The 63,073-nt window shown below is 50.0% G+C and overlaps 1 protein-coding gene across 1 annotated transcript; it reads right to left on the reverse strand.

Annotated features, from left to right (window-relative positions):
• Positions 1–691: 691 nt before the first annotated feature.
• On the reverse strand, positions 692–9,463 carry GAL (galanin and GMAP prepropeptide). The gene is made up of 6 exons (XM_010598987.3): positions 9,288–9,463; positions 8,651–8,731; positions 7,754–7,808; positions 3,840–3,926; positions 3,412–3,489; positions 692–955 (listed from the first exon to the last, which is right to left on the reverse strand). The coding sequence occupies exons 2-6, from the start codon at positions 8,729–8,731 to the stop codon at positions 894–896; spliced, it is 363 nt and encodes a 120-aa protein (XP_010597289.1). The 5' UTR covers positions 9,288–9,463; the 3' UTR covers positions 692–893.
• Between the last annotated feature and the right edge of the window lie 53,610 nt (positions 9,464–63,073).

Consider the following 63,073-nt stretch of genomic DNA (forward strand, 5'->3'; position numbering starts at 1 on the left):
AAAGGCCTGGCAATCTGCTTCTGAAAAACCAGCTACTGAAGCCCGATGGAGCACAGTTTCACCCTGACACACGCGGGGTCTCCATGAGTCGGGGTGGGCTCCATGGCGGCTGCTGCTGGTGGAGGAGGATATACGGTCCCTTGCAGAATTTGCTTTGGTGAAAAACTACACAGCCCGCGTGTCACCACTGAATTTAGCAGAAAGGTGGCTTCGCAGTACCACCGTTTTCTTGTTGTGGGTATGCACGCGTGCCTCTTCTTCGTGATCTTTTTATTTCTCCTTTAAAGATCCCCCCTCCCCTGGCCCCGGCCCGTCATCTCTGCAGCTCTAGCTCCGCCTGCTGCCTCTCACACCAAGTGTCTCCTGACCCACAGAACGGCTGAAATGTTTATTCTGTTTACCTCTGTAGGTAAACATTGCCTCGAGTAATTAATCGTCTACATTAACAAATGAAAATAGCACAGAACTCAAATGAAACCACAGCCCAAAGAGCGCCCTAGTTCTGTCTGACCAGGCTTACTTACAAGGCAACTGTACGCTCCTGGGGCAGCAGCGACCAGGGGCCGTGTCTGAAACAATCTTGACGGCAGAACTTGGGTTTAACGGTCTGTCTCACACATCGGATTATAATCGAGCTTTATCTCTTCAAACACATTGGCAGTGGCCATCACAAGGCAGAAGTACAAGGGTGAAGAACCAGACCATTGCAAGCAGTTGCTGTTTTTTTATTTTGCCACTTAAACTAATTTTCAAAGAAAAAACCTGAAATTGTAACAACACAGTATAAAGCAGAGAGGGCAGGAGTGGCGTGCTCTGCGTAAATGGCCCGAGATAACACATCTCAAAGTCAGGCTTCCAGTCGTGGCAGCCACACGCCCAGGCCAAGCTGTGTCTCAGGTCTGCTCCGTGTCTTCCGATGAGAGGGCGGAGGGCAGGTCCTCGAGGGCCCCGGCCTCTGCAGAGGGAAAACCACACGACAGAGTTACCTGCCATCACACCCGTCACATATCACAGGGACACACGTCACGTGTGTGTGCCATCACCTCCATGAGAGATTCCTATGGGATGAAATCCAAATTTATGTACAAAACTCAGTATTTCTCCCCTCGTAATGATTTCACTTCCAACTGTCAGACTTTTACATTCATGCTTTAAAGAAGTAGAACTCCTGTTTTAGTGATAAAAATTGGTATCTCCCAACGAAGACATAAGGAGCCCTGATGGCCCAGTGGTTAAGAGCTCAGCTACTAACCAAGCGGTCGGCAGTTAGGATCCACCGGCCATTCCTTGGAAACCCAATGGGGCAGTTCCACTCTGTCCTGTAAGGTTGCTATGAGTCGGAATTGACTCAACTGCAAAGGGTTTGGTTTTAAGTTAATGAAGACATTTCCACGTTAACAAAATTAAAACCAAACCAACCGCTGTTGTTGTTGCTGTTGTTGTTAGGTGCTGTCGAGTCAATTCCTACTCATAGCGACCCTGTAGGACGGAGTAGAACTGCCCCATAGGGTAGGCTGCAGTCTTTACAGGAGCAGACCTTCAAGTCTTTCTCCTTTGGAGCCACTGGGTGGGCTCGAACCACCGACCTTTCATTTAGCAACTAACTACTTAACCATTTCACCAACAGCGTTCCTTAAACCCCCTAAAACCCATTGCCATCGGTTCAATTCCTACTCATAGAGACCCTATAGGACAGAGTAGAGCTGCCCCATAGGGTTTCCAAGGAGCAGCTGGTGGATTGACAGCTAAGCTCTTAACCACTGTGCCACCAGGGCTCCAATCACCCCCTACCCACCTGCCCCCCAAAAATAAAATAACCACCAGCAGAGTTGATCTGCCCCTTTCTGGAAAAGTCACTGTCAGCTTTTCTCTGGCAGGAATTTCTTCAAAAGCCCCACTGGGCTCAAGCAGAGAGGCTTGGCTCCTTCGTTTTGGTATTTCTAATGAACACCATTGTTTCCAGATCTGTCTCCCACAGTCTCCCTGCCTGGATGGCTCTAGGAATAAGGAACAGACCCTAAATCTCTCCCCCTACTTCTCTCCCAATCCTGACCCACCTCCTGAAGCCCTTGGAGCAGGGCAGTGGGGCAGAACCCTGCAAACACAAACACCCAGGTGACAAAGAACCCAGTACTGGCCTTGGATTTTTCAAACTCGATGGCAAAATCATGACATGCAAATTTTGACGACAAAATGTCTCCACTGGAGAAACAAAGCCACCCTCCCCCCGGCAGCCCCCAGCCGCCCCCTGTGGCTAACTCCCAGAGGGCCGTGTGCCGCCTCCCTGGCCCCTTCCTTCCACAGCTGCAACGTTGACTTGTGTGATTATTTGCCTAATGAGCGTCGCCCACGCCAGACTGGATTGTCCAAGTGACAAGCACCATGCCTGGAAGGGCCACCATAAAAACGGGCCCCAAGTGGGCTTCTCTTCTGCGGTCTCCACGAAAGGTCCTGCCGAGTCTTCCCTGCCCACCCAGCAGGAGGGACTGTATAGAGAAACACCCCAATCTGAAATAATGGCACCTATGAATTTATTGAGGAAACCCTGGTGGTGCAGGAGGTAAGGGCTCGGCTGCTAACCAAAAGGTCAGCTGTTTGAACCTACCCAGCAGCTCATCTGGAGAAAAGACCTAGCTATCGGCTTCCATAAAGATTACCCATCGTCACTGAGTTGATTCTGACTCATGGCAACCCTACAGGACAAAGTAGACCTGCCCTATAGGGTTTCCAAGGAGTGGCTGGTGGATTCAAACTGCCAACCTTTTGATTAGCAGCCCTAGCTCTTAACCACCGCACTCCCAGGGCTCCCCCATAAAGATTACAGCCTAGAAAACCATATGGGGCAGTTCTACTGTGTCACATGGGGTCGCTGTGAGTTGGAATTGAGTCAACGGCACCTAACAAAACCCAACAACAACACTGACCTAAAAAGGAGCCCTGGTGGTACAACGGTTAAGTGCTCAGCTGCCAACTGGGAAAGGTCAGTGGTTTGAACTCACCACTGGCTCCACGGGAGAAAAACGCGGCAGTCCGCTTCCATAAAGATTACAGCCTAGGAAACCCGTGGGGCAGTTCTATGCTGTCATGTAGGGTCACTATGAATCAGAGCTGACTGGGTGGCAACGGGTTAGAGTGAATTGTGGCTGACTGACTCATCTTCTCTCCCTGGTATGGTAGTCTGGCAGCCTTCACGTGGACCACGTCCCTGTCTGCAGAAATGCCAGCCCTCTGCAGCTAGTCCAGACTGCTGGTGCCTCTCCGTCCCAACCAGCAGCAGCTTGGGGCGTTAGGGGCTCAGGTGGATGATCCCGTGAGTTCCCAGCAGAATTCTATGGCATCCTTTCTCGATGGGAGTGTCCATGCCGAGTGCACCAAGCAATAGAACAGTAAAATTGGGAAGCTTTCATGTACCTTTGAGCTGCAAGTAAGTCAGAAACTCGATGATGGTGTGCACGACACTGCTCTCAGGCAGCAGCCTGTCGTAGCTTCCTGGAAAAGAGAAGAAGCCCACGTCTACAACTTCCTGTAATGGTGGACGCAAGGGGACTTTGGGGCTGGAAAGGAGGCTGTGACTCTCCCAGGGTCCCTGCTGGGTGCAGTGGCAGGAAGGTGGCACAGGCCCACCTCTTCTGGAGTCACCGCCTGCTGGGCTGGCCTACAGGCCTGGGTGGGACCCCTTGCTGTCTTTGTGGCCTGCTGGGCTAGGGCAGTGGGGGGAACTGCCACGTCTTGGTCACATGCACGTGGGGTCAGCTCAGGCTGGACCAGCATGCCCCCTGTGTGCACCAGGGGGTAATGGAAATAGGAGCCCCTGGAAGCCCCTGAGTGGATCCCCTCACCTGGCTTTGTCTCGTCGTCCGGCTGCAGCTCACGCTTGCCGGCCAGGCCATGCTTCTCATGGAACGACCTGTGGTTGTCGATGGCATCTGTTCACAAGTCAGAGAGGGACTCCTTACCTTCATGTTACATCGTTTATACCTTCTCACAGGGGTGGATACCCAAAAAGAGGTAAGCACAGGCTTACCTGTGCTTACTTACTAATCTGTAGTACACAATTTCGTCTGTTTTTCACCACCTGTGAAATTTCACGTTACAGATTAGTAAGTAAGCGCAGGTAAGCCTGTGCTTACCTTGCTTATTGGGTGATCTGCCCCGCCTCTCACTGCCAAAAAGGACATCTGGCTGTTTGCAAAGCAAACGCCCACGCCCCTGCAGAATGTCACAGAGACAGGAGGTGAGAGCAGGGCTGCCTGGGCCCAGGGAAACGGGACAGTTCTCACACAGGCGTGGATCTAGAAAGAAGTGCAACGCGCAGCCAGGAAGGGGAGACAGGGAAACACACAGCTCTGGGTCGGGCGGTGGGGGGGCGCTGGGAGCAAGTGCCTGGCTGGGAGGGGCTCGGGGCTGGGCACTTCGAGGGTGTCCGTGCTAGGGTTTGAAGAACGAGCGAGTCTCCCAGCAGACGACAGGGTGGGGTGTTTACGTGCCTGAAAACAAGGGCCCACTGACAAATCTGAAGCTCTGACCTCATCAGGTTTTTAACTTCCAAAGGCCACCCTGGCGGCTATGTAGGAGATGGGTTGGAACCAGGGAGAAGATGAGCGTGGATGTATGCGTGTGTGCACATGTATGCGCACCTGGCACATGTGTGTTGTTCCTGTGAGCATGCGTGTGCGTGTGCAAGTGTGCATTGGGTGGTATGGGAGGGGAACGGAGACTACGAGCAGGGAGTTCCCCTAAGAAATGATCACAGGGCCCAGGGCCCCGTAAGGGTGCTGAAGCCAGTGGCCTGGATCAGAGGAGGGGCAGACCCCAGGGTCTTCAGGAGCCAGAAGAGAAGAAGGGATGGGGCAAGGGAAAAATACAGCTCCACTGTTCTCGCTACTCAGGCTGGGTGGACTCGGTGTTATCTCCAAGGCTAGACAAAAGATAATTAATTCACCCTTCCTGAGGCAGAGTGCTCGGTCCTAAATCTGAAGAGGAATTACAAATAACCTGATCCTTCCAGACGAGACACCGAGTGTAATCACACACTGTCTTGAGAGCAGACATTGCCAGAACATTCTTTATGGCGCTGTTTCCTACACTGCCAATACGAGCCAAAGCCATAAGACGACGTTGTAAAGTCTTTGGACTAACAGCTAGTCTAGATGTACAGCTTCTGACAAGTCAACGGGACAGAGGCATAAACTTGATAGTGAGAAAGAGTTTGTTTCCTAAGTCAAGATATAAGAGCTTTTCCATAGACATATTTTCAGTACTCCGAAGTAGGATGGATGAACGTTTTTGTTGAACAGTTCCTCCTTTCTTTGGGGCCAGTAGCACCCCAAAACAGGGTGCTTTCTGAGCACCAGAACTTTTTACAGACTGTTGAGGAAGGCCCATGCCCTTTGCTCCAGGCTGCCTCTCAGGGCAGGCGAGGCCCCTCGGCTTAGGGTGAAAAGACCCCGAGGGAGACCTGCCTCTGCTGTTGACTTGAGACCAAAGGCCCCCAGTAGACGCGGCCTGTCCCTCCCGTCTGGCTTTGTCACTCTGTGTCTGTGTTTCTCAAAGCCCCACCCTCAAGGACCCTCCAAGGGATCTAGATAAACAAACATCTGCAGTCGGGTGAAGCTTGCATTTAACTTCTGCGATCACAAACGGAACTCGGTCCCCTGGTCTTTGAGAATGCTACTATTCTCCCCACTTATCTGCCGAGATGGGCGTAGGAGGAGCTGGGTCGGCCTCCTTCCTGGTGGCAGAGGCAGGAAATTGGGGCAATTTTTAAGGGTTGTTGGCTGTCCCAAAGCTGCAACTTTGAAAGCCCTGAAGGTAAGGACTAGAGGAGAAAGTGAATTAGAGGAGGGAGCTGAGGTCCCCCTGAATCCCTCTCCCCTAGACTTCAATTAAAATTGAAGGCAGCACTTCAGCAGACAGAGGACACACAGGAAGAGGGGGGGAGGGGGCAGCCACAGTGCCCCCAGGGCTGATGACACTTGAGGTTCAGGTGTCCCCACAGTCATGGCTGTCTCCGCACACCGTCTCCCATCTTTCTGTTGCCTCCTACGCCGACTCACGAATCAGGCAGCAGTGAGCTAACCCCCTCAGCCCCCTGGGACTCGGCCTGACGGCCCGTCAAAGCAGGAATGGAGCTGGGGGGTCGCTAATGTCCTCAGCAGCACTAGCATCGCCGGGCTCCCTGCAGCGTGAGTGAAATAATTCCTCACACTGCGCCCAAACAACATCAAGTACAAGGATGAGGTGCCCAGTTCTGGTCCACTTGCGGGGGTGTCGTTTCTGGGGGGCGTCTAGAAGTCGTGTCTGATAAGTCTACTGAGCCTCCTCCACAGCCTGTCCTGACAGGGAAAGTAGCAACTTTGCAGCCTCGAGCTGGGGCACAGGACGCCCTGAAACCTGGACAGACTGCTACAGCTTGGCAAAGGTGTCCTTGAACCTGACCTTTCAAAGCAGAGAAAGTACTAATGACGCGTGTTATTGTTATCAAAGTTGCAGATGGAGCCCCTGCTGGACCCGGCTGGACCTTCCTGAGGCTCCTATGGAAGGAAACATCAGGACGCAGACCAGCTGATCCACTTCTACACAAGGCCCATGGGCACCTCCAGCCTCTCCCCGGGGACCACGGGACCTGGAGGCAGCCACCTGCCCACAGCCCCTGCAGGAGCCTCAGTCACACCCAACAAGATGTCACATGTTTAGGTCACTGACCCACCAACCAAAGTCACTGACATAAACTAGTTAATTCTCCCTCTGTCTTTTCTTTTCCCCTCCCTTCCCCCCCTCAGGCATTTTAGTCATTCAATACTGTTTTAAATCTTGCTCTGTACCTGGCGGAGCCCTGGTGGTGCAGTGGTTAAGAGCTCAGCTGTTAAGAAAAAAGTCAGCAGTTGGAATCCACCAGCAGCTGCTTGGAAGCCCTATGAGGCAGTTCTACTCCGTCCTAATGGGTTCTATGAGTTGGAATCAACTTGATGGTAACAAATTTGGTTTGGGGTTTTGCTGTATCTATGGGAAAGCCATAAGGCCTCCTAAGACACAGATTCTGTCCTTAAAACCCCCTGGATCCTGGTGACAACAGGAGGGGATGCAGTTCAGAGAGCCTGCCCTCAAGGACACAGGGAAGCCTGGGCAAGGCCAGGTCGTAGGGGTCCCACAGAGGTGTGGGGCAGGAGAGCCAGGGAGGCAGAGGTTTCTGGAAGGAATGGGTGCCTGGGTCAAATGTGCAAGCAGTCAACACAAAGGTCATGGGTGACCCCAGAAGAGGCCTCAGTGGGGAGGGGTGGGGTGGAAGGAGTCCACATGTGCACTCTCAGAGGTTTGGCAGAGGAGACAGGGGAGGGTGCAAAGGCCGCTCAGGCCAAGGACAGGAGTCAAGGGCTCAAGAGAGAGGCAGGTTGGGGTAGACAGAGTCAGGAGCCCCTTCAGGAATAAGCCCACCTGCTGCACAGGACGGAGAAGGGCAGAAGAGGCAGAGGACTGAAGAGCACTGGGGCCTGGGCTGCCTTTCAGGGACCGGGAAAGAGCGCCCCCTAGGGACAGGCCGTTGCAGAAATCCGGACTCGTCTGGCCTCCAAGTCTCCTGGAAATGTGCCGCCCCAGCCCCACTTCCCTGTATCGAAGGTTGGACTGCTAAAGTATCAAAACGATGACTGCTGCACATATTTCATAAAAAGCCGGATTAGCAAAACCAGCTATAACCGATCAGCATTAGAAGTGCACGTCCCGGCTTGGGGGCCGAGCCCTGGGTGTCACTTACGTGGACCAAGAAGGTAGCCAGCGCTGTTCAGGGTCCAGCCTCTTTTCTCCTTTGCCTTAAATGGGAGAAAAGTAGGTCAGATGGCAAGGATCGTGTCTGGCATGTGTTGCAGTGACTCAAACAAGCCCCCCAGGCAGCTTCCGCGTCTATGAGCTACCGTGACACCCCTGTGAAGTTATCGTGGGTTCCAGCCATCACGCCAGCTTCCGACAGGAAACATCTAATAAACCAAGGGGTGCAAACTGCGGAGGCCAGGGTGAACGTTAGGTGAAGCTGAGCCAGGCTCTTCAAGCACATTATAGATGAGAATAATGCACGGCTTTTGGAAGCTGTAAGAAATTCCAGATTTACCCCAGATCAAGTATATTTGTCACGAAAATAGGACCACCTGCTTGACTAAATAGCCGTTTCAGAGCATCGGCCACAAACTCCACGGTGCGCCCGCTGGGCTTAGGTGATGTTAGCGCTGTCGCTAGCTCCGTTTCCCACAGGGTGGGACTGCTCCCCGAATGACTGGGAAGAAATACTTGATTTGCTTCTAGCTTATCTAAGGAGCTGACCCAAATCAGAGTGGTTTTTCGGAATTTACTGGTTTGTAGCAAGGAGCTGTTTATGCCCTAGGAGAAGCGAACGCCGAAGACTCCCCGAAGACTCCCGGGAGCCACGGGTGGAAAATCCTCGCCCTCCGCCTGCCCCTCGGCCCGCCCCGGCAGGGACACCCCCTGCAGCAGGGACACCCCCACCGCAAGCCTTTCCACACTCCACACCCCACCACCCACTGCGGGTGGACGGAACTAACGCTTTTCTCCTGTCTCCGAGTATAACTTCTGCCCTCCCTCCCTCCCTCCCAGTCTGGTTCTAACGCGGTTCCTCGCTTCGCGGGGAGGGGACACTTACCGGCGACCCGAGCCCCGGGGTGGCCGAGAGGGCCGCGGCCAGGAGGAGGGCGGCGAGCAGGAGGGCACTGCCTCGGGGCATCTGGAAGGGAAGGGCGCGTTGGGGAGGGCCTGGCCGGGGCTCAGGTTCCCCCGGGGCCGCAGGGCGAGGGGATCCGGCGGCGCGGGGCTGGGCCCGTCGGGACCAGGTGCTGGCCCCGGGCTGGGGTGAGGGGCCCAGGGCTTGGAGTGGGCGAGGGGCGAGAACGAAGCGGGTGCCCCCCGGCGGCTGGGCCCGGGCTGCGGGGTGGGGGGCAAGGTGGCAGGGTCCCCCCGGGAGAAAAGGCGGCGGCGCGGGGTCCCGGGAGCGCACCTGGGGAGGGCGGGGATCGGACAGGGGGCGAGGAAGAAGCCCGGCCTCTGCCCGCTCGGCCCGGCCTCCAGGGACTCGGGGTGGGGGAGGAGGCTCGGCCTGTGCCCGAATCTTGAGCGGCGGGATGGGGTGGCCGGGGTTAGGGTCCTGGCGGGGTACCCGGTCCGGGCGGGGGGTCGGATCGGGTGGTGGAGCCTGGGTCCGTGGGTCGGGCAAGGTTGTCAGGTCCGGGCCGGGCATAGGGTGCAGGCCGGCAGGTGGCGGGGAGCCTGGTGGGAGCCGGTACCTTGAGTGACCGCGGGTCCGAGCGGCGGGTCCGGGTGGGGGATCGGGTCCAATCACCGGGTCCGGACTGGCCGGAGGTCCGGGCGGGGTGGCAGGTCCGGGCGTCGGGTCGGGAGGGCGGCCTTGGCGAGCGCTCACCGCATGGCGCGGTCTCGGGGACGCCGGACGTGATGCGCGGTGGCCGGGCTCCCTCGACGGGTCTGCAGCTGGAGTCGCCGCCCCTATTTATGCCGCGCGTCCTGAGAGCCCGCGACCGCCGCGTCACCGAGCCCAGTCCCGCCCCCGCGTCCCCCGCGGAGCTCCGAGGAGGGCGGGAGTGGCCGCAACCCGGTGCCAGCGCCCGGCGGAGGGCCATGGGGGAGCCCTGCGTTACAGGAGGGTCAGGGCGGCGGAGAGACACCAGCCGGGGACAGCTCCCAAAATCCCGAGACGAAGAGCCACCCAACAGCCCGCAGCTGAGAGCCTCCCAAGCCCTGCGTAGGGGAAAGCCTCCCATCACCCCTCTCCGGGTCGTAGCCTTGGAGTTAAAGCTCCCCAGCACCCCGCGATTAGATCCTGCTCGCCGTGTTTCCTTCCCCGGGAAAGCGGCCAAGCAGGCGCTTGAGACCCGGGTACCGGAGGGGACTGGCGGGGAAGCCCGGCAGTCGGCGCCCCCCGGTCCCCGCTGCCCAGCCCGGCTGCGCCTCCAGCCAGAGTGCGGGGACAGGCTTTGGGAGTGGCTGTGCCACAGACTGAACCCTGCTGCCCCCAAGCCCTGTGCCCGGTGTTCTAAAAAAAAAAAAAACCCTGTTGCCTTTGAGTCAATTCCTGCTATGGGACAGAGTGAAACTTTCCCTATAGAGCTTCCAAGGAAGGCCTGGTGGATTCAAACTGCTGACCTTTTGATTAGCAGCTGTAGCACTGAACTGCTATGCCACCAGGGTTTCAAGGGGGTCAAATTAGCCCGGGGAGCTGAGTGTCAGGCTGGAGAAGGTGCCCCCCATCTCAGGCACCTAGGAGCTACCAAACCTTCTGTAGGCCCTCAGACACAGGCTCACCCAGTCCCTATCCACGGGACCCTCCTGGCTTCTGGAGGTCATGTACACAAAGCCTGTTTTGGCAGGCTCAGCCAGTGGTTGGCCCATTGGGGGCCTGTGGAACCCTGAGGACAGGTGCCAGGACACAGGTGCTCCTGTGCCAGGTGGTAAAAATTCACAGAGGAAGATGCTTCACACTGGTCCATTCCAGGACTGACTCCTGAGCTGCCCCAGGGGCCAGGCCCCAGGGCACCGCAGTGAGGGACGCAGGCCCAGTGGGTCCAGAGTTGACCAGCATCAGGAGACGCAGGCTTGCCACCTCCATCCAGGTTTTGGAAGAGGGAGGAGGTTACCGGCTCCAATTTGCCTGGTCCCTGTATGATCCCACTTACATGGAATGAACAAATATACAGAAACCAAAGATTATTAGTGGTTACCAGGGGCAGGAGGGAGGGGGCATTGAGCCCAGGCTAATGGCGGTGGAATGATCTGGAAAAGGATAGTGACAATGGTTGTACAACTTGAAGAACGTAAATGACATCACCGAATCATATATGGAGAAATTGCTGAATATTTTGTGTATTATTTTCACCACAATAAAAAATATATAACAATAAATTTGACCTGACCTTCTTCCCCTACCTGGCTGGATGACCCTGGCCTTTGGAGGCCTCAACAGCCGCAGACAGGCAGCCCCTCCCAGCCTGGGGCCCAGAGTTACCGGGAGGCTGCAGCCTTCTCCCACCTCCACCCCCAGCTGAGTCCTAGATTAGTTGACTGACAGACTTGAGACCCTTGATAGAACAGGACGCAGGACAAATGACAGCGATGACAGTGCCACCTTCCATGTGTCCTCTAAACCCTCCTATCTGTCTTGGAAGAAGTACTGCCAGAATGTTCCTTAGGAGCAAGGATGGAGAGACTACGTCTCACATACTTTGGACATGTTATCAGGAGGGACCAGTCCCTGGAGAAGGACATTGTGCTTGGCAAAGTAGAGGGTCAGCGAAAAAAAGAGGAAGACCCTCGATGAGATGGATCGACACAGTGGCTGCAACAGTGGGTTCAAGTGTAATGATGATTGTGAGGATGGTGCAGGGCTGGGCAGTGTTTCACTCTGTCGTACATAGGGTCGTTATGCGTCAGAACTGACTCGACGGCACTAACAACAACAACAGGGGCAGCTCGGGCCACCCCCAGGAGAGATGCCACCTGCCTTCGCAGAGATGAGGAAGGCATCAGGACACAGGATGGCTCTGGCCAGGCCATCGGGCTGGGTAGGAGGCCAGGGGCTCTAGCAGGGGTGCTGGGTGCTCTTTCTGGCTTATGAGGGGGAAAGAGGGGTGCTGGTAGGGGGCCTGGCTCAGTGAGGGTCTCAGGAACAGACTCCTGGCCCTGATGGGGGGACAAGTGGGAGTGTTATCAAGTGGCTTCCAGTCCCTTCTATTTCCGGCTTCGCGGCAGCCTGGTGGGAGGGGAGTAAGGGGCAGGAGGGCCCTGGCAGGACTCACAGGCTGATGTGTGAACCCCAAAGTTCGTTCCTGCCCAGGAGGGAACAGGAGGTGAGGGGCCACCGCCAGGCAGCCCTGGCCAGCGGGAGGCAGAGTGATGGCCGAGATGGGGAGGAACAGGGAGGGGTGAAGTGATGCTGACGCCCTCTGGTTCCTCGAATGAGGGGTAGCATTAGGGAGTGGGCAGGACCCGGGCCATGGGGCCCCCAGATAACCTGAGAAATGCCCGCACCTTTGGCAACTGTCGGTTTAATGCCAGAGCCTACTGCCACTCTGAGCACTCCCTCTTCTGAGAAGGACTCCTCCTTGCCCTGGATCCTGAGCACCTCAGCCGATTTCAGCCTCCCCCTCCTTGCTCGGTCATGCTGGCCAATCTTCCGAGAACTTGAGCACACTTATTTTCTCAATTTACAGGGAGGCTCTGCATTTGTTTGAAGGAGCAAAAATTGAAAACCTAAGTCCCTGAGACCAATTAAAAAATAGACTCAAAACCCATCTCTTAGATGCAGGCTGCAAAACGAGGCGTGCTTTGTTATGTGATCAGCTGCTTCCGTTTGGGTCAAGCCCGCTTTCTGTAGGATAGTTTATGGCGAGAGACTATTAAAAAGACATTTTGCCTTGAAGTTGTCCTCCTTGCACATTTACGCCTACAGGTGTAGGGGATCTGGAGGTGCCCCTCCACGGCGTCTGGGGCTCCGTCTGACACGGCCACGAAGATACTACAGGAGATGCAGCCATGGGTGGCCAGGGTCCATGATGTCCCGGCACCAAGCCACCTAGGTCCCAAGGTAGGGAGGAGGAGGCCCTGCAGACAAACTAGACACACTACCTGCCAAGATGCACTTAGGTGGGGCCAGCAAATCGTCCATCACAATTGAAAAACCAGTCTCCCTGGAGTTGTCTCCAACTCATGGGGACCTCATGTGTGTCACAGAAGAACTGTGCTCTACAGGGTTTTCAGTGGCTGACTTTTCAGAAGTAGATTGCCAGGCCTTTCTTCCAAGGCACCTTTGGGTGGACTCGAACAGCCAACCTTTCAGTTAGTGGCTGCGCGCATTTACTCTTTGTGTCATCTAAGGACCCCCATCCATCACAATAATGGCCCCCAAACCCTCCTGGGAAGTGAATCAGTATCCTAACATATCTGTGGGCCCAAGTGCAGCCAGGGTAGATGGTGAGGTGTGCCAGGCACCCACCACAGGAGGCATTGGCCCCATAGTTGATAGGGGAACAGGCTTGAAAAATGTGAGCGAACTTAACCACGTCTTCACGTGTATTATAAATCCATTTAATGAAGATTCAAGACAAATATGCCCGTTCCTGTTTCCTCTGAGTTCACCAGGTCTTAAAGGCCATCGTGTTTTGGGGATACCCCTTTGGGACAGTGCCCTGGAGGACACCCAACCCTGGGCGAGGGGAGCGCTGGGCAAATCCTAGAACATGGCAGGTGCCCCTGACTGGAAGTGCAGGGTAAGCAGGGCAGGCTACACCGGGAGCTGCTCAGACAATGGGGACAGCAGATCTGGGATGACAGGCACCTGTTTTCTGGTACAAGCTGTGCCAGAACTCACAGCCAGTTGCATAATGGGCTCGCGCTCTCAGCAATGACCCAATGGGAGTCACTGTCAGCTTGTCATCTTGAAGACGGCTCAGTATGTGGCAGGCAAAATGGATACCCATTAGAGTAATGGGAACAGAGCAGAGGCATCATTTTGCTCCGGCACTGTGAGCTGGCCCCTCTTCCCTTGCAGCCCGTTCACCATCCCCAAGAAAAATCATCTCGAGCCTGACAGACAGCAAAGGCCCAAAGAAGTGGCTGGAAGAAAACCTCCACCGTGGCCCCCACACGGGAGCTCAACGGGAGTGTTGGAAGCCCCTGTCCTGTGTTGGATGATCTGTTTCCCAGGACACTGGGGTTGCAGCAATGGAATCGGCAGGGAGGGCCCTGATCTCATAGAGGCCCCAACTCAAAACACCTGATTATACAATGATCGACCTCATTACCAATGAGAAGGAGGTGTGTGAAGCCCGGTGGCCTGAGCTTCAAGGTGAGCAGGCTGGCCAGGTGAAGAGCAGGGCTGGGTATGTTCCAGGTGAAGGAGGGGGTCACACAGGTAGAGACCTAGAAACAGAAAAAACTCCATGAGCTCGTGACACCACCTGAGAACACCTGCGGGTCTAGGGCTGTGCTGTCCTTTACAGCCACCACTGGCCCCTTGAGGCCTTTGAGTGCTTGAGATAGGACCAGTCCAAACTGAGATGCGCTACGAGCATAAAACACACCCCAGATGTCAAAGGCTTCATGCCAAAAAGGGAAAGTACAATATCTCATTAACACATTTTATATCCACTGTGTGTTGAATGGAAACCCTGGTGGCATAGTGGTTAAGCGCTATGGCTGCTAACCAAGAGGTTGGTAGTTCGAATCCTCCAGGCGCTCCTTGGAAATTCTATGGGGCAGTTCTACCCTGTCCTATAGGGTCACTATGAGTTGTAATCAACTTGATGGCAGTGGGTTTTTTTGGTTTATGTGTTGAATACATTGTTTGGATCTATTAGGTTAAATAAGCTATATTATCAAAAATTAATTTCATCTTTTTTTTTTTTAACCTTTTTTAATGGAGCTACTAGTAAATTTAAGGTCCCTGGGTGGCGCAAACGGTTTGCACTTGGCTGGTAACTGAAAAAAGCCTGGTGGTACAAACCCACCCAGAGACACCGTGGAGGAAAAGCCCTGCTGGTCTGCTTCTGGGAAGATTACAGCCAAGAAAACCCTATGGTGCAGTTCTACTCTGTAACATATGGGGTCGCCATGAGTCAGAATTGACTCAACCCCACGAGACAACAACTAGAAAATTTAGGATTACATACGAGGCTCGGGTTATATTTCTGTTGGACTCAGGTCCCCAGCCCAAGACCCCACTGAAGAGCTTGAATAGAGGAAGGGGTGGTTAGATGTGCGTTTTAGGAGATGACCCAGCCGCTGAGTAAAGCAGGTTGGGGGAAGATGGAATTCTTGTACCAAGTGTCCCCAGACCCCTAGACCCACTCTTCTCCACTCCCCTTCCTTCTCCTCAGTATGCACCCCAAACCCCAATTTCTGCTACCTTAGTAAAATGCCCAATTGTTACTAAGAGCAAACGCTAGCCAACCTTCACACGTACTATGAATCCATGTCACAAAGTTAGAGTGAATAATTTAATACTGTCATGGATTGAATTGTGTCCCCAAAAATGATATGTTGAGCTCCTAACACCTGTGCCTGTGAACCTGGCCTTGTCTGGGGAAATAGGGCCAGCCTTAGAAGATATTATCAAGTCACGTTGGGCGTAGGGTGGGTCATAGTTCTAATCCCTTCTGAGTGGAGTCTTAAAAGGGAAGGACAGACTCAAGAGACACACATGGGGAAGATAATGTGAGGACCTTCTATAAGACAAGGAAAGCCTAGAAAAGCCCAGGGCTACCAGAAAGCCTTCCCCTAGAGCCAATGGAGAGAGCACAGCCCCAGCGAAGCCGGGAATTCAGACTTCTAGCTTCCAGAGCTGTGAGGCTATATACTTCTGTTCTTTACAGCCCCCCCACCCCACCACTTTAAGGTAGCCCTAGGAAATGAGGACAAATACACATACTCAGAAATCCATCTGTACCACAGGCAGCAAGCAAATAAACAAAAAACAAAACCCACTCATAGAATCTATCTGTTTTCTCTTTGGCCAGATCGTATTTCATGGTCATTGTGTTACTGGAGTGGGGGGACAGGGGGCGGTCAATTAGAAATCACGGAAGGGGAGGACAAAGGACAGGAAACACTGGCAGGGGCAAATCAGAGCGGGTTTTAGCTCATCACCTCATTTCCTCATTTCTTCAGTAATAATGAGATCATCACGGGGCTGGTAGGGGGCATCACTTGACACCTTCCTCTCCAAGCCTCTCTCTTTTGTAAGTCCATCTTGCCAACATGAGACCCTTACCGGCATTAGGCCGGTGGTGTGTCCATTTACTCATTTGTTTGTTATGCATTAACTCATTCATCAAATGTTTGTTGCCTGTTTTGTGCAAGACATTGTTACAGTTAAAGGTAATTTGAACTGCATGTAATAGAAAACCCTCAAATAACATTGACTTATTTAAGAAAGAGTTTATTGGTCTCTGATGTGAAATAAGCCTGGATGTCAGTGGCCCAAGAGTGAATGTGATGTGGCAGGATCCAGGCTCCTTAGGTCTTGTTATCTACTCTGGGCAGCCATCAACTTGTGGCCAAAATGGCTGCTCAGCTCCAGCCTTCACGTCCACATTCCAGGCAGTACACAGGAGGAAGGGAAAGGGCCCAAAGGGGCTCTATTCAATAGAGGCAACTCGTTTAGCAGCCTATTGGAAGACCCCTCACCCACTTCTGTGTACATCTTGTCAGCCAGCATCACATCCAGCTACAATGGAGGCTGCAAAATGGGGTCTTTTATTATGAATGGTGAAGTGCGCAACTAAAATCAAGGTTCTGGGGCTAAGGAGGAAAGGAAAAACAGATGTTGGTGTAGGTAACTAGCACACTCTGCCTCAGGCAGGACCCTAAACCAATGCATTTTCACCGATGCAAATTTTTGTAAACTTTGCACAAGTTCTAACCACGATCACTAAGACCGGTCTCTTTTGCTTGCCTTCTCCTCCGCCATGCTTGCCCTCCTGAAAAACGGAGCTGGCAAGGCCTCAGGCATTTCTGGGCTCACTAGGGGCACTGGGCTGGGGATGCGGTCACTGTGGGACCGTGGAGTATATTTATCTGTTCATGGTCACCGCTGCGCAAGGTCAAGCAGCTGCTGGCAGTCCGGGGGTAGAAATGGCCCCAGGAATATCCCACTGCGCACAGCGGCCACTCACCTGGCTGAGACAAGTGATACGAACGTTGCGACAGGGTTGCTAGTTCAGGGCTCCTCTCTGAAAAGAGGATCTCCCTGGAAGAGGGGTGTGGACCAACTGGGGTCACGAGGAGGGTGCGGAGAGCTGCGCATTTTGAAGGCGCTTGCTATCAGCTGACACCTGTCAGCGTCTTGAGGGTCACCAGGGAGGGCCCTCTTCTCGGCGCCGTGCTCTCCGTTACACTCATTAAGCCCCCACACCATACACCCTGCTCCCCCTTCCAGGGCGCACCTCTGTGCAGGCTCCACTCCCGCCAGCAGGGGCGCCGCTGTCCCTGATCATCCTGCTTCAAGCGTCTTACACGTCCTGGGCTCTTTGGCTTGAGCCGTCCTTGCCTCGCTGTGTGCCATACTTCTCCTGAACCCACCACCAGAATCTTCTTTTCTCGACACCCACCCCTAGTCCACTCCTCCACTGCACTCCAGTGCCTTGGGCTCTACACCAAGGAAGTTCCCCATGCCCTGTCCTGCCCCAGCCCCCTTCTGGGCTGGCACCCCTCACCTCCTGGCTCCTCCCACCTCTGAACCGTCCTCTTTCTGGCCCCGCCCACCTCTAAGCCCCTCCCACCCGGTCCCGCCCATCTCCAGCTCCTCCCACTTCTGAATCTTCCACTCTGTGGCCCCTTCCACCTCCAAGTCTCTCCCACCTCTGGCTCCTCCCACCTCATCTCCTGACCCCTCCCATCTCTGGACCATTCCCTCTCTGGGCCCTCCCACTTCCCTGGCGCTCCCACCTCTGGCCCCTCCCAGCTCCTTGCTCCCCGCCCCCCCGTGGAGAGCCCACCTGGATGACCTTCCTGGACTGTCCCTGCTGGTCAGAGGTGGGCTCCCTGCTGGGGGTCTGGGAGTCCACCTGTATCCTGGGGTGACTCATCCAGTGGGTGTTTCCTGGGCAGCGCAGCCGGGAACGGGCTGGGGGTGGGCAGCTAATGGTTGGGGCCACGGCTGAGTCCCTGGGCGTGTAGGGGGTGGCGATGGGGGGACGGGGGCTGGGGCGCAGAGCTGTGACGCAGCTGCAGGCCCTGGCAGTGCCCGGCCATGTGGGAGCCCGTCTGGCAGACGGGATGTGGGTGACCCTGGCAGGGGCTGGCCGGCAGGGTGGCGAGGGGCGGCAGCAGCAGTAAGGGGGCCATCCCTCCTGGGCCGAGCCCTACAGAGAGCAGCCAGCTTGTGTTCCGTCCTGCCTCTCATGGACCCACGATAATTTACGAGACTTTGAAAACTACGAGCATTTAAAAAACCCTTTTAGTGAAGCATAATCCACACACAGAAAGGTGCCCACAAATGAGCACTCGGCTGGCTGAATTTTCACACACACACACCTGTGTCACCAGCCCAGTCAAGGTGTGACACGCCCAGTTTCCAGATACTCCTCACGCCCCTTCTGGTCACTGCTTGCCACCCCCTCCCACCTCCCACAAGGGCCACCGCCATCTGACTTCTAACAGCAGCCACTTTTTTTAACCTGCTTTTCAGCTTCTTGTCAATTGAGTCTCCAGCCTTTCTCTTTTGGGTCTGCTTTGGAAACCCTGGTGGGGCAGTGGTTAAGAGCTACGTGTGCTAACCAAGAGGTCTGCAGTTGGAATCCACCAGGTGCTCCTTGGAAACTCTGAGGCAGTTCTACTCTGTCCTATAGGGTCGCTGTGAGTTGGAATTGACTCTATGGCAACAAGTTTGGTTTTTTATTTTGCCCTCTCAACACTGTCCCCGAGGCTTCCCCCCCACCTCCATCCGGGCTGAGCGTTCCTGTAATCCAGAGCCAGGTGGCCACTGCCGCCCTGCTGTGGAGGAACCTTTGTGGGCCACTGCCCCCACCCCCGCCAGCTCCAGCTTCCTGTCCACCAGCTGGTGACAGTGTCCACCAGCTGGTCCAGCTCCTGCGTAGCGATGTGCAGGACTGAAATGACTCCAATTAAAAGGCACTGGGAATCACTATTGATTTACATCACTGGGAGTGTGGTGATATCGGGAAGGGCTGATGCCATTACTCCATTAATCCTCTCAGCACCGTTATTGATGACTGCCTCCCTGAAGAAATACAACACCCATCAGTAAGTCCCCCCGAGGGGGGCCTCCAGCTGTCCAGCTCTGTCCAGCAGTTCCTGTCCTGGGTGTTGCACTGGCCAGTGGGGGCTGGGGGTGGTGGTGTTAGGAGAAGCTTCCTATTACCTGGAGTGCCTGGGCAGTTAGAACAGTTAACGTGCTTTTCTGCTAAGGAAAGTTTAGAAGTTGAGTTCACCCAGAGGTGCCTTGGACGAAAGGCCTGGTGATTACCTCTGAGAGGTCTCAGCCGTTGGAAAACCCTATGGAGCACATTTCTACTCTGACACACATAGGGTTGCCGTAAGTCAGAATCGACTCCATGGTAACTGGTTTTGGTATCGTTTGTCCTATAGCCCAGGTGAGTCAGTGCTCAGAGCTAACCTAGGAAACCCATACAGAGACCAGGAAGCTTCGGTCTGGTGCTGGACAGCCTGGGTCCAAACCGTAACCCCAGCATTCCTGAGCTGTGTGGCCTTGAACCAGTCACTAACCCTCTCTGTGCTGTCTATAAATGTCACAGGGTCACTATAAAAACTAAACGAGGAAAAAGCCTGTAAACCAGTTCAGGATTCTGAATGGCATTATCTAGATTATCTAGAATTCTCCAGCAGGGGTGGGAAGGAGGGATGGAAAAGGGGAACTCACTCCTTAGGGGACACTGGCTTCTGTTATGGGTGAAGGAAAATTTGGAAACAGATAATTTTAATGGTTGAACACATGATAAACATAACTAATGTCACCGAATTGTACATGTAAATAATATTGAAAAGGCAAGCACTTTGTTATATACCCATTGCTGTCGAGTCGATTCCAACTCATAGCGACCCTATAGGACAGAGTCGAACTGTCCCGTATGGTTTCCAAGGAGCGCCTGGTAGATTCGAACTGCCGAGCTTTTGGTTAGCAGCAGTAGCTCTTAACCACTACTCCACCAGGGTTTCCATATACTTGTATTTACCCCAATTTAAAAAAAAGAACTTCTCTTTGAAGTATCTGGATTCAAGGCTGGGTAACTGTCCAGTTCTTTAAGGGATTGTTGTTGCTAGGTGCGGTGGAGTCGGTTCCGTCTCTAACAACCCCACCTACAACGGAACGAAACACTGCCCGGTCCTGCGCCACCCTCGCAATCATTACGCTTGAGCCCATTGTTGCAGCCACTGTGTCAATCCACCTCATCGAGGGTCTTCCGCTTTTTCGCTGACCCTGTACTTTACCAAGCATGATGTCCTTCTTCAGGGACTGGTCCCTTCTGATAACATGTCCAAAATATGTGCGACGAAATCTCGCCATCCTCGCTTCTAAGGAGCGTTCTGGCTGTACTTCTTCCAAGACAGATTTGTCCATTCTTCTGGCAGCCCACGGTACATGCAGTGTTCTTCGCCAACACCACAATTCAAAGGTGTCAGTTCTTCTTCTGTCCTCCTTGTTCATTGTCCAGCTTTCACGTGCATATGAGGCGACTGAAAACACCATGACTTGTGTCAGGCACACCTTAGTCCTCAAAGTAACATCTTGGCTTTTTAACACTTTAACACTTTTTGCAGATTTGCCTCAAGGGATGCTGGGAAGGAAAAGGCCCAGCTTGACCGCTCTCTCTCAAGGGCCGACTGTGTCTTCACTTGTAGTCTGGGTAGTGCTTATTTTACTTCAAATTCTTATTGTTAAATATGGTCTATTTGAAAAAATACAGAAAAATGTAAAACACAAAGTGAAAACCACCCACAGCCATATCACTCTTTAAAAAAAGGTTTTTAAAGCAGGAAACGCACCATCCTCACTTCCAGAAACAGCGTCTGCAGACAGGTGTGCGTTCTGCCAGGTAGTTCTGCGTTTTTTTTTTATTAAAAAAAAAAAAAAAAGGCGGTTAAAAAAAAAAAAGCAAAGTGGGATTTTGCTATGCTTATTTTTCTGCAACTTGCCTCTTTGACCTAACGACACGCCTCAGATATCTTTCTGGTTGATGGCCATCGAGTTCTTTCTAAGGGCTGGCGGAACGCCTCTGTGAGGTGCACATAGCCCAGCTGGCCTTCCCGGGCTCACGGGCACTCACACAGCTGAATGTCCCCGAATGTTATAGGAGCATCCTCACGTGGATGCTACCCCACAATCAGGTGATGGAGTCTTAGAAGTGGGCCTGGGGGGCGCAGGGGACACACATTTCACCTTCTGTTGACCACTGACTGATTGCTGTCCAGTCGACTCTGACTCGTGGCGACTCCATGTGTGTCAGAGTAGAACTGTGCTCTGTAGGGGTTTCTATGGCTGACTTTTCAGAACTTTCTTCCAAGGTGCCTCTGGTGGACTCGAACCTCCAATCTCTTGGTTAGCAGCTGAACATTTAACTGTTTGTGCCACCTGGGGCTCCCAGCTTTTGTTTGACTCTACTGAACTACACTGTGGAAAAGCAATGCCAGTTTACAGCCACTTTACAGAGTCTAGGACCCTGGTCTGCAAACACTTTGCACTTGGCTGCTCACCTAAATGTTGGCAGTTCAAACCCGGCGTCCCCACAGAAGAAAGACCTGGTGACCTGCTTTCATAATATCCCAGAAACCAAACCCGCTGCCTTCCAGTCTATTCCGACTCATGTGACCCTGTAGGACAGAGTAGAACTACCCCATAGAGTTTCCAAGGAGCGGCTGGTGGATTCAAACTGCCAAGCTGCCAACCTTTTGGTTGGCAACCAAGCTCCTAACCACTGCGCCACCCAAGAAAGCCCTATGGCACAGTTCTACGCTCACACAAATGAGGCTGCCATGAGCCGGAATCGACTCGACAGCGATGGCTTTGGTTTTGGTTTTGGTTTTTACAGAGTCTAAGTGCCCCTGGCTGGATGCTCTCAAATTTTAAATTTTTCTTGCCAATCTGACGAGGGAAACGGTTGGGGTCCCATTATTGTGGGACCATGAGGGAGGTGGGCTTGGTGGTCGCCAATGCAGCTTCCTCTTCTGAGCTCTGATATTTTGTTCACCGTGGATGTTTGTACATTAATTTGGACTTTATCTTGGTCACTGAGCTCTGGGCTCCCCTTACTTTTCGCACCTGAAGTGAGTGCCTGACTCTGTTCACCCCGTCCGGGCCCCAGGGAGTGGGGAAGAGTGGATGGATTCAAGCCGCTTCTAGGAGACAAACTGATCTTGGTTGGTAGCTTTGCACTTGCTGTTTCTTCTGCCTAGAATGCACTTCCCGCTCAGGGTGGCCCACCACAACAGTCTGCCTGGGCCTGAGGGGTTTCCTGGGATGTGGGGGTTTCAGTGCTGAAATGGTGGAGTCCCAGGCAACTGCGATGGTTATTCCTCCTCCCACCATTTCTGTGATGGCAGCATCCTCTCCCTTTGAGAAGAGTGGACTGGACTCTGTCCAAATTAGCGCTTCCTTTAGGGTCCTTCTTGCGTCTTCCCTCCCGACCCTCCCTGGGTCATTCGCACCACACCTGAGTCCCTCCTGCTTTGGTAGCTGGCTCTGTTTCACCTCAGACGGACCCCGTCTTAGTTACCTAGTGCTGCTGTAACAGCAATACCACGAGTGGGTGGCTTCAACAAATAGAAATTTATTCTCTCACAGTCTGGGGGGCTAGAAGTCCAAATTCAGGGCACCAGCTCCAGGGGAAGGCTTTCTCTTTCTGTTGGTTCTGGGGAAGATCCTTGTCATCAATTTTCCCCTGGTCTAGGAGCTTCTCGGCACAGGGACTCTGGGTCCAAAGGATGTGCTCTGCTCTTGGCACTACTTTCTTGGTGGCATGAAGTCCCTCTCCTCCTGCTCAATTCTCTTTTATATCTCAAAAGAGATTGACTCAAGATAGTACCTAATCTTGTAGATTGAGTCCTGCCTCATTAACATAACTGCCTCAATAACATCATAGAGTTTAGGATTTACAACACATAAGAAAGTCACATGGGATGACAAAATGGTGGACAATCATACGATATTGGGAATCATGACCTAGCCAAGTTGACACACATTTTGGGGGGACACAATTCCATCCATAACAGACCCCTAACTGACTCAGGTGCACTTTAGCAAATAGAAATACAGGATGGGACAGACTCTTGGACGGCAGTGTTCACAACAGCACTACTCAGAATAGCCACAGGTGGAAACCACCCAGATGCCCATCAGCAGGTGAGTGGATAAACACAATGTGGTCTGTTCGTACAATGGAAAATTACTCAGCCACAAAGAGAAACCAAGGCCTGATACCTGCTACCACATGGATGAGCCTTGAAAACATTACGGTGAGTGAAATAAGCCAGACATAAAAAGACAAATACTGCGTGGCCTCACTTACACGAAATATCCAGAACAGGCAAATCCATAGAGACCACGGTTACTAAAGCTTCCCAGGGGCGGGGGGCGGGGGAGGAAATAAGGAGTTATTGCTTAAGGGGTAACGACTTTCTGTTAAGAGTGATAAAAAAAAAATGGAAACGAATGAGAGTGGTGATGGTCATACAATATGGTATTGACGTCACCAAATTGTACACGTAAAAATGGTTGAATTGGCAAATGTTTTGTTACATATATTTAGCCACAGGTATATGTGTGTGTGTGTGTGTAGGGAAATGCAGTTAAATTTGAATTCCAAATAAGCAATGGGTAATTTTTCAATATAAGTATACCCCACGCACTATTTGGGATCTATACTAAAAAGTTAATACCCCAGGTCCGTCAAGTTGATTCTGGCTTATAGCGACCCTATAGGACAGAGTAGAACTGCCCCATTGAGTTTCCAAGGAGCACCTGGTGGATTCAAACTGCCAACCCTTTGGTCAGCAGCCACAGCACTTAACCACTACGCCACCAGCATTTCCACTAAAAAGTTATCCCGTGTTTATTCAGATTTAACTCGGTGTCCTATATTATGAGGCAGCCCTAGGTGTGGGGATGACTTGGAAGGTGCTAGAGCCACTGTCTTCCAGAACACTCCAGAATACTCCAGAAACTCCATCGTGGAGATGAGTTGCTTAAGAGCGACAGAGCCACGACCTCCCTCGTCTCACAAACAGTTTTGGGGTCGAGCTCTGTTCTGAGGAAAAATGACAAAGTCTGTGTGCGCTCTGTTTTTTCTTTTTAAAGCAGACATAGATCTGGTAGGAACATGGACACGCACACTAATTAAGAGAAAATCAGGTTGACAGGTCCTTAGTGGTGAGAGCTTCTTCCCCTGTGATGCAGTGACAACGGAATAAATCGTGACCCCGGGGGGAGAAATTAAATTCTGAAATCCTGTTATTATATTTGAAGAGTCAGGCTGACTTTCCAGAGGAAGGGCATTGTCAATTTCCACTTCCAGGGCCATCCTTTTCCACGGAGCACAGCTGTCCTGCAAGCTGTTGGGGCAGAGTCCCCTGGCTGCCAGCCTCCCCTGAGCCCTGCAGTCCGCCCAGGGAGATTGTTTGCCTTGGAGGCGGAGGTGGCTGCGAGTTTCACAGGAAGTACACGTGAGGACAGCTGTCAGAGCTGCTCCAGGCATCTCCCGGCCGTAGCCCTGGCCCCGACTCCAGCCCCGTCCAAGTCATGGAGCCCAGCCATGCTATTCTTCCCAGCCTCCCCAGGCCCCTGTTTTGGGTATTTATTGCCAAGTAACAACGTTTCCCTATTGGGAACATCCTCTTCAAAGTATTAAAAAGCAAAGATATTGCTTTGAGGACTAAGGTGCGCCTGACACAAGCCGTATTTTCAATCGCCTCATATGCATGAGAAAGCTGGACAGCGAATAAGGAAGACCGAGGAAGAATTGATGCCTTGGAATTGTGGTGTTGGCGAAGGATAGTGAGTATACCATGGACTGCCAAAAGGACGACAAATCTGTCTTGGAAGACGTATAGCCAGAATGCTCCTTAGAAGCAAGGATGGCCAAACTTCGTCTCATGTACTTTGGACATGTCATCAGGAGGGACCAGTCCCTGGAGAAGGACTTCATGCTTGGTAAAGCAGAGGGTCAGCGGAAAAGAGGAAGATCCACAACAAGATGGATTGACACAGTGGCTGCAACAATGGGCTCAAGTGTAACGATTGTAAAGATGGTGCAGGACCAGGCAGTGTTTTGTTCTGTTATGCTATGAGTCGGAACCAACTGGACAGCACCTAACAACAGCAACAAAGTTCCCCAGCACTTAGTGGCTTAAAACAACAGTAAGGGTTCATTTGGTCATGATATTACAACACAGGCAGGTGCGGCGGGGAGTCTTCTCCATACGGCATCACCTAAGGGGCCTCCACTAACAATGGAGGATCCACTTTCCAGAAAGCTGCTCACGTGGCAGCAAAGACGTTGCTGCCGTTGGCTCAGAGCTCAGCTGGGGATGGTGGCCAGGGGCCTTGGTTCTCCTCCACATGGCTGCTTGGGCTTCCTTCCAGCATGGCAGCTGATTTCCAAAGGGAGAAAGCAAAAGATGGCCCTTTAAAGGCTTGGCCTGGAACTGGCACAACGTCATTTCTGTCACATTGTATTGGTTCAGGCAGTCACATCTCCAGATCCAAGGAGATGGAGGAATAGATCCCACCTCTCAGTGAATGAAGTGTCAAAGAACTTGTAGCTATTTTTGATGTACCCCATCCAGTCTTGCCTGCTCCTCCTTGTCCAGGCCCCACTCTGTGGCTGCCATTTTGAGTGTTCCGAAACATAGATCTGACCATAGCTCTGTCCTGCTGAGAAACCTCAGTAGCTCCGTTATTCTATAAGGGATCCTATTCAAATGTTTTATCATGGCTTTCGAGGCTCTCCACTATCTGACCCCCACCCATCCTTCCATCCCTTCAGCTGCCTCAGGCCTCTCCCAAAACATTTTGGCCACACATCAGAGCCAAACTGTGTCCAGGGAGTTTTCCCTTGTTCTGAAGACAAACATTTCATACACACAGTGCGCTTTTTCCTGGGCTCAGCTCGTAGGGTGGTGGCACTGGGTCATAGGCACCAACTCCAGTCAGTTAAAAACCTCACCACCCCCAGCCACATTTTATTATTCTGAATGCACTTAGAAGGCAAGATGCTATTTCATATTTGATTTTTTTTCCCCTCAATTTTTTTTTTTAATCCTTTCTCAGAAACAAAAAAAGAGAATAGGAAATTTTGGCAGCGGTTAAGCGCTCAGCTGCTAACTGAAAGTTAGTGGTTTGAACCCGCCAGCCACTCCTTGGGAGAAAGATGTGGCAGCCTGCTTCCGTAAAGATCGCAGCCTTGGAAACCCTTTGGGGAAGTTCTACTCTGTCCTATAGGGTCCCTGTGAGTAGGAATCAGCTTGATGGCAACCGGTGTTTTTTGCTGTTGTTTGTTTTTTTTAATGGATCAATCTTTCTCTTTTAATTAGAAACTCTACTTTTTGAGTAGATAATACATTAAAAAATCAAAATTGATATAACAGACATCTGTTGGGAAGGCTCCCTTCCACCCCCATCCATTATGTTATTTCTGCCCTTATGTGTACAACTGTGGTTAAGACCTACTGTTTCCTTCCAGGGTTTGTTGTCTCCATTCATTTATTTGTTCCCATACTGTATGGCTTGTTGTGAAAGTTTACACTGCAAATTAAGTTCTCACTGAACAACTTCTATACATATTGTTCAGTAACACTGGTTACATTTTTCACAATACGTCAACATTCTCATTGTTTCCATTCTGGTTGTTCTGTTTTCCTTAAACTAGCTTCCCTGCCCTCTTACATTCTCATGTGTGAATTAAGAAAAACTTTTACCATTTGGTTTCATCTAGATGGCTATTTAGAGATGCACAGTACTCACGAGTGATATTATTTATTTTATGGGCCAATCTGTCTTTTGGCTGAAAGGTGACTTCTGGGAGTGATTTGAGTTGCAAGTTTAAAGGGTATCCCAGGGCAATAATCTCAGGGATTCATTTGGTTTCTACCAGTCCAGCAAATCTGGCCTTTTTAAAGGAATTTCCATTTTGTTTTACATTTTTCTCCTATTCTATCCGGGACCATTTATTGAGTCCCCATTTGGGAAGGTTGGTAGTGGGAGCCAGGCACCATCTAGTTCTTCTGGTCTCCGGGTAGGTGAGGACATTGTTTGTGTAGCCTCTTAGTTCTGTAGACTAGTTCCTTCTTTGAGTCTTTGGTTTCCTTCTTTCTCTTGTGCTCCAGATGAGCAGAGAGAAATAGTTTTATCTTAGATGGCCACTGGCAGCTTTTAAGACCCTCCCAGGGTTTTTTTTTTATGCACATACAAGCAAAGAAGAATATATATTCCTGCTCTCATCTTTTCCTTTTTTTAACAAACAGAAGTTTATTTTCTCATAATAAAGTAGGTTAAAAGTCCAAATTCAGAGTGTCAGCTCCAGGGGAAGGCTATCTCTTTCTCTGTGGGCCTTCTCATCAATCTTTCCCCAGCCTGGGAGCTTCTCTGCGCAGGGACCCCGGGTCCAAAGGACGTGCTCTGCTCCGGCACTGCTTTCTTGGTGGTGTGAGGTTCCCCGTCTCTCTGCTCGCTTCTCTCTTTTATATGGCAAGAGATGGCCTCAAGACACAATCCAATTTTGTGGACCAAGTCCTGACTCACTAACACAACTGCCGCCCATCCTCCTTCATTAATATTACAGAGGCAGGATTTACAACATGTAGGAAAATCACACTATACCGGGAATCATGGCCCAGCCAAACTGATACACATATTTTTGGAGGGACATAATTCAATCCATGACATTCCACCCTTTGGCCTCCCCAAAATCACACTCTTACAACATGCAAAACATATTCATCCAGTCATATCATAGCAAAAGTCTTAACTCCAAGTGCCAAATCCAAAAATTCCTCTTCATCTGTGAAATCTAGAATACATGTTATCGACGTCCAAGGGTACAATGGCAGAATGGACACAAGCTAGACGTTTCCATTACATATGGGAGAAAGAGGAGGAAGAGAAAGGATAACAGGCAACAAGTGAGTCAGCAAAACACATTACACTCGCCCTCAAAGCTATGAAAATAATCCTCTGTTCTCTGAGACTGTTTTACACAATTGCCCTGCCCTCTGGACTCTAGGTATTGGCCACACTCTCTGGCTTCTGAGTGGAGGCCCCTAGGCTCTGGGCTTCAGCTCTGCCTTCCAGGCCCACTGGGACAGCAACTCTGCTCCCTCAGCTTTAGGCGCACCATTCTTCTAGGCTATCTGAGTGGCAGCTCCGTCCTTAGAAACACCAGAGGCCACGGCTCCACCCTTTGAGCCCCCTGAGGTCCTGGGCCTATCTTTTGAGACTGAGGCAGCTCAGCTTCTTGTGTTGTCTCTTCAGCTTCTGTTTCCTGGTTTCTTGGCCTCTTAGCTCCTCAGGCCTCAAGCCCGCATCTCCCCTGCTGGGGCAAGCATTCTAAAGCTCCGTAGCTCCACCAGTAAGTGCCTGGAGCCACCCCACTCCGCCAGGAAGCCTCCTGCACACGGGCACTCAGCTCTCTTGCTCCGTGGGTTGGCTCCAGTGCGGTCTAGTGCTGGTCTGTTGGTTCTGCTGCTGCTGCCGCTTCCGTATCCATTCGGTTTCAAAACTACTTCCACATTTTAGGTATTTGTTAGAGCACCCCGCTCTCTTGGTACCAGATTCTATCTTGGTCATCTAATGCTGCTATAACAGAAATACCACAAGTTGGTGGCTTTAACAAAGAGAAGTTTATTTTCTCACAGTAAAGTAGGCTTAAAGTCCAAATTCAAGGTGTCAGCTCTAGGGGAAAGCTTTCTCTCTCTGTCGGCTTTCTCATCAAACTTCCCCTGGACTAGGACCTTCTCTGTGCAGGGACCCCAAGTCCAAAGGAGGTGCTCTGCTCCTGATGCTGCTTTCTTGGCGGTATGAGGTCCCCTCTCTTTTTTTCCTTAAACAAAAGGCGGCCTACCACATGCACTGCTGTGAACTTTGCCCTTTCGTTCACCCACCCCCAAACCCAAACCAAACCCATCGCTGTTGTGTCGATTCCAGCTCATGACCACCCCATGAATTACAGAGAGGAACTGGCCCACAGGGTTTTCTTCGGTGCAATCTTTACAGAAGCAGGTCACCAGGCCTTTATTCCATGGCACCAGTGGGTGGATTCAAACCACCAATCTTTAGGTCGGTAGTTGAGAGCAAATCCTTTGTGGTACCCAGGGACCTTCACTCACCAAGGAACCCAGCGATTTTTCCCTTTCAGAGCAGCTCATCTGTTTTTCACCTGCGAGGCGTTTCATTCTGAGGCTGTGCCATGGTTTGCTTGGCCTGTCCTCGATGATGTTTGTCTTGTTTCCATTCTTTCCCTATGAAATATGCCACCTGAACACCCGGTCTGTGCCTCTCCACTGACCTGTGCAGCTGTTTGTAGGATAAATTTCCAGAAGTGGGATGTCAGCCTCAAGGGCTGAACGCACTACTTGGTGCTTTGATGCTGTCTCTGCGTGGAGCTGACTCGACTCATGGCTACCTCACGTGCAACAGAACAACACGCTGCCCCGGGCTGCTCTGTCCTTACAATCAGCAGCATGTTTGAGTCTGTCATTGTGACTACTGTGCCAATCCATCTCGCCAAGGGTCTCCCTCGCCCTCGCTGGCCCTCTTCTCCAGCGATTGATCCCTCCCGATGACGTGTCCAAAGTAAGAGAGTTGGGCAATGTTCTGTTGGGACAATAAGGTTTTCATTGGCTAATTTCAGAAGTAGGTCATCAGACCTTTCTTCCCAGTCTTTCTTAGTCTGGAAGCTCCTGTGCAACCTGTCCACCACGGGTGACCCTGCTGGTGTCTGAAATACTGATGACATAGTTTCCAGCATCGCAGCAACAAGCAAACCACCACAGGACAGATGGGCGATGGGGTGTTTTGATAGATTTTGCCAAGTTGCCCTTCCCGGGGTTGTACCATTTTGCTTGTTCTCCAACCACGTGTGGGAGTGATGGCTTCCCTGTAACGGAGTGTGTCACCTGCTTTCTGATTAGGTGAGAAACGGCGTCTCACCAGTGGGGTGGTTTTAATGTGCATTTCTTCATCATGAAGCAGAATGGGCATCTTTCCCTGTGTTTCAGGGCCACTTAGGAGTCCCTGGGTGGAGCAAACAGTTCATGCGCTCAGCTGCTAACAGAAAGGCCTGGTGCCCTGCTTCCAAAAAATCAGCCATGAACGTGCTTCTTAGATTGATCAAGTAAATGAGACCAAACGGGCGACACCTGCCCAAAAGCAAAGACGAGAAGGCAGAAAGGGACAGGAAACCTGGACGAAAGGACGTGGAGGAACCAGGGCGGAAAGGGAATGGGGGAGAGTACCGACACATTGCAGGGACCACAACCAATGTCACAAAATAGTTTGTGTATAAATTTTTGAATGAGAAACTAGTTTGCACTCTAAACTTTCACTTAAAAACACAATAAAATTAAAAATAAATAAACCAATAAATCAGCCATGAAAACCATAAGGAGCACAGCTCTGCTCTGACACACACGGGGACCCCGTGACTCAGAGGTGGCTCTACGGCGATTGTTGTTGTTTGTTTGTTTTTATGGGCCGTTTGTATTTCTTTCTCTGTGGAATGCTTGCTCCCGCAATCTGTTTTTTCTGTTGTAAAGTTGGCCTTTCTATCCCCCTCGGTTACAAAAGTCTTCAGATTCTAGGAAGATTAGCCTTTGGCCTTTGTTCCGAGTCCCAGTTTATCGTTTGTCTAGTGACTTCGCTTAGGGAGGTTGGCTTGTTTGTTTGTTTGACTCTGCGGGCTTGTTCTTTTTCTCAATGTGGTAGAATTTATTAATCTTTTATTTGTGGCTTCTGGGTTTTGAATCTGCTAGAAAGAGCTCCCACTCCAAGCTTATAAAGGAATCAATCTCACTCTATTTTCTTTTAAAAGCTTTTGTGGTTTGGCTTCTACAGTTTAATCTGCTATATAGGTTAGCTCGTCACTTATTAGGAAGTTGGTCTTAAACCTCGTCCCTAATTTGAGTGGGCGTAATGCTAGCTCCCCGTGTGTATTTGGGTTTATTTCTGGCTTTCCTATTCTGTGCCTTTGATCTGTCCAACTATTCATGTACCACACTGTAACCGCACTGTTTTAATTGTTGGGGCTTATAATACGTTCTTTGGACTTTCTTATTCCAAAAATTTTCGGACATTACAAAAAGTAGTTTATTAGTTTCCCGTGGCTGTGGTGACAAATTGTCACAAACTTAATGGCTTGAAACAACACAGATTTATTCCCTTGTAGCCCTGGAGTCAAGGGGTCTAAAATCGAGGTGTAGGCAGGGCTGTTTACTTCTGGAGGCTCTAAGGGAAAATCTGTTCCTTGCCTTTTCCAGCTTCTAGAGGCCTCCTGCACGCCTTGGCTCTTGGCCCTTTCCTTCCATCACTCCAGCCTCTGCTTCCCTGGTCCCATCTCCTTCTCTGGCTCGGACCCTCCTGCTTCTGTCTTATCAGGACCCTGTGATTGCACCGGGCACAGCCGGGAATCCAGGATCATCTCCGGTCTCCAAAGCCTTAACTTCAGCACACCTGCAAAGCCCCTTTTGTAGTAGAAGGCATCCTATTCACATGTTTGGGGATTAGGACACCTTTAGAGGTACATTCTTCTGCCGACTACTAGTAAAGAACACTCTTTAATGACCCCCTATGTGTCCATCGGAGTCCTGGTGGCTCAATGGTTAAGTGTTCGGCTGCTAACAAAATGCTCAGCAATTGGATTTTACTCGCCACTCCTTGGAAACCTTATGGGGCAGTTCTACTCTGTCCAATAGGTTCACTATGAGTTGGAATTGACTTGAGGGCAAGGGCTTGGGTTTATGTGTCCAGCGCCCCATTTCAATAACCACTGACTCCTGGCCAGTCTTGTTGAATGCATGCTGTCCTCACTCCTCCAGCCCCTTCAGCCTGCTGTGGTTGCTGGGTGCCGTCGAGTCGATTCTGACTTATAACGACCCCATGTGACAGAGAACAGCTGCCCCATAGTTTCCCAGGCCATAATCTTTACGGAAGCAGATTGCCAGGTCTTTCTCCCGCAGGGCCGCTGGTGGGTTTGAACTGCAGACCTTTCCATTAAGCGCTTAATCATCGTGCCACCAGGGCTCCCTCTCCTTCAACCTACACTGGATTATTCTGAAGAAAATTCCAGGTGTCATGTCATTTTATCTGTAAATACTGCACTCTATCTCTGAAAGACGAGGATGCTCTGTCTTTTTTTTAAATATAACTGCTGTATTAGTTTCTAGCGGCTGCTGTGACTAAGTACCACAAACTGGATAGCCTGTAAGAACTGAAGAGGGGTCCTGGTGGCGCAGTGGTATAGCGCTCAGATGCTAACCGAAAGGTTGGCAGTTCGAACCCACCAGCCGCTCTGCAGGAGAAAGATGCGGCAGTCTGCTTCTGTAAGGCTTACAGCCTTGGAAACCCTATGGGGCAGTTCTACTCTGATCTGTGGGGTCGCTACAAGTTGGAATCGACTCCACAGCGACAGGTTTTGTTTTGTTATAAGAACAGAAACATATTGTCTCACAGTTTTGAGGTTAGATGTCCAGGTTGAGGGTGTCGGCAGGGCTATGCACTCTCCATAGGCGTCGGGGGAAGAGTCTATTTTCTTCCCCCTTATTTTATTTTTATTTCATTTTTGTTGTACTTTAGATGAAGGATTACAAATCAGTGTCTCATTAAACAATTAAGACGCATTTTCTTTGGTGACATTGGTTGCCAGCCCCACACCATGCCAGCACTCTCCCCTTCTTGACCTTGGGTTCTCTGTTCCCAGCCTTCCTGTCCCCTGGGAGAAAAGTCTTTCTTGCCTCCCTTGGCTTCTGATGGCCCTGGGTTTCCTTGGCTGGTAGATGCACCTGCCTCCTTCATGACAGGGCGTCTCCCCTCCGTTCTCTGTGTCTCTTCTTCTCTCTTAGAAGGACACCCCTCAGATGGGCTTAGGACACCCCCTCCTTCAGTATGATGACCTCGTGTTAACTGATAACAACTTCAAGGGCCCACACAAGCTTACCTCCACAGGTGCCAGGGATTAGGACTTCAAGCTAAATTTTAGGGGGAACCCAGCTCACTCCGTAACAGCCACAATTCCATTACCCTCCTTTAGCAGTCGCAGAAACTGTTGCTGAGTTCCTTCCGTCCTTTGAGAGTGTTCACAGCTATTCTTGCTTGTTCATTTTTCTGTATGAATTTTCAAGTTAGCGTGTCTAGCTCCAGGCAGAAGCTTTCCAGTATTCTGACTGAGATGATACTCCATTCACGAATTAACTGGAGCACAGCTGACGTCTTTACGTCCATAACTCCTCCCACTCCACCTCACTTTCTGTGTGGCTACTTCAGGGGTGTTTCAGGTTTTCTCCACACCGTATTGACTCGTTTCTTGTTATATTTATTGCTAGTTATTTTACCTTTCTGTTGCTTTTATTGTTGTTGTTAGCTGCCATCAAGTCGGCCCTGATTCATGGCGACCCCATGCACAATGGAAGAAAACACTACCTGGTCCTGCACCATCCCTAAGATCAGCCCTGAATCAGATCGCTGTATCCATAGGGTGTTCACTGGCTGATTTTTGGGAATAGGTCACCAGGCTTTTCTTCCTGGTCTTAGTCCGGAAGCTCCACTGAAACCTGTTCAGTGTCATAAAAAGCCCATTGCCTTCTAATTGACTTTGACTCACATCGACCCCATGTGTGTCAGAATAGAACTGTGCTCCGCAGGGTTGTTTTGTTTTGTTTTGTTTTAATTGTGTTTTAGGTGAAAGTTGACTTAGCAAATGCGGGTCCCATTTGACAATTTTTATACAACTTGTTCCATGACATTGGTTAGATTTTTCACAACGTGTCGACACTCTATTTCCGTTCTGTTTGTTCCGTTTCCATTAATCTAGGTTCCCTGCCCCTCCTTAGCTTCTCATCTTTGTTTTAGGGTAATGTTGGCCATTTGGTCTCATATATTTGATTATTTAAAAGAGTACAGTATTCACAGGTGATATTATCTTATAAGCTAATCTATTGTTTGGATGAAAAGTGACTATTAGGACAGGCTTCAGTTCCAAGTTGAAAGGGTATTTTAGGGCAATAGTCTCAGGGGTTCCTCTAGGCTCTATATTTAAAAGTCTGGCCTTTTTTTAGGAATTTGAGTTTTGTTCTACATTTTTCTCCCCTTCTATCCAGGACCTTCTATAGTGGCCCTGATTAGAATGGTCGGTAGTTGTAGCTGGGCACCATCTAGTTCTTCTGGTCTCAGGCTAGATGAAGCTGTGGCTCATGTGGGCTTTAAGTCCTGTGGGCTAGTTTCTTCTTTGAGTCTCTGGTTTCCTTTCCAACGGGTTTTCCAAGGCCGATTTTTCGGAAGGGGTCTGAAGTCTGGCAGCGGTGTCAGCAGTGGACACATCTAAGTTTGGTGCTGAGAACTCAGGCTCTCGGGTGGATCTCCCTCAAGCCTGTGCAGTAGGGCAGGGTGATTCAGCTCGCTCAGAGCCCCTAATGAGCTGATTTTGTGAAGATAAAAGGAAAAATGAGGGCTGGCCTAGCCCTCAGCCAGACAAAGGAGAGGGACTTTCATGTTCTCGGCCTCCGAGCAGAATGGGGCCTAATTGTGGAGTACCAGCACCTCAGAGGCGAAGATCTCAAGCCGTCTGCCTCCTCTTTCATCTGGGAAAGAGCTGAGAAACAGGCTGGGGGACTCTGGGTGTGTTCGGGCTGAGAGCCCAGCCTCGTCACTCAGCTCAGAAAGGGCCCAACTAAAGCCGTCCTTTGCACCCTTGGCCCTCCCGAGCCCTTTCCCAGGAAGGGACACAGTGTTTCTTACTCATTTTGGGGGCACCTTTTAGCCCACCACTTCCCCACAATCTGCTACCTGTTACCTGAGAACCTTCCATAGGGGGAAGACTTTCCTCAGCCAGCAGGAGCCCAGGACAGGAAGGCCTGTTCCTTGGGTCCAGTCAGGCCGTGGCTCTGAGGCCTCCATGCTCCTTCGCTCCCACGGAGGCTCCCAGCCCAGCCCTTCTCCTTGTCTGGCTCCAGACATGAACCTTTTCTTTCTTTCTTTTTTCAGTATTTTTATGGCTCTTGTTGTTGAAAATATACACAACAAAACATATATCAATTCAACAATTGCTTCAAGTAAAATTCAGTGACATGGATTATATTCAAGTTGTGCAGCCATTCTCACTCTCCTTTCCGAATTGTCCCTCCCCGTGAGCATAAACTCACGGCCCCCTCAGCTTCCTATCTCACCTTTGAGTTGCTGTTGTCAATTTGATCCCATATAGATAGAGCCTAAAAGAGCATAATGCTCAAGGCAGACATTCTTTACTAGTTAAGCTAAATTATTATTTGGTTTTAAGAAGACTTTAGGGGATATTTTTGGTTTAGGGTCTAAGGTTTAAAGATTATCTCAGGGCAATAGTTTCAAAGGTTCGTCTAGCCTCGATGGCTCCAGAAAGTCTGGAGTTTATGAGAATTTGAAATTCTGTTCCACAGTTTCCCCCTTTTGATCAAGATTCTGCAGTAGATTTCTTGATCAAAACGCTCAGTAATGGCAGTTGAGCACCATGCGATTCTTCTGGTCTCGTGGCAAAGGAGGCAGTTGTTCCTGGAGGCAATTAGCCACACATGACATGAAGCTTTTCTGAAGACACAAAGCAGAAGAGGGCTAGGGCTTGGCCCTGCTAGCGAAGAAGGGTAAGAGCCAGAGGACAGAGCTGGGTTCACTGTCAGAAGAGGGGAGCAGAGGACTGGGAAAGGGTGTGGGCCGAGAGACAAACCCTCCCTCCTGTTGACTCCCTACCCCCACATCCATCCCCAGCCCCACATGACTTTTCTCATTATTATTAATTTATTATTATTGTTATTGTTTGGAATTCTTTTTTGTTATTGTGGTAAAAACATACATAACAAAACGTTTGTCATTTCAGCATTTGTTGCGTGTGCAATTCAGTGACATGAATTACATTCGCTGTGTTCTGCAACACCCACGCTCCCTCTACGTTCCAGACAGCCTCTTAATGTGAATGAAAGGAAAGCTGAAAAAAAACATAATATGAACCCAGTAGTGAACTTTCAAAAAGGAGCAGGGAGTGGTGAGTTGAGGGTCTCTCTTTGCTGCTAGAAGTGGTCTGAGCTTCAAGCGAAGGGTGCTGAACCTGAGGCTACTTGACTCGGGGTGTGTGGACAGCTCAGGAGGAAATTTGAAGCAAGCCATATATATGCCTCTACCATCCTTCTGTCTGTCTGTTGTGCTTTGGTGGCTTGCACGTTGCTGTGATGCTGGAAGCTATGCCACAGGTATTTCCAATACCAACAGGGTCACCCATGGTGGACAGGGTTCAGCAGAACTTCTAGACTGAGACAGACTAGGAACAAAAGCCTGGTGATCTACCTCCAAGAATTAGCCGATGAAAACCCTGTGGATCACAACAGAATATTGTCCGATACCGTGCTGGAAGATGAGCTTCCCAGGTTGGAAGGCACTCCAAATACGCAGTGGCTGCAACAACGGACTGGAGCACACCAATTGTCTTCCTTGTCTAGTGCTGTGATAATGGAAATACCCCAAGTGGAGGGCTTTAACAAACAGAAGTTTATTCTTTCACAGTCTAGGAGGCTAGAAGTCTAAATTCAGGATGCTGGCTCCAGGTGAAGGTTTTCTCTCTCTGTCGGCTCTGGGGGAAGGTCCTTGTCATCAATTGTCCCCTGATCTGGTAGCTTCTCGGCACAGGGGTTCCAGGTCCAAAGGATATGCTCTATTTCCGGCCCTTCTTCCTTGGTGGCGTGAGGTTCCTCTCTTCTCTGCTCGTTTCTCTCTTTTATATCTCAAAAGAGAGTGACTTGAGATACAACCTAACCCTGTAGATTGAGCCCTGTGTCATTAACATGACTGCCTCTAATCCTGCCTCGCTACCTTCATAGAATTTACAACACAAAGGATAATCACATCAGATCACAAAATGGTGGACAATCACACAATACAGGGAATCAAGGCCTGGCCAATTTGACACACATTTTGGGGGGACACAATTCAATCCCTAACAAAGATCATGAAGATGGTGCAGGACCAGGCACCGTTTCGGTCTGTTGCATATGGAGCGGCGATGAGTCGGAGCCACCTCAACACCAACTAACAACAACTTGCCTCTGGGAATGTTTCTGGGTTGGGGGGCCGCAAGGGCATTTCCAGGTTCAAAGACCTCTGCCCTCGATGGGAGCGCATTCCAGGGACCTCTGCGAGAGGAGTCCCCAGCACAGACAGAAACATGCTGCTGACAGGTGTCTCCTAAGAGATGTTTGCTTCGCCTGATTTGAAAGCACTTATTTCACTTTATCGACCGGTCAGTCTGCCTTCGTCAGTCCACGTCCCCTCTGTATTCCCCTCAAGCGGCCACGATAAGAACGGCCTATTTTGTACCATTAGGCTCATTATCGTCAAAACATGGTCAGATTAATGCAATTTGGGGTTTTTATGCTCATTTTTCTCTTCCAGTTTTGAGCCACAAAAGGACAGCGAGAAAGAACGGCGTGATTCGTTTCCGTAATGAAGAGAGTCACAAAGTCACCTGGAGATAATTCAGCCTTACTTCAAACCCATAACTGTGACAGGAAGAAAAGAAACCTGCATTTATCTTCTCCTTTTGAAAATAGTTGAGCCGTGGAAATGACTGTTTGCGTGATGACACGCTAACCAGGGAGATACTTCAGCGTTATTTAAAAATGTTCTCTTTCCCAAGAAACCGTATGAAGAGATGGAGACATAGTTTCACCAAGAATAAGGCCTCCAAAAGAAAAGTTCTTAAAGACGAGTGAATGACAATGGACAGAGTGAGAGAGTAGGAATGTGTCACCTCCTATGGGCCCAGGAGGGGCCTGGAGGGGGCTCACCAGGAAGTCAGACCCCATCCTTGCACCGCCCCATGCCAGCAATCCCAAACATGAACAGTTGAGCTTTGAGAAAGATGAAAGCCACCAGCAGATCTCAGATGTCTGGAGGTCTGGCCCACTCTGCCTGTTCACTTGCGAAGTTTGCTTACGTCCATTAGAGGCTAGCCTCTTTGCTCTGCTTTGAAATAAAATAATTTGGCTCCTTTGGGTCACTTTCGTGGTTTCATTTCCCTTTTCCCATCTCCCCACGTGGCCTGAGCACGTCCATTACAGGGACTTTCATCTGATGTTTTCTTTCTGAATCCAAGCTCTGGATGGCTTGGGTGCTGAGGCCGGGCCCTTTGAATTGCCAAAGATGACTGGGTGGGGTAATTTTCCTCAAAGTAATGTCATTCTTTGCAAAAAAAAAAAAAAAATTGGGGGCGCTGGGGAAGGTAATTTGGAAAAATGTTTTTATGAAGTTCAAAACCTAACTTCCAAATTACATTGTCTTCCTGGTCAAATTGGAGACACGGGTTGGCAACGTTGCATGACTAATGCCATAGTCACCAAGGCGTCCTCAGCCGGGCTGCAGGGCTATTTAATGTCGAAAACGCTTTTTCATGGTTATATAAATCTTTGCCTGTCAAGAGACTCACTGGGCGTCGTGACCCTGTTGATGGTATTATCCCAGCTTCTTGGAGTCTCACGTCTAGGTCATGGTGATGGAAGGGTTGAGAGATGAATACTGTCACTTAGATTTGAAAATCCCAGCTGAAATCTTGCTGGGTTCCATTTGGGTAATGGTTCTGAATACAGAATTGTCCCGGGCTCACGAAGCCCACGCCAGGTGTCTGGGCCTTTGTTTCCTTGGGGTGGTTAGGCACTGGGCTAGTTGGGGGCTGTCTTCCCAACGATTACTCTTCTTAAGGATTTCAGGACTACGGGGAGTTGAAGAGGGGCAAGGAAGACATTGACACGGGAGGGTTGTTGTCGAGTGGGTTCTGACTCACGGTGACCCTCGTGAGTGGGGTAGAACGGCTCCGGCGGGTTTTAAGGCTGTGGCTGTTCAGAAGCTGATCGCCAGGTGCTCCCCAAACCCAACCCAATGACGGAACCCCTTTCCCTCTTCCTGCTGGGAACTAACCCACCGGCCACCCAGCCTGAGCCCCAGGAAGACCTGGATGCTTGTCGGTCGGCCCTTCACTTGTCTGCCCCCAGGACAGGAGGGTAGAGCCTCCTTGTAGGTGCCCTCCCCACCCAGGGCCCCTCTCTGCGTCTAGGCATCTGTCCCCCAGCCATCGTCCATGCTGAAGGCTCACTGTCAAACCTTTCTGGAGAACTGTCCTCAGCCAGTGGGACCTGCCTGTCTCCGAGGGGCCTGTGAGGCTACACCTCTTCTACTTGAGGCCAAGCTGCTTTCTTGTCTTTACCCCAACACCAAACCCATTGCTGTTCTGTCAATTCCGACTCATAGAGACTCTATAGGACAGAGTAGAACTGCCCCATAGGGTTTCCAAGGAGCGGCTGGTGGATTCAAACTGCCGACCTTTTGGTTAGCACCCGTAGCTCTTAACCACTATGCCACCAGGGCTCCTCCTGCCCTTGGGGGCCCAGAAATACACCTTGAATAAATTCTCCTTTTTAGTTACCTTCAACCAAAAATTCCTAGCTAATTCAGGGTTGAGATTACTAAACCGCTTCAAGAGTGAGGAAATGGAGGCTCAGAAAAGTTAAGTAGCTTGTCTGAGGTCCAGGAAGAAAGGGCTGAGTCAGGATTTAAGCAAAGGCCAGTGTGGCTCCAGAGATGTGCCCTCAAGATGGAGGGCTGCCCCTGCTGAGGTGACACTTCCAGGTTGTCCACTCTCTCGGTTGGGGGAGCTCTCCCAGGTAGCCCTGCTCCCACCCTGACCAGGCCTCTCCCTTCCTGCCCTCATCAACCGTCAGGGCTCTGTCCCCTCAGGACACCGAGCTCCCCAAAGCCGTCCTCCTCAGCACTCCGGAACTGAGGCCTTTCTCCGCAGTCCTGACTCATCGCAGTGAGAAACCAGAGCAGGAGTCTCCGGAGACATCAGCTCCCTCTGGGAAGAGCTCCGCTTATCCGACATGATGTTCCCAGAACCTGAGCTCAGACATTTTCCAGACACCTGGTGCTGCAGCTCCCCAGGGCCGGAGGCCCCATCCTCTCCCACTTCCAGGCGCTTCCCGGCTGACGGGGCTCCGGGAAACTGCTCATAAGTTGCAATCCAGATAGGACAACTGAGGCCCAGGTGCAAGCTGGCCGGGGACACAGGGTGAGCTGGGTCTGAGTCAGGCCCTGGACGTGGCCTCGGGCCCAGCTCATTCCTCCTGGGCCGATTCCTGGCCTTTCTCCCTCAGCCTGGAATTTCCAGGATCCCTCCCACCGAGAAGTTTCTGTATCAGAAGCCCTCCACACAGCGGGAGAAATAGCTCCCATTGTTTTAAAGGAATGTGATTGGTTTTCTTTTATTTTGGGTTTTGTGTTTTTTTTTTTTTTGGCGGAAATACACACAACAAAACATATACCCACTCAACAATTTTAACATGTCCAGCTTATTGACGGAAACCCTGGTGGTGTAGTGGTTAAGAGCTCGGCTGCCAACCAAAAGGTTGGCAGTTCAAATCCACCAGGTGCTCCTTGGAAACCCTATGGGGCAGTTCTACTCTGTCCTGTAGGGCCGCTATGAGTCAGAATTGACTCGACAGCAACGGATTTGTTTCTTTTTTTTAGTTCGTCGACAATGTTTACACCCTTCACACTGCGTCACCATCGTTGCTGTCTCTTCCCTCTATTGTTTCACCAACTTTACCTTAGACTCTCTGTCCCTTAGAGCTCTTGTCTGTGCTTTAGAGTTACTGTTGCCATTTCTATCTCATATAGGTGATTCTTCAAAAGGGCAAAACGCGCAAGGCAGGCTATTGAGCTAAGCTGTTGTTTAGTTTAAAGGTGACTTCATGGGACGGTTGTAGCTCAAGGTTCAAAAGTTGTTTCCAGGTAATAGATTTGGGGGTACCTCTGGTCTCAACGTATCCAGTAAGGCTGGTTTCAGTAAGAACATGAAGCTCCCCTACTGCTCTGACAGGGATCCCAATAGGCAATCCCGGACAGAAATGGAGAAAAATGCAGAACAAAATTCAAATTCACAAAAAAAAAGACAGAACTTTCTGGTCTGACAGAGACTGGAGAAACCCCAAGAGTATGCCCCCTGACACCCTTTTAATTTAGTACTGAAGTCACTCCTGAACCTTCAGCCAAAGGTTGGGCAGGTCTACAGGGCCAACAATAACACACGTGATGGACGTGCTTCACAGTTCAATCATGTGTACAAGACTAATGGGCACACAAGCCCAAGAGCAAAGATGAGAAGGCATGAAACAGGAAAGCTGGATGAATGGAAACCAGGGAACCTGGGGGGAGAAGGGGAGAGTGTTGACATAACATGGGGCTGGCAACCAACATCAAAAACAATTTGTGAAAAAAAAAAATCTGTGTATTAACTGTTTAATGAGAAGTGAATTTGCTCTGTAAACTTTCACCTAAAGCATACACACACAAAAAAGAATTTGAAGTTCCGTTTCACAATTTTCCTCCTTTTGATCAAGATCCAGCCATCTAGTCCCTAATCAGTAATGGTAGCCAGGCACCATCCATTTCTTCTGGCCTTATGGCAAGAGAGGTAGTAGTTTATGGAGGCAATTAGGCCTGCAAACCATTTTCACGAATATGTAGTCTTGAAATCACAGCAGCGTCACTGCACAATGGAACAACATAGCACGCACCAGGCGTCGTCCAGCTCACAGGACAATTTGCTGTCAGCCTGGAGGGTTAGCCTCAGCCACAATGGCAGCCAGCTGCCCTAATCTTTGTCCTGCTTCCAACTAGGAGCCAGCAGAGCAAGCCAAATATACTCCTAAACCAGCCACATAGGATGTCTGCTCCTAGTTAGCCGCCTCCAGACTCCCTCCACCAACCCCTCAGATCAGCTTCCTTTTGTCACCATAAAGCAGTCCCTCTCTGGCCTTGAGTCTCTGTCAACACAGGTGATGGTGCCCAGCCCTTTTGCTGCAGCTTGCTCTAAGTCAAGAGCCCCTGCTGGTTCTCATTTGGGTGGTCTTTGTTGATTCCCACAGGGCCTTCCAGGGACTGTGAAGGTCCAGTTTGACCTGGGCTCCAGGTGTGGCTGGGAGAAAGTGGCAGGAAAACACTTAGCAGTGTGGTCTCCTCTGTTGGGTCTGCAGCAGCCTCACAACTTCTGTGCCACGTGGGTCCTTAAGCGCAGTGCTCTGGGCCCCCAGGGGAAGAAGAGAGGCCTCCACGATGGGTGGTTGGGAGAACACAAGAGAACAAGAACTTCCAGAATTGCCCGCTGTCATCTGAACTAGGATTCTGAGCACCTGCTGGCCCCTGCAGACCTGCAGCAGATGGGTGTAGTGTCCGGCCCGTGGGCGCCTCTGCATGTGTGGTGTGCCAGTCCCTCAGTCACCCCCACATCCACTGCCAGGACACCTGGGGCCCCTACCTGGATGAGAAGCTTCCAAAGTCCTGACATATGTGCCCCACCGCCCAGCATCTGCTTACAGCTACCCAGGGGTCCATCCACTGTTCATCCCCCCGGGGGTCCATCCGCTGTCCATCGGCTCCTGATTCCTCCCAGGCCCATCTCCTGGGGCACTGACCTCTGGATGAGTCCTTCCCTCCAGCTCCTCTGAGACACACCCATCGCTTCTCCCCCCACAGCTGTCCCCGTGCTGAGATGTGAGTGTGTGAGCCTAAGCACGCCTGTGTGTGATGAGCCAGTGTGTGCATACATGCATAATAGCTTGTGGCCTGAGTGAACACATGTGTATGAGTGTGCAAATGTGTGCTGACATGCATGTGTGAGTGTGGGTGAGGCTGTTTTATGGTGTTATGAGAGTGCACAGACATGTGTATGAATGATGTGCATGTGTGTCAGTGTGCATGCATGTGAGTGTGCATGTGTGTGAGTGTACACGTGTGTGCATGTGCGTCAGTGTACATGTGTGCGGGAGCATGTGCCACAGTGCATGTGTGTGTGCCTGTGTGTGTGGGCTGTGTGTGCATGTCAGTGTGTGTGCTGGTGACTGTACGTGTGTGTGAGCCTGTGTGCTGGTGAATGCGCACGTGTGTGGGCGTGCATGTGTGTGGGCGTGCATGTGTGTGGGTGTGCATGTGTGTGGGCATGCATGTATGTGGGTGTGCATATGTGCAGAAGCATGTGCCACAGTGCCTGTGGAGTGTGGGTGTGCATGTGTGTGCATGTCAGCATGTGTGCTGGTGAGTGTACGTGTGTGTGCTGCAGTGCTTGTATGGCAAGTGTGTGCGTGTGAGTGGGTGTCTGTGTGTGCACGTGCCTGGGTGGACTTTTAGTGTGACCTGACCCCAGGTCATGGCTCCTTGCTCGCCCAGGTGCCCCTGCTTCTCCTGCTGCGACAGCCCTTCCTGTCCTTGCACCCTGCCGTGGCCTCATTTCCGGGATCTCAGGTCCCTAGGCGGGGGGTATCCTCGAGCCTGGGGTCCCTGCTCCCTGAGTTCCAGGAGTTCCTGAGCAGGGGCCTGCCTGAGAGAGGGGACAAGGCTGGAGGGTCAGAGACCAAGCACCCTCTCCTACAGGGACTTGGGGTCTAAGTTGGCTACCCATCCCTCCCCACCCCCGTCCTGCCTGGCCCCACCCAGTGTCCCATGCCCCCTGGAAGCCTAGCCACCCACCTCACTGCCCCTGCCCGGCCTGTGTCCCACCTTCTTGGCCCCTGACTCCCAAATCCCTTCTTTTACTCACTCCCGGTCTGAGCCACGTCAACAGTTCAATTACGCTTGAAAACGTACAGGCTCCAGTTTGCCAAATCAAATTGGTCTTATTGAGTTATTCTTGGCCTTTTAAAAGAGTGCAGCCATGCCTGGCGGGTCCCCTAATTGAATAACATATAGCAAATGAACTTTCCTTTAAACAACAAGGTCCTGAAACCATTCTAAAGTGAGGAGGTACTTCTGTCTCCTGTTTCTTGAGGGGTAAGTCCCTCCTCAGCAGAGAAGATGACCCTGACACCCCCAAACCAGGCAGACTACCAGGGCTGCTTCTCTCGTTACAGACTCAGTTCATTAGAGCAAGAAACCTCGCTGTGGCCAGGGGTGGGGTTCAATCAGGAGAGCTCGTGTGTCCCGGCAGGAGCGCACACTCACCCAGGCTCCAGGCTGGGTTTCTCCAAGGGCCTTTCTCTGCCTATTCAACAGGGGGCTTGACCACTGATGGGTGACAGTCCCCCAGCTGAGAAATGGAGATGCTGGTGAAAACGCCTGCCTCCACCCTGCCTGGACTCCCAGCTCCCTTCCCAGCTGTGTGGGGTAGGGATGCCGTTCATGCCTGGACCTCAATTTTTCTAAGCTGGGCCTGTGTAGGGGTTAACTATCCAAAGTCCCAGGAGCCCCAGAGTGGCACAAGTGGTTAATTGCTGAGCTAGTAACCAACAGACTGGCAGTTCAAACCCACCCAGAGTGCCTTGGAGGAAAGGCCTGGTGATCTGCTTCTGAAGGTCACCGCCTTGAAAACCCTACTCTGCACAGAGTCGCCATGAGTCGACAGCCACTGGTTTGGTTTTAGGCATCAGGATAAAGGGCAGAGGTGGCTCCTGGTTGAATATTCACCTTCTGGGTGGGAGACCGGGCTTTAATTCCCAGCCAGTGTGTCTCATGCACAGCCGCCGCCCATTGTCAGTGTGGGATTGGGGGCTGGTGTCTAAGGCGCTGCATCAGAACCCATTGCTTCAAGCAGAGTCCATATTTGCATTTTTCAGCAGCTCCCCGCTGCCCCTTATCTGGGCATTCGCGGTCCCCTGTTCCCTCGTGGATGCTCTGTCCAGCCTGGCCTTTCGAGGCCCCTCCCCATGCCTTCCCTCATTCTGTTTCCTCTTGGCGGTGCCCTTCCAGCAGCCAGCAGTGGGCCAGTGGGTCCCAGGCCCTGAGCTCCCCAGCTGCCTCGGGCTTGCACCTCTGTCTCCAGAGGCCCCTCCTGGTCACCCCATCCCAGGGGCACAGAAGGGCAGTGCCTCACCTGTCACCAGCTCAGTACGTGTGGTCAGGGCTGGACTCAGAGCCTCTCCCCAGCTGAGCGGTGGTCCCCTGAGGTCCCCCGAGCCTCCTCCTGGAGCTTGCCCCAGTGAGGAATGTGGGACCAAGCTTGCAGCCTCCACCCTTGTCATGGCGGGCAGAGTGGGGACCCCTCCCCTGCAAGAAGGGGAGGGCACGGGGGTCAATTTCCCCACCACCCCACCCTCCCAGCTCCTGACGCCGGAGGAAGACAATAAGACCCAGTGCTTGCTTTACATCGATGAGGAAAGAGCCCAGCAGCTTACACATAATGGCCAACTCATGCTGAAATTATCAGTAATTTGGGCCATTGAAGCTCAGGGCTAATGACTGCTTTTCCTGAACGTGGAATAGAAACAAACTCTTCAGAGTCGCTGTTTCTGTGTTTATATATATATATATATATATATATTTTCTTTCTAATGTTCCTCTGGGCTCCTTTTTTTATTTTTATTTTTTGCTGTGGTCCTGAACTCTTCTACTTGTATCTAGAAAATTGCAGCGACGCTTCCAGACTTGCCATTGTGTGGGTCAGGTTTTCTGAGCTTTGTGCAAGACGGTGACAGATGCGGAGGGCACGCCTCGGCCACCCACTGCCTCTCCTCATTTCATTTGCATTTTTATTTCTTTAGTTGCCTCTCTGTTGGTAATGTATGGCTATTAGGGAAACTGTGAATTTCAGAAATGTTAATATATGGACCTGTGAACGCCATGGCCAAATGGAGATATATATATATACGTATTTGAATTTGCTTTGGCGTCACCTAACAAGATTTGAGTTTCATTTGAAGCTATTAAAATCACATCTTCAGAATATTTGCCAGAATTAAGAACTCGAGTGGAGAACATTCTAGAGACTTGGCCCTTCCGGGTGAGGGTCAGCACTGCGGATGTCAGGAGATGAGCTGGTAAATGAGCCAGTCACCTCACAGGAGTCTAGAGTTTTCCACAAAACCTGGCCGCAGGCAGGGGCCCCAGCCACAGCCTGGAATCCTGCCACACTGAGAATGCCCAGCGCTGGTGTCAGGGATCCAGGAGAACCCCACCCCTGGATATCCTCTAGCGTCAGGGCCCCCGTGGCTGCCCCAGCCTCGGCTGGGGAGGTTCTTCACAGCCCCCTGCCTGTCCCCTCCCTGCCTCAGACCTAGCAGGGCTGGGTTCTGGCTTCTCACAAGCCCCCAGGAGATTCCGACAACAAGCCCTGTTTGAAGAGCCCACTCCGGGAGACCTGGGGAGGGAGGTAGCAGTGTGCCCGGGGCCGCGGCTGAACGCCGTTCAGTTACTCACTGACTCCGCAGCCCCTTGCTGGGTCGCAGGGGACCCCCAGAGGAGGTGGATGGGTCCCGGGCGAGGGGAGCTGAGAGGTGGACCAGGATGGGCAGGGTTGGGGTCCCACCGGAAGGCCATGGGGCAGAGGAGTCCCTAAGCCAAGCCTGAAAACAGAGGCGATTTACCACGAGGCAAAGGAAGCTAGCTTTCAGCCTCCTTTGCACAGACTCCTTCTGGAAGGGTCCCCTGTGACGTGTTCACGTGGTCAGGTGTTTTGGTAAAATCTGCAAAAGTTATTTTAACCATAATCTGTCAAGACCCCTGTCTCGCTTCTTTCTGGCGCCCCCCCTCCCCACCCCGCCCGGTCTCCCTTCCTCTTGGTAGGATTGGGCGGTTCCCTATAGGGAAGCTGAGTTGGGGACACATTTGGTTTGGGTTTGGAGGGTGTGTTTATATGGCTCTCCATCATCTCTGTGTGCAGTTGGTTTGTCACTGGAGGAAGTTTGGAGATGGGACAGGGTGGGGGGCATATCCTGCCAACGAGCCTCGGTCCACTCCTCACCTTCCTTCCCCAGAGACTAGGGGCCAGCTGTCCCCAGGGGCTGGGACTTTCTCTCTGAAAGGGTCAGCTTCACCTGCTCTGCTCTGGAGAGACACACCTCGGGTCAGATCGGAGGGCCCAGGTGGGGCAGGCAGAGGGCTCTCAGGGACCTGAGCTCCTGACAGGGTCCCGGGCAGCTTTCAGCTAAGTTCCTGTCTCAGGGGACCTCAGGGGACCACCGCTTAGCTCTAGAGAGGCTCTGGGTCCCACTGAGCGGGCGTGAGTGTCCCTGGTCCGTCACCTGCAGCAGTGCCGAGCACCCAGCAATCCTGCACTGTTACCATGGGGATGCCCATACCACGCCAGCCTCGTTTTTGGAGCCAGATTCCCCCAGAGGGAGCTCCGTGATGCAAGAACGCGGAAGGACCAAGCAGGTCATCTGTGTCTGGGCAGGAACAGCAGCAGAAGGTAAACTGCCTGCACGTTGGCACTGCTCTATAGGAAGTGTCTGGGGCTTCAAATGTCTGTGAGGAGGGCAGAGCCATCTGTGTCCGGGAATGTGCCTGGGGGCGCCATCTCCCTCCATGGTCCCACCTCTAGAGCCAACCTTGAACCACAGCTGATGGGGCCTGGGGTCCTCACAGACCCTGGGGCCACGTATCAGGCCTGGCCCAGGACCCTGGTCCCAGAGAGGCGTCACCAAGCTGGACATGACCAGGCACCGAGCAGGCACGGGGTAGGCAAGTCCACAAAGAAACAAGCACCCTCTTCCTGTCCCCACCTCCGAAGCACAACGTGACCCTGTGTGTCCGTCTCCCCTGCAGCTATGGAGCTGTCAGCAGCAGCTCTGCTCCCCCCAGAGGCTTGGTGAGAGCAGATTTCAGCCCAGCCAGTTCTACTGGGTGTCTACCTCAAGTCAGGCCAGATGTGGGGCTGGGCAGAGGTGGGGATAAGGCGGTTGCTACAGGCTGGGGGAGCCCCTGGTGGCACATATGGCTAAGTGCTGGGCTACCAACTGAAAGGTTGGAGGTTTGAACCCACCCAGAGGTATCTTGGAAGAAAGGCCTGGCAGTCTGATTCCGAAAACCCTACGGAGCGCAGTTCTACTCTGCACACATAGGGTCGCTGTCGCAGTCAACTCAACAGCAGCTGGTCCTGGGAGGGCCGGTGTCTTTTCATGAAGACGTTGCTCCTGCCTCAGTTTCCCTCTCTTGGCCAGACCTGGCCAGCCACCAGAAGCCAGAGGTAGGTGCCTCCACAATATCCATGGGGCAGTTTTAGCGACTGAACAAATGATGGGGAGTGTGTGTGTGCATAAATGCAGGATCTCAGGCCTGCGGTGGGAAAACACACTAATTGTGCCCTCTGACCCAGCACCCCAGCCTTGGACAGCCCTCCTGGGTGGCACTGAACAAGGAAAGGGAAGCAGCTAGGGTGTGAAGGGACCAGGCGGCCGGCGGATGCTGCGGGCTGTGCCGTGGTGTCTCTCACGTCAGGCCTTGAAGGACAATCCTCGCATCAGCTCCTTTTGCTCTCTCAGGCCCAGCCCGGGTGCCCATTGGCCACTTAAACATACCCTCTGCATGCAAATGGAGAGCTCTGGGCTCTGTGACGCCACTGTCCACCGCCCCAGGGTGGAAAATGAAGGGCAGTGCTTGTTCAGTGGGTGCTCAGGGCAGTTCCTGGGGCAGGCAAGTGGGCGCCTTCACAGAAAGTCCTGCATGAGTGTCCTGGGGCAGCCCTAACAAAGCCCGGCAAATCATGGGTCTGTTGTTCTCTCACAGCTCAGAGCCTCCGGTGCTTGAGTCAATTCCGACACATAGCGACCCTGTAGGACAGAGTAGAACTCCCCCACAGGGTTTCCAAGGAGCAGGTGGGGAATTTGAACTGCCAACCTTTTTGGTTAGCAGCTGAACTTTTTTTTTTTTTTTTTAACATTTTTAAATTTTATTTCGTTGTTGAGAATATATACAGCAAAACATATACGAATTCAACTGTTTCTACATGTACAGTTCAGTGACGTTGATTACATTCAAGTTGTGCCACCGTTCTCACCCTCCTTTTCTGAGTTGCTCCACTCCCATTAACATAAACCCACTGCCCACTAAGGTTCCTATCTAATCATTTAAGTTGTTGAGCAGCTGAACTCTTAACCACTGTGCCACCAAGGCTCCTAGTTTGGAGGCTGGAAATTTTGGATTGGATACCAGCAGGGCTGCGGAGGGATACCCTAGAGCCTGTGGAGGGTCCTTCTTGTCTCTTCCAGCTGCTGGCGGCCCCAGGTGGTCCTCAGCTAGTGGCTGCATCACTCCGACCTCTGCCTCCGTCCTCACGGCCATCTCCTTTGTGTGCGTCTTTTCCTCTCTTAGGAGGATGGAGGTTTTCAGAGCCACCTTTCCCCAGAAGATGCTTGGTGCTGTGAGGCTGCAGAAAAGACAAGACAGGCTGTTCTGGGACTCGGTGACACCCTCAAACTCCAGTGTGACCCTATGTTCGAGTAACCAATCACATCTGCGAAGACCCGAGTTCCAAACAAGAGCACATTCATAGGTTGTTATGGATTGAATTGTGTCCCCCACAAACAGTGTGTCAGCTTGGCTGGGCCATGACTCCCAGTATTGTGTGACTGTCCACCGTTTTGTCATCTGATGTGATTTTCCTACCTCTATGATGTCAGTGAGGTGGGACCAGAGGCAGTTATGTTGATGAGGCAGAACTCAATCTACGAGATGAGGTTATATTTTAAGTCTTAAATCAGTCTCTTTTGAGATACAAAAGAGAAGCGAGCAGAGAGACAGGGGGGACCTCATACCACCAAGAAACAAGAGCCAGGAGAATAGTGTGTCCTTTGGACCTGGGGTCCCTGTGCCAAGAAGCTCCTCAACCAGGGGAAGATTGATGACAAGGACCTTCCCCCAGAGCTGACAGAGAGAGAAAGCCTTCCCCTGGAGCTGACGACCTGAATTTGGACTTGTAGCCTCTTAGGCTGTGAGAGAATAAACTTCTGTTTGTTGAAGCCATCCATGTGTGGCATTTCTGTTATAGCAGCAGTTGGTGACTGAGACACCGTCCACTGTGGTGTTTCTGTTACAGCAGCACTAGGTGACTGAGACACCATCCACTTGTGGTATTTCTGTTACAGCAGCACTAGGTGACTGAGACACCATCCACTGTGGTACTTCTGTTACAGCAGCACTAGGTGACTGAGACACCGTCCACTGTGGTACTTCTGTTACAGCAGCACTAGGTGACTGAGACACCGTCCACTGTGGTATTTCTGTTACAGCAGCACTAGGTGACTGAGACACCATCCACTGCGGTACTTCTGTTATAGTAGCACTAGGTGACTGAGACACCATCCACTTGTGGTATTTCTGTTACAGCAGCACTGGGTGACTAAGACACCATCCACTGTGGTATTTCTGTTACAGCAGCACTAGGTGACTGAGACACCATCCACTGTGGTACTTCTGTTATAGCAGCACTAGGTGACTAAGACACCATCCACTGTGGTACTTCTGTTACAGCAGCACTAGGTGACTGAGACACCGTCCACTGTGGTATTTCTGTTACAGCAGCACTAGGTGACTGAGACACCATCCACTGCGGTACTTCTGTTATAGCAGCACTAGGTGACTGAGACACCATCCACTGTGGTACTTCTGTTATACAGCAGCACTAGGTGACTAAGACACCATCCACTGTGGTATTTCTGTTACAGCAGCACTAGGTGACTGAGACACCATCCACTGTGGTATTTCTGTTATAGCAGCACTAGGTGACTAAGACACCATCCACTGTGGTACTTCTGTTACAGCAGCACTAGGTGACTGAGACACCGTCCACTGTGGTACTTCTGTTACAGCAGCACTATGTGACTAAGACACCATCCACTTGTGGTGTCTCTGTTACAGCAGCACCAGGTGACTAAGACACCATCCACTGTGGTATTTCTGTTACAGCAGCACTAGGTGACTGAGACACCATCCACTTGTGGTATTTCTGTTATAGCAGCACTAGGTGACTGAGACACCATCCACTGTGGTATTTCTGTTACAGCAGCACTAGGTGACTGAGACACCATCCACTGTGGTACTTCTGTTATAGCAGCACTAGGTGACTGAGACACCATCCACTGTGGTATTTCTGTTACAGCAGCACTAGGTGACTGAGACACCATCCACTGTGGTACTTCTGTTATAGCAGCACTAGGTGACTGAGACACCATCCACTGTGGTATTTCTGTTACAGCAGCACTAGGTGACTGAGACACCATCCACTTGTGGTATTTCTGTTACAGCAGCACTAGGTGACTGAGACACCATCCACTGTGGTACTTCTGTTACAGCAGCACTAGGTGACTAAGACACCATCCACTGTGGTACTTCTGTTACAGCAGCACTAGGTGACTGAGACACCATCCACTGTGGTACTTCTGTTACAGCAGCACTAGGTGACTAAGACACCATCCACTTGTGGTGTCTCTGTTACAGTAGCACTAGGTGACTGAGACACCATCCACTTGTGGTATTTCTGTTACAGCAGCACTAGGTGACTGAGACACCATCCACTTGTGGTATTTCTGTTACAGCAGCACTAGGTGACTGAGACACCATCCACTGTGGTATTTCTGTTATAGCAGCACTAGGTGACTAAGACACCATCCACTTGTGGTATTTCTGTTACAGCAGCACTAGGTGACTGAGACACCATCCACTGTGGTACTTCTGTTACAGCAGCACTAGGTGACTGAGACACCATCCACTGTGGTATTTCTGTTACAGCAGCACTAGGTGACTGAGACACCATCCACTGTGGTATTTCTGTTATAGCAGCACTAGGTGACTGAGACACCATCCACTGTGGTACTTCTGTTACAGCAGCACTAGGTGACTGAGACACCATCCACTGTGGTATTTCTGTTACAGCAGCACTAGGTCACTGAGACACCATCCACTGTGGTACTTCTGTTATAGCAGCACTAGGTGACTGAGACACCATCCACTGTGGTATTTCTGTTACAGCAGCACTAGGTGACTGAGACACCATCCACTGTGGTACTTCTGTTATAGCAGCACTAGGTGACTAAGACACCATCCACTTGTGGTATTTCTGTTATAGCAGCACTAGGTGACTAAGACACCATCCACTGTGGTATTTCTGTTACAGCAGCACTAGGTGACTGAGACACCATCCACTGTGGTATTTCTGTTATAGCAGCACTAGGTGACTAAGACACCATCCACTTGTGGTATTTCTGTTATAGCAGCACTAGGTGACTAAGACACCATCCACTGTGGTATTTCTGTTACAGCAGCACTAGGTGACTGAGACACCATCCACTGTGGTACTTCTGTTATAGCAGCACTAGGTGACTGAGACACCATCCACTGTGGTATTTCTTCTACAGCAGCCCTAGGTGACTGAGACACCGTCCACTGTGGTACTTCTGTTATAGCAGCACTAGGTGACTGAGACACCATCCACTGTGGTACTTCTGTTATACAGCAGCACTAGGTGACTAAGACACCATCCACTGTGGTATTTCTGTTACAGTAGCACTAGGTGTCTAAGACACCATCCACTTGTGGTATTTCTGTTACAGCAGCACTAGGTGACTAAGACACCATCCACTTGTGGTATTTCTGTTACAGCAGCACTAGGTGACTAAGACACCATCCACTGTGGTATTTCTGTTACAGCAGCACTAGGTGACTAAGACACCATCCACTTGTGTATTTCTGTTACAGCAGCACTAGGTGACTGAGACACCATCCACTTGTGGTATTTCTGTTACAGCAGCACTAGGTGACTGAGACACCATCCACTGTGGTATTTCTGTTACAGCAGCCCTAGGTGACTGAGACACCGTCCACTGTGGTATTTCTGTTACAGCAGCACTAGGTGGCTATGGCACAGGTACAAGGGCTAGGACTTCAACATAGCTTTTTGGGGGACACAGTTCAACCCCTAACAGGATCTAGTGCACGTCTGTCTATGGTGTCTGTCACAGAATTGGGATACCTTTTTTGGGGGGGGAGGGGACAAGGCTGGAGGGGCACTGTAGGGAGCAGATGTTCTGGGCATGGCTCCCAGGCTGTGAACACACCTAGAAATTCCCTGGTGGCTTGAGTGGGTTTAAGTTATACTGAAAACATGTGTTGAGACTGTGGTCTGGGCTGTAATGAAGCGCACCGGCTACAGCCAAACCTGGGAGCAGGGTGTTTTGATTTTGGCTATTGCAGGTTCAATGTGTGTCACCCCTCCAGAGCATCCACTCCAGGGTGGCAGGGACCACGGGGTCCCAGCACCCGTGCAGGGTGTGCCCAGGGGGGATGTCGGGTGACAGGGGGGTGTGGGGGTGGCCACACCAGGAGGAGAGGTGAGGCACAAGCAGAAGGAAAGGACTTCTCAGCAGGACCTGATGTGGACAGTGGCGACGGGGCCCCAGGAAGCAAGCACTGTGCCTGTGGACAGGGCCCTGAAATGGTCCCTAATAGGCCCCGATGTGAAATGGGAAAATGGAGAAAATTGAACATCCAAAGTGTGATGAGCGATGGCCTGGCGTCAAGCAGAGAGGAAAGAGGGAGTGGAGCCGTGGGGTGAGGCCCCAGTCCTGGTCCCTGGCCCTGGCCCCAGGCCCCAGGCCCCAGTCCCGGCTCCCAGCTCCTGTCCCAGGCCCCATCCCTGTCCCCAGCCACCAGCCCTAGTTCCCTTCCCCCCCTCCTATTCACTTCTCCCTCCCCCCATCACCTGCCCCCGGCCCTGGTTCCCCACTCCAAGCCCAGGCCCCCAGCAGCCTGCATAGGGCATGCGTCCTAAGGGGACAGTGACTGTGTCCCCTGCGCAGGATCCCTCTAGACAGAGCTGATGGCATGCTGGGAGGGGACCTGGCTTTCTCCTCCCTCACCTCTGGGTGGGTGTTCTCCTCCCAGAGCAAGGATCCCAAGTCTACAGCATGAGCAAGGTGGCAGCTCGGCAGTGGGGAAAACAGCCAGGGGCCAGAGGCTGCAGGAGGCCTTGGCGAGGACCCTCAGGTGGGTCTACGGGCGCATGGAGCCCCCAGGCTGAGCTGCAGACAAGCGCAGCTTTGGAGCCTTTTTGCATTGTCTCCCTTAATGGGCTTAATGTCTGGGTCGGCTCTAATGCCAGCAATTTTGCCTCCCACTCATAGATTTCAGGAAAAAGAAAAAAAAAAAAAAGTACAATGGCCCTGGTCCACATCAGCAAAGAAAATAAAATAGTCAAAAAATAAGTCAAAATCGCCGTACAACTTTCATCACCTTTATTTTTCTTATCTGCTCGCTTATGTTTTTCCCTCCCTTTTCCTGACTTCCTGACAATGATGGAGGTTGTGGGTAATTTCCGGACAGTGTGACCTTTTTGGAGATGTGCCCCTCTCCGCAAATGAACAAGCGGCTTGTGGTCGTTAAAGCAATGCCATCTTGTGCCCAAACTGCTCGTGCTAACGAGGCTAATTGACAACAGCAGGCATTACCCGCGATTAGTCATACGCACTTAATAGCATCGCTGCGCCTATAATTTTCTACATAGATGGAATTTTACATCTGTTTTCAGTCACTGTCTGCTTTCAGGTTTTGGACTCTTGACTCTGTATTTCTGTCAAAAGGACCCGTTTTGTGCCTGGCACTCAATAGCCGGTGTCTGTTTTCACGAGTCGGAGAATAGAGTGCTAGTATAGAACATTCCAGGTTGGCCAGTTTTGAAAATGAAGAATGTAGGCTCCAATGTCATCAGAACATTCTAGGATGTGGTATTTGTCAACAGGGACAAGCACAGAGGCCGTGGAAGACCCCCAGATGCTTGGGACTCAGAGGCAGAATTCACCCAAGAAATACCACATAAGAGAAGGAAGATGCTAAAACCTAATATGCTTTTAAAAAGGGAGCAAAACAACCAAATACATAATTTTTAAACCACCAAAAATCCTATTAAAATAATATATTTGAGAATCCTCACCAAGGAGCCGTCTCAGAACGTGTATTGCTGACTGTTCTTTCTCTGTATCTTTTTTCCACCGGAGAGTGGAAGAAGCCCTGGGGGCAGGGCCAAGGATCTGGCTGGATGGAGTGAAAAAACAGTTTAGCATTTAACTTTGTCCCTCAAAAAGATGTTGGTGAAAGTTCATGGAACAGATGAGGGTGACAGTGGACACCCTGAAATCAAGCTTTCCATGGGTGTCCCTGAAACCCAGAATCACAGGCAAGAGTTCTCAGAAGGAAAAACATGGGCTTCCGTATGGGTTTAGAAAGAATATGCCAGGAGGTAAGCAGGAGGGTCATGGGGGGTGCATAGTAGAAGTCCTTTGTTTTTGTTGTCATTGGGCACTGTCAAGTTGGTTCCAACTCATACAGACCCCGTGTACAACAGAATGAAACATTGCCCAGTCCTGTGCCATCCTCACAATCATTGCTATGTTTGAGCCCATTGTGTCAATCCATCTCATTGAGGTTCTTCCTCTTTATCGCTAACCTTGTACTTTACTAAGCATGATGTCCTTCTCCAGGGACTGGTCCCTCCTGATAACATATCCAAAGTATGTGAGACAAAGTTTTGCCATCCTCACTTCCAAGGAGCACTCTGGCTGCACTTCTTCCAAGACAGAATTGTTCGTTCTTTTGGCAGTCTACGGTGTATTCAATATTCTTCACAGGGAACTGCCAGACATTCAGGCCAGATTCAGAAGAGGACATGGAACCAGTGATATCATTGCTGATGTCAGATGGATCCTGGCTGTAAGCACAGAATATCAGAAAGATGTTTACCTGTGTTTTATTGACTATGCAAAGGCACCCAACTGTGTGAATCATAACAAATTATGGATAACATTGCAAAGAATGGGAATTCCAGAACACTTCATTGTGCTCATGAGGAACCTGTACATAGATCAAGAGGCAGTCGTTTGAACAAAACAAGGGGATATTGCATGGTTTAAAGTCAGGAAAGGTGTGCGTCAGGGTTATATCCTTTCACCATACCTATTCAATCTGTATGCTGAGCAAATAATCCGAGAAGCTGGACTATATGAAAAAGAACGGGGCATCAGGATTGGAGGAAGACTCATTAACAACCCGCATTATGCGGATGACACAACCTTGCTTGCTGAAAGTGAAGAGGACTTGAACCACTTACTGATGAAGATCAAAGACCACAGCCTTCAGTATGGATTACACCTCAACATAAAAGAAAAAAATAAAACAAAAATCCTCACAACTGGACCAATAAGCAACATCATAATAAACAGAGAAAAGACTGAAGTTGTCAAGGATTTCATTTTACTTGGATCCACAATGAACATCCATGGAAGCAGCAGTCAAGAAATCAAAGGACGCATTGCACTGGGCAAATCTGCTGCAAAGGACCTCTTTAAGTATTGAAAAGCAAAGATGTTACCCTGATGACTAAGGTGTGCCTTACCCAAGCCATGGTGTTTTCAATTGCCTTATATGCATATGAAAGCTGGACAATGAATAAAGCCAAAGAAGAACTGATGCCTTTGAATTGTGGTATTTTTGAAGAATATTGAATATACCATGGGCTGCTGAAAGAATGAACAAATCTGTCTTGGGAGGAGTACAATGAGAATAGCTCCTTAGAAGCAAGGAAGGTGAGATTACATCTCCCGCACTTTGGTCATGTTATCAGGAGGGATCAGTCCCTGGAGAAGAACCTCATGCTTGGTAAAGTAGAGAGTCAGCAAAAAAGAGGAAGACCCTCAACGAGATGGACTGACACAGTGGCTGCAACAATGGGCTCAAGCATAGCAACAGTTGTGATGATGGTGCAGGACTGGGCAGTGTTTCGTTCTGTTGTGCACAGGGTCTCTATGAGAGAGAATCAACTTGACGGCACCTAAAAACGACAACAACGACAGGCAGACTCAGCAGCTTATTGGAGATGGCAGGAGAAATGATGAACTTGTTGATAAAGATAGAAACTATCTAAGCTAAAGAGCACAAAGAAAAATGATTGAAGGAGAAGGAACCCATGGAACAATATCAAGCAGTGCCACACATACATAATTGAAGTCCCAGCAGAGGTTTAGAGAAAGAGAGAAATATTTTAAGAAATAATGTTCCCAAATCTCCCATATTTGATGAAAACCATAAATTTACAGATCCAAGAAGATCAGTGAACTCCAAGTAGGATAATACAAACTAATAAAAACCTCAGGACATCATAGACAAACTGCTAAAAGACAGGAGGAAATCAAGATGGAAGAGAAAAGAAAAAAAAAACATTAACACACAGAGGAACAATAAGAGTCCAGAAGGTAAAGAAACAACATAATGACATACTGAAAGAAAATAAACCTGGGAGAATTCTTTACCAGTTGGTTTTCACTATAAAAAATGCTAAAGGAAATTCTTCAGGTTGAAAGGAAATGACCCCAGATGAATCTATAGGAAGGTATGAAGAACGCCAGAAATGATAAATAAGTACATAAATATTAAAGACCATTCCAAGCCATTTTCCTTGCCCACACAAACTTACAAAAACATAGACAATTACATGGGGACTTTTTTGTGTGTGTGCCAAATGACTTCCTCTTTTGTTTTTTTCCTTAAAGTACACTGACATTTGATTTTTCTACTTAAAATATCATGGACATTCTTCAGATCAGTAACTACACATTTTTAAATATTCACACCATTTTATAATTTTACATAGTTGGAATCATATCATCTATGCTGGGGTTTCTGTTTTCAGACAGAACTTATCACCCTCCTCTTCCTCGTGTTTTTTCTTTTTTGAAGCTGGACTATATGAAGAAGGACGGGGCATCAGGATTGGAGGAAGACTCATTAACAACCTGCGTTATGCAGATGACACAGGCTTGTTTGCTGAAAGTGAAGAGGACTTGAAGCACTTACTGATGAAGATCAAAGACCACAGCCTTCAGGATGGATTACACCTCAACATAAAGAAAACAAAAATCCTCACGACTGGACCAATGAGCAACATCATGATAAACGGAGAAAAGACTGAAGTAGTCAAGATTTCATATTGCTTGGATCCACAATCAACACCCATGGAAGTAGCAGTCAAGAAATTTAAACAATGCATTGCATTGGGCAAATCTGCTGCAAAAGACCTCTTTAAGTATTGAAAAGCAAAGATGTCACCTTGATGACTAAGGTGTGCCTGACCCAAGCCATGGTGTTTTCTATCGCTTCATATGCATGTGAAAGCTGGACAATGAATAAGGAAGAGCGAAGAAGAATTGATGCCTTTGAATTATGGTGTTGGTGAAGAACATGGAATATACCATGGACTGCTAGAAGAACGAAAAAATCTGTCTTGGAAGTACAGCCAGAATGCTTCTTAAATCAAGGATGGTGAGACATTCTCTCATAAAATTGAACATGGTATCAGGAGAGATCAGTCCCTGGAGAAGGACATCATGCTTGGTCGAGGGTCAGCGAAAAAGAGGAAGACCCTCAACGAGAGGGACTGACACAGTGGCTACAACAATGGGCTCAAACATAATGATTATGGGGATGGTGCAGGACCGGGCAGTGTTTTATTCTGTTGTACTTAAGGTCACTATGACTCAGAACCTACTCAATGGCACCTAACAACAGCCACATCCTTGATTTCAACTGAGCATGTGCCAAGACATTATCCTATAGCCTGCTTAGTACTCAAAGCACAACTTTTACTCTGAGGAGTCATGCCTTTCTCTAATTCTGGAAAACCACCAATATTTCTTCAAATATTGCTTCTCTGCATCTTCTGAAACTCTCCTGAGACCACACTGAAGGCTCTTGATCCATCCTCCAAGTCCCGCAACGGCTCTCTCATACCTTTATTATTTTTATGCAAGGTTCTGGATGAATTTCTCAGTGTTGTTGTTGGTATTTACCGCTGGGTTGGCTCTGATTCGTGGTAACCTTACGTACGGCAGAAGGAAATATCTGGTTCTGCGCCATCTTTACAATCATTGGTATCTGCAATGGTGTCATCCACTGTTGAGGCCATTGTGTATTTTGAGTGCCTTCTAACCTAGAAGCTCATCTTCCTGCACTATGTTAGACAACATTCTGCTGTGATCCATAAGGTCTTCATTGGCTCATTTTTGGAAGTAGATAGACAGGCCTTTCTTCCTAGTCTGTCTTAGCCTGGAATCTTTGCTGAAACCTGTTCACTATGGATGACTGTCTTAGTCACTTAGTGCTGCTATAACAGAAATACCACAAGTGGATGGCTTTAACAAAGAGAAGTTTATTTCCTCACAGTAAAGTAGGCTAAAAGTGAAAATTCATGGTGTCAGCTCCAGGGGAAGGCCTTCTCATCAATCTTCCCCTGGATTAGGAGCTTCTCTGCACAGGAACCCTGGGTCCAAAGGACATACTCTACTCCCAGCACTGCTTTCTTGGTGATATGAGGTCCCCCCTCTCTGCTACCTTCCTTTCCTTTTACCTCTTGAGAGATAAAAGGTGGTGTAGGCCACAACCTAGAGAAACTCTCTTTACATTGGATCAAGGATGTGAGCTGGTAAGGGTGTTACGATCCCACCCTAATCCTCTTTAACATAAAATTACAATCACAGAATACTGGCAATTATGGCCTAACCAAGCAGATACATACATTTTTGGGGGGACACAATTCAATCCATGACAATGACCCTGCTGGTATTTGAAATACTGGTAGTATAGCTTCCAATGTCATAATAAAACTGACAGATGGCTGGTAGAAATTTCTTAATACTATCTTCTAAATTGTCAGTTCTCTACCTATATCTAATCTAGAGTTTACCTTGCCTATTGGAAAAAAAAAATTTTTTTTTGATTTGTTTAGTTTTTTTTTGTTTCAACAATATACTTTTCATTTCCAAAATTTCCAACTGTTTCCTTTTTAGCCTCCTGTTTTAACGTTGTGCATTTTTTCCATAACTTTATGTTTCTCTAGGTAGGAAAAGATGTATCTTCATTTCTCTGCTTCAGCAGCCTAGGCTTATTTTGGTTTTTATTATTCTATAAAATAAATTTCATCTGAAGTGAATTTTAAATACTGAGTTTGATAGCTATCTATTACTGCCAGAATTCTGGATGAATTTTGGAGTTTTGGTGTGTAAGCTCTTTGGAAGTGGCATGGTTTTCTGTGTTCCCCCCCATTCTGTCAAATGATTTTAGGGTGGCCTCCCCTGACTCTGCGGTTCCCCAGGGAACCATCTCCTGTACGGCTGCTTAGTCCCTGCCCTGTGGAGACACAGAGTGTTCTGGTGTGTGTGTGTGTGTGTGTGTGTGTGTGTGTGTGTGCCTGCCTCCTGAGGCCAGCTGCCCTGCGAAAGCTGCAGCCTCAGAGGTTGCGTTCCTTTCTCTGCTCGCTCGCCCAGCCTGGCTCCAGCCTCCTGTCTGCAGGGACCTCTGTTAACAGCGTCACCCTGCAGCACCTGAGCTCCCAGGTGCCACTGCCCATTCCTGGACTTGGAGCTTCAGCCCTCTATCCGATTCTGGTCCTTGGAGAAGTCTCCTTCTTTCTGAGCCCAGCACTGCCTTCTGTTTTCTCGTTTTCAGTTTCACGGGCCCTTGCTCTCGACTGTGTCTAACGTACCGAGTTTGTCCTGTCTGTTGAGATGACAGGTCACAGTGTGAACATACTGTATCTCCTGGGCTAGATGTTCAAATCATTCTTTTTAAAAAGCTCCATGAAATTCCACGGCATTAGACACTGCCCAGCTGATGGAGATGATTGTTTCAGAATTTTTGCCACAAGGAACAAGGCTGCAGTACACACCCTGGTACAGACATCCTTACCTACTTTTGCTTCTGTGCCATTTTAACAGCCTTTTACAATTTCCTAATTCATTCTTTTCGTAGTTTCAGCTTTTTATCTTTATTTTTTTTGTTGGAGTTTCTTTTGATAAATTTTGCTGATCTTTTTCTAAATTCTTAAAACAAAGACCTGTACTTTAAAAAAAAACAAAATCTTTCTTAAATAAAAAACCAATTATCATTGAGTAGATTTCAACAGCTGAGTTTTCAGAAGTAGATCTCCAGATCTTTCTTCTGAGGTACCTCTAGGTGGACTCGAACCTCCAGCCATTCACTTAGCAGCTGAACAGATTAAACGTCTGTACCACGCAGAGACGCCATTCAATTTACAGATCCCGTTATTCCAACACCATTACCTGAAAACACTATCCTTTCCCCCATTGAATAACCTTGGCAATTTTGTCAAAAACCAGTTGACCGTATGTTGGTGGGTCTATTCCTAGACTCTCTATTCTGTCCCTTTGATCTATCTGTCTAAGATCACTCCAGTATTAGTGTCTTGCTTACTTCCAGAAAAAACCAAACCCACTGCCATCGAGTCGATTCTGACTCATAGTGACCCTATAGGACAGAGTAGAACTGCCCCATAGAGCTTCCAAGGAACGCCTGGTGGATCTGAACTGCTGACCTTTTAGTTAGCAGCCATAGCACTTAACCACTACGTCACCAGGGTTTCCAGCTTAGTGCTATAGTTAAGTCTTAAAACCAGCAAGTATAGTTCTTCAGCTTTTTCAAGATTGTTTGGCTATTTAGGAACCTTCTCATTCCCATATAAATTTAGGATGTTTGTTCATTTCTACAAAAAGGTCTGCTGGAATTGCTTTGAATCCACGTGTTGATTTAGGGAGGCTTGTGGTTTTAATCCACGTTTCTGCAATGATTAGTTTGAGCACTTTTTTATGTGCTTATTGGCCATTTGGGGTCAGTGAACGGTACTGAATATACCGTGGACTGCCAAAAGAACGAACAAATCTGCCTTGGAAGAAGTACAGTCAGGATGCTCCTTAGAGGCAAGGATGGCCGGGCTTTGTCTCACATACTTTGGACATGTTATCCGGGGGATCAGTCCCTGGAGAAAGACATCACGCTCGGTAAATCAGAGGGTTAGCGGAAAAGAGGAAGACTCTCAGCAAGAGGGACTGAGACAGTGGCTGCAACAATGGGCTCAAGCAAAACAACAGTTGTGAGGAGGGCACAGGACCCGGCAGTGTTTCGTTCTACTGTACACAGGTTCGCTGAGTCGGAACCGACTCAACGGCACCTAACAACAACATCAAATGGCCACTGGGATATCTTTTTTTTTTTTATGAATTGAGCGAGCTTTCTTTTTCTCTTTGATTTATCTTTCTTTGTGTATTCTGGATACGAGTCTGCCAGATATATTACTGCAAATATCATCTCTCAATCTGTGGCTTGTATTTTTCATTTTCCTTCTGGTGTTTTTGGTGAGCCGAAGTTCTGAATTTTAATGAAGTCTAGTTAATCTTTTGTGATTTGTGCTTTCTGTATTCTGTTTGATAAATCCTTGTCTACGCAAGGGCACGAAGACATTCACTCCCCTGTGCTACCTTCTAGAAGCTGTTTTACCTTTTACAGTTAGGTCTACAGTCCACCTGGAATTGATTTTTGGAGGGATAAATTCTACTGAAATATAACACATACACACACAGGAAGGTGCACAAATATAAGTGCACAGCTCACTGACTTTTCTTTCACAAAGTGAACACACCCGGAGCAGCAGACCCAGGTCAAGTAGTTCATTCCGAGTCCCCAGGAGTCCCCTTGCGCCCCCTTCTGGTCAGTCTCCACACTCCCAAAAAAAGAAAAAAAAAATTTTTTTTTTCAAGTGTAACTGAAATCCTGATTTCTAACACCACGTTAGTGTTGTCTGCTTATGTACTTTATATACGTGGAATCACATATCATATACTCTTTGGTGTCTGCTGCTTTCACTTAACTATTTGTGAAATTCATATATATTTGTGTGTAGTTGTTCATTAAATCTGCTTGCTGTATGGTATTCCTTTGTGGAACTAGGTTGCCATTTTGATGGTTATGTACAAAGATTAAGGCTATGAACATTCTCACACACTGGTGAGCAAACACACACATGCATTTCCGTTGGGTACATACCTAGGAGGGGACTTGTTGGGTCATACGGTGTGTGCATATTCAGGCTTAGTAGATTTTACCAGTCTTCCCAACTTTCTCCAGCAGTCTGAGAGTTTCCGTCACTTCACATTCTTGCCAGCCCTTGGTATTACCTTTCTCATTTTAGCAGTCTTAATTTGCATTGCCCCGAGGACTAGTGAAGTGGAGTATCTTTTCATACATTTAGTGGCCACATGGATTTCTTTTGCGAAGTGTTTAACTCTTTGGCAATTAAAATAATTGGTTTTGTCTCTTTCTTACTGGTTTGTAGGTGTTCTCTGTATATTATAGGTGCAAGTCCTTTGCTGGATGTATCAGAATTATTTTCTCCAAGTGTGTGGCTTGCCCTTTTCCTCTGTTAATAGCATCTTTTAATAAAAAGAAGTCTTAAATTTTAATGTAGTCCAGTATAACTATTTTTTCCCTTCATAGTTAGCACTTTTTGAGTCATGGTTTAAAATTTTCGCCTACCCGAAAAACCAAAAAACCAAACCCATTGCCGTCGAGTTGATTCCCACTCATAGAACGGCCTCATAGAGTTTCCAAGGAGTGCCTGGTGGATTTGAACTGCCAGCCTTCTGGTTAGCAGCTGTAGCTCTTAACCACTATGCCACCAGGGTTTCTAAATCTGAAGGTCATGAAAATATTTTCCTG

Source organism: Loxodonta africana, chromosome 7 (genome assembly GCF_030014295.1).
Source record: "Loxodonta africana isolate mLoxAfr1 chromosome 7, mLoxAfr1.hap2, whole genome shotgun sequence".
Classification (NCBI taxonomy): domain Eukaryota; kingdom Metazoa; phylum Chordata; class Mammalia; order Proboscidea; family Elephantidae; genus Loxodonta; species Loxodonta africana.

Bases quoted from the DNA above. Each gene is read 5' to 3' on its own strand.
- GAL (XM_010598987.3), bottom strand. From the start codon at position 8,731: ATGCCCCGAGGCAGTGCCCTCCTGCTCGCCGCCCTCCTCCTGGCCGCG. The intron at 7,809-8,650 runs GTAAGTGTCCCC...CTCCCATTTAAG, and splicing joins CCCCGGGGCTCGGGTCGCCG to GCAAAGGAGAAAAGAGGCTG. The intron at 3,490-3,839 runs GTGAGGGGATCC...TCTCTTTTCCAG, and splicing joins GGACGACGAGACAAAGCCAG to GAAGCTACGACAGGCTGCTG.